Source organism: Lytechinus variegatus, chromosome 3, assembly GCF_018143015.1.
Source record: "Lytechinus variegatus isolate NC3 chromosome 3, Lvar_3.0, whole genome shotgun sequence".
NCBI classification, from domain to species: Eukaryota; Metazoa; Echinodermata; class Echinoidea; order Temnopleuroida; family Toxopneustidae; genus Lytechinus; species Lytechinus variegatus.
In genome coordinates this window covers 66,713,784-66,769,943 of record NC_054742.1, presented here as the reverse complement: position 1 = coordinate 66,769,943, position 56,160 = coordinate 66,713,784, and the positions used below count along the sequence as shown (strand labels likewise).

General features: G+C 35.5%; 4 protein-coding genes and 3 long non-coding RNA genes across 7 annotated transcripts; 3 read left to right on the top strand and 4 right to left on the bottom strand.

Annotated features, from left to right (window-relative positions):
- Positions 1–222: 222 nt before the first annotated feature.
- LOC121411727 lies at positions 223–6,705 on the top strand. The gene is made up of 4 exons (XM_041604560.1): positions 223–1,654; positions 2,831–2,896; positions 3,608–3,700; positions 5,475–6,705. The coding sequence occupies exons 1-4, from the start codon at positions 557–559 to the stop codon at positions 5,574–5,576; spliced, it is 1,359 nt and encodes a 452-aa protein (XP_041460494.1). The 5' UTR covers positions 223–556; the 3' UTR covers positions 5,577–6,705.
- A 3,596-nt stretch (positions 6,706–10,301) lies between these two features.
- On the top strand, positions 10,302–23,040 carry LOC121411725 (NF-kappa-B essential modulator-like). The gene is made up of 12 exons (XM_041604559.1): positions 10,302–10,533; positions 11,674–11,846; positions 12,998–13,228; positions 14,141–14,252; positions 15,028–15,341; positions 16,352–16,479; positions 17,601–17,753; positions 18,324–18,402; positions 19,866–20,003; positions 20,818–21,028; positions 21,743–21,855; positions 22,445–23,040. The coding sequence occupies exons 1-12, from the start codon at positions 10,338–10,340 to the stop codon at positions 22,541–22,543; spliced, it is 1,947 nt and encodes a 648-aa protein (XP_041460493.1). The 5' UTR covers positions 10,302–10,337; the 3' UTR covers positions 22,544–23,040.
- An 827-nt stretch (positions 23,041–23,867) lies between these two features.
- On the bottom strand, positions 23,868–28,524 carry LOC121411724. Its single transcript, XR_005969533.1, has 2 exons — positions 24,272–28,524; positions 23,868–24,155 (listed from the first exon to the last, which is right to left on the bottom strand). It is a non-coding gene; the product is annotated as an uncharacterized LOC121411724 (long non-coding RNA).
- A 1,510-nt stretch (positions 28,525–30,034) lies between these two features.
- Positions 30,035–39,182, bottom strand: LOC121411723 (mitochondrial inner membrane protease ATP23 homolog). The gene is made up of 6 exons (XM_041604558.1): positions 38,972–39,182; positions 36,510–36,555; positions 34,300–34,387; positions 32,787–32,921; positions 32,026–32,112; positions 30,035–30,328 (listed from the first exon to the last, which is right to left on the bottom strand). Exons 1-6 carry the CDS (start codon positions 39,138–39,140, stop codon positions 30,119–30,121), a joined length of 735 nt encoding a protein of 244 aa, XP_041460492.1. The 5' UTR covers positions 39,141–39,182; the 3' UTR covers positions 30,035–30,118.
- Positions 39,183–40,332: 1,150 nt separating this feature from the next.
- LOC121411720 (diencephalon/mesencephalon homeobox protein 1-A-like) lies at positions 40,333–52,773 on the bottom strand. The gene is made up of 4 exons (XM_041604557.1): positions 52,481–52,773; positions 43,773–43,861; positions 42,570–42,868; positions 40,333–42,186 (listed from the first exon to the last, which is right to left on the bottom strand). Coding segments are annotated over exons 1-4 (1,011 nt in total). The 5' UTR covers positions 52,483–52,773; the 3' UTR covers positions 40,333–41,565.
- LOC121411721 lies at positions 44,044–45,867 on the top strand. The gene is made up of 3 exons (XR_005969531.1): positions 44,044–44,236; positions 44,908–45,097; positions 45,745–45,867. It is a non-coding gene; the product is annotated as an uncharacterized LOC121411721 (long non-coding RNA).
- On the bottom strand, positions 49,240–52,220 carry LOC121411722. The gene is made up of 3 exons (XR_005969532.1): positions 52,094–52,220; positions 51,194–51,409; positions 49,240–50,152 (listed from the first exon to the last, which is right to left on the bottom strand). It is a non-coding gene; the product is annotated as an uncharacterized LOC121411722 (long non-coding RNA).
- Positions 52,774–56,160: the final 3,387 nt, after the last annotated feature.

Below are 56,160 nucleotides of genomic sequence, written 5' to 3'. Positions count from 1 at the left end.
TTGATAGAGATTTTTGAAGTCTGTCTTCTTCCCCAATTCCCAACCCATGCCCCCCCCACACACACAACTTTATCCAATCAATAATATATGTCATATTGATAAAAAGATATCTTTTCTCTGGATAAGTTGTGTTTCTGTCTGGATTCATTTTGTTCATCCTTGCATGCAAATTGAGGTCAGGATATATGCATTATATAAATTGGTTCTACACACTACATTATTTACTATCTGTTAATGGTCAATGACTATGATAACAATACTTGCAAAGGATTGCCCTTGGCACTGGCCTCCCACATAGAAATTGTTGTCCTAGCTCAACTTGTTGATCAAAAGGAGCAGTCAACCTTTTTTAATCAGATAAATATCGCAGTTTGTCAAAATTCATTTGGTGCAAGCTCTGCAAGGAGAAATTTTGTTTAAGAGATTTTTTAAGATTTTGCTGGCTGAATATATGCTCAACTCCATTAACTGTTTGTTTTACTTCCACTACAACCATCAACGTGGTCATTGATCATTTTTGTTAATTTTTTGTGTGGTATTTCCTCTTTCGTTTAACATGGAGATGTCCTCATCACCTACTTGGCTTAAGCAGCCTGCTGAAGGATCAAAGGAAAATGTTTGCCAGGCTTCTCATAGAGATATCATCATGTTCTCTGAGGTGAGCAGACCCGTCACTCTCAGTATGAAGCTGTTGGGTCTGTGGCATGAAAGGTCACCACCTGGCGTCGCAGTTCATCCTGCTCAGCAGGAGGAGGATGCACAGTCACTACAAAGGAATCAATCTTTCATCCACAACATCTTGAACAGACTTGGCTTCGTCTATCATGCCTTCGTTGTCCTAGTCATGTGGTTTGATCTTGTTCGTTTTCTCGTTTTCATTGCCCCAACTTTAAACCTACAGAATGCATCTTACTTGTGCTGGTACGTACAAAACGCCACAACCAACACTGTCCTCTTCCTGGCATGCTATAGAACCTGCAAGATACAGCGCTTCTTCAGCTACTGGCAGAACCCCTCCGCCGAAAGACATCGGGTGGACTTCGACCACAGGTCAGTCGACACGCAATCTCCCAAGCCAAGGTGCATGTTGCAACGGAAGAAGTTCAAGAAGGTTGGGATCCTGGCTGCGTTAGGAGGGTGGTTTTTTGTCCTTGGATCGTACCCCGTCTCCATGTACTTCACCTTTGGTTATCATGGTGAAGAATTCCGTATCATGTGCTCGCCCTGGACAAGCGATATTCCCTGTGGTTTCCTGCAAGTCATTTCATTCTTTGCCTTGGCATGCCACAAGTTCCCTGTTGTCTACCTTTGCCTCATTTGCTATGTTCTATCGGAGAGATTTGACTCGCTCACCAAAGCCTTCAAGGAGGAGAATCCCCTGGGTACCTGTGCAAGGGCTGATGTCCTGGAAGAGACCCGTCGACAGCATAACATTTTATGTTTTCTCACATCACAGTGCGACTACATTTTCTCTACACTTGTCGCCATTGTCTTTGCCACTGACATCCCCCTGCTCATCTTTCTCATGTATGACATTTATTTCAACAGCGACAGTTCAAGCACTTTTACAACCGCCTTGAGTGCTTACTGGGGTATCTCAAATATGCTGAATATCTTGCTCATCTCCTGGTTCTGTTCAATGCTTAATGAGAAGGTAGGAGTCCTGATTTTTTTTTAGTATCCTTAGTGGACTCGACCCCCCCCCCTCTCTCTCTCTTTCTCTTTCCCATTCTCCCATCCCTTCCACCATACCGACACAATGAAATTTAGGCAATACTACACGGAATGTTACAATTTTAATACTTTCATCGTCATTTTCATTTGCACTAAAAATTAATGATGTAAGAGGCATTCTTTTGATGCATTCTCTCAGTCATTTATTTAAACAAGATGCAGGGGCCATGGAAATAGGAAGGGGAGGTGAGGGGTGCTTCCCCAATTTTTTTTAAAACCATGTACAAAAATGTAAAAATTACCATCTATTTGTGATTTTTTTGCATCTGGTCAGCCCCCCCCCCCCCCACTTTCAAAACCGTTACGCTGCCCCTAGGATGAACATTCCTTACAAGTGGGTAGAAATATCTTCAGAAATTCATTATCATCTCAGCTGAATTGCCACTTGGTCTGCGCCATATTGTGTACTTTCAATTTGGTCTAATCCTTGATTATCTACTAATAGCATTTTACCACCTTGTCTAACTTCAGTTGGGCTACCCATTTGTCTAATATACACTTACTCCAACACAACATAATCTGTATGATTAAATGAACTGTTTATGAACCGCGTACATTTAAAACTGACAAAATTCAAAATAAAAAGATGACGAAGTGGAAGCTAGACCTCCTGGGCATTAGACTAAGTTAAGCTAACGATAAATTAGGACCAAATAACGGATGGACCTAAACAGTAATTAGACAAAATTGCTAGTTTAGTCCTTGAAAATTAGACTATCTGCTTATAATGAAGACCGATCAATATACAGCCATTGTCCCCAGCATTGAAGTAAGCCTCCCCCCCTCACAGAAATAATACTGAAATAATTTCCATGCATCCCCAACCCCCCCCCCCCCAAAAAAAAAAAAAATAAATGAATTTCATAAATAAGCAAAATAAATAAAAATGAATAGATGCATAAATAAATAAAAAAAACTAAATAAATAAGTAAAAAATAAACAAATAAATAGATTAATTAATATAAAATTGGTTTCCAATCTTATGGTCACAGCAGAATTTTAGGGGTTTATTTAAAAGATGAAATAATACAAATATTTAAAGTACCACATTTGGCTTCATTGATAATTAATGAGCGATATTTTTTTCTTTTACCAGGCACATTCATTGCGGCGACATGTCTATGAACTTCATGTGGATGCAAGTGACACCAGAACATCTCATGTAATTTCCAATTTGAACAAAAGATTTTAGGTCTTAAATAATATATAGAAAAAATGAAAAATATTGGTAATCCATAATTTGCGATATCATTTATTGAGATATTGCAATAAGTATGTTTTCTAAAGAATAAAAATGGTTTTTAATATTTTGACTCTATATAAATAATTCAGACAAATACTATAAGTGAACACTTGATTTTAATCGAACAAAGGGAGGAGGATGAACAAATTAGATTTAGTGACTACGAGAATACCTCAAATAAAACAATCACTATGACGTCATTAAGAGTAATACAAAAATAATAAAGTGAAGTGTATCACGATCTGTCACTATCTCTTCACTCTGCTCCTATCTATTCACTCTGTCGAACTTTTTTATTTTTTAAAATTAACTTCTCACACTTTTCAGGCAGTAGGTCTGATTTTTTTTAATTGCTTTAGTATTAATTCCAATATATCTTATCATATTCCAATATTCTAAAAAAAAAGGCGATGCGACCGGGGGCGACTACCCTCTATGATTTTTCAAGACCAATGGAAAAAAGAGGAAAGGATGGGAATACAAAATAAAGATTATTAAAGTACTAAAAAGAGTGATTTGGTCGTGGAACCTTTATGATGTCCATGTCATTTTTAATGGCGCCACCTCCCATATCCCATCTCCAGTCATCATAATCATTAAAATACCTCACAATTCCTGCTTTACCAACAGATTCACCTGCTACTGGTTTCCCGCCTAAATGGTCCAAACATTGGGCTATCATTTATCGGATTCTTCACTATCACCAGGAATGTCATTTTAACGGTAAGATCGGGGTTCCGTGTCATAAAAACTTGTTATATGTATTTCTATAACAAACTTATCACCCCTGTATTAAAAGATCTGCACTGGCTTCCAGTTCGCCAACGAATATCTTTCAAGATTTTGCTAATTGTATACAAGGCACTAAGTGGTCAAGCCCCCAGTTACATTTCTGAGCTTTTACAAAGAAAAGTTCACAGACATTCTCACAACCTGCGTAGTTCTAATGATAATTTGCTCCTTCACATCCCCGCTCGTATAAATACAAAGATAACTTTGGGAGATCGCGCTTTTGCCTGTGCAGCCCCAAAGTTATGGAATGGCTTGCCGTATGTTGTGAGATCCTGCCCATCAATAGAAACGTTCAAACTTAAATTGAAAACCTATCTGTTCAATTAACTCCCATACATTTCTTTTACCCCCCTTTTCTAATTCTGTTTTTCAAGCATTTCACCAGCTCTAAATTGCAGCGCAGTAGTATGCTCATAGTTTCTGCGCTATATAAATTAGTATATTATTATTATTATTATTATCATCTGTCGATCAGATTGGAGGATTTCAGTAGCTTTTAAATGTTATTTGCAAATTTGATAATATAATTTTTTTTAACGGAGCCCTGGAAGCAGGTGCGGATCCAGGATGTTCCCAAAAGGGGGAGGGCACATTTTCCAGATGAAAATTGAAATCGAAGATCACTTAGCCGGCGGAAAATTTAACAAGCAAACACTAAATTACAAAATTAACAAATTTAAAAAGAAAATTAAAAAGAAAACAAAGGTCTTCTCTTTCAAGGGGGGGGGGCACACTTGGATAAAAACGACATAATTACTATACCTGGAAGAAGGTAATATTTGCTGAACATTCCCTCTTTTAAAATTTTTAAAGTCCAAATTTCTGTCCCATTTAAAATAACATGTTTATGGCCCTAAGATCAGGTAAACATTAAAGGGGAAGTTCACCCTGAAGAAAACTTTGTTGCAAAAATAGTAGAAAAAATAGTAAAAAATATTAGTGAAGGTTTGAGGAAAATCCGTTAAAGAGTAAGAAAGTTATTAGAGTTCAAAATTTTGCATTTGTGACGTCATAAACGAGCAGCTGCCCCATGTGTTATGTAATATAAAATGCATGAATTTCAAATTTTGCATGGTTCCTGATGACTTAATTTTCTTTTCTATCCATGATCGGGTGTGAAATGATTTGTCTATTGATATACAAAAGGTACAGCGAAAACCATTATCAATTTTCTGAGAAAATGACATTTCATTGATTTTTTACCATTTGCTATGTAGGAATGCTGCTCGCATATGACGTCACAAATCAAATAATTGAAATTCTAATAACTTTTTAATTATTTGATGAATTTTTCTCAAACCTTTGGCAATATTTTTTATTATTTTTCTGCTATTTTTACAATAAAGTTTTTGTCAGGGTGAACTTCCCTTTAATGGGAGGGGAAAAAGGGGCACCTTTGTGTGTGTGTGTGGGGGGGGGGGCTGTAGGAAAAAAAACAACCGCCCCTCCCCTTTCTGGTCATGATAAAAGGTGGATCCGCTCCTGATTAATTTACTTGACCAGTAATCAATGAAAGTGATGGCGTTATATGCATTTTTATGCCCACTGAACTTTTTTGACTTGAGTTACACCCCTTATGAAATTTTATCACAAACCCATTCTTACCCTAATTATCATATCGAATTCTTCCCAAAATCGATCGTTCATCATCTCTATAGTTCCTGAGTCTTATTTATTAATTTATCTTTTGGTATTTTTTTTTCAGATTGCTGGTTTCGTGTTGACTTACTTCACTCTTCTTATCGATCTGGGGCCTGAAAAATCTCATGATTTGTGCAACAACGCGACATCAAATTTGACGTCATAAAATTGTTGTACATCAATTCATTATTTATTTTCATCTAAAAATCATTCCCGTTTTGTACGTTTAGAGAAGAACGTATTAAGGATACGTTAATTTGTAAAAGAAGTATATAGTCGTTGATACTGGGGCACCCCCCCCCCTCCCCCAGTAAAGAAACAAAAAAGAGGGAAAACAAAGAAAATTAGGGGGAAAGGGGAAGAAAATGTCATGAAAGTGGGGTATGTGTCGTGTAAATCGCCCCTTATTATTCAATTGAAGGCTGACAAAAATTAAAGATGTTCTATTTCTATTTGATACCTGTAAAAGTTAATCGAAATTGACTTCGTACAAAACAGTGAAGCGAAACATAATTATTATGCTATTATACATTATTACTGCATAAAGTTTGGTTGAATTGATCGAGGTATTGGCCTATAGTTTTCTATGAAATTATGTCTACGTTGATGTAATTATTACGCCAACTCATTCAATGTTTCTTTTTGTATATGTTCGGATTGAGTTTTCTTTCGCCGTTATCTTTTCTTGTTTTATTGTTTAAGAAACATGTCTTTCTAAAGATAAAATTATTTTGGTGATATTTTCTTTTGGCCTCATTTGTCTACTTAGATGATTGCCGTGTACTCATTTGATTAAATATTTACAGAGAATGAAATTGAGCAAATTACGGGTTTGTAATATTAATCTTTATCCGATTACTTTTGTATATATGTTATTGTTGTGTTTTTTGTTAATGTTGTTCTTTCTATAGGTACTGTATTGATACTTATCTATGAACAAAAGTAAAGTGAATATAATATACTTACAGTTTTCACTAAATAATTATTTAATATGAATGATGAACGAGAATGGGGTTGCGATGAAAACTGTGAGATGATAGATAGACTGACAGATAGGAAGAGATTAATCGACTTTATCGTAGGAATGGTGGATAAGGGATGGTGAGAAAGAAAGAAAGAAAGAAAGAAAGGGAGAGAGAGAAAAAAATCAAAGATAGACAGTGGGGGAGGGTGATTGGAAGGGGAGATGAAAAGACGAAATAGCGAGAGGAAGTTAGCTGAAATATGAGTTTCTCGTCTGGTCCCGAAAAGTTCATAACTATGATGACAAAAGAGAATTATACACATTTTCATTTTGGCATTGTGGAAGAATCCGTGCAATATCCCTGTATTTAGCACCCAGCATGCATGAACGGTGACCATGGTATCTCAGGGTCGGCTGTATCGGATTCGATGATATTTTGTAGGTTAGGGGCACGAGAGAAAAAAAGGACCCCCCAAAAAAAAAAAAAAAAAAAAAACCGGAACCGATGATCACGTTATCGGTGGTTTCTGCTTTATCGCAAAAACTATTGATAATAAATTTGTAAAGCATATCAGAGTCTTTTCCTTGTATAATCCTTGATGAAAATTATATGTTGGCCATTAAACGTATCATTCGGAATGAATAGATATTATTATTATATAAAATGGCTTCCTAAAGTAATTCACATTAAATAAACAAATCATACCATTTACATAACTTTACATATTGATATTCAGACACTTATATAGGGCACACTGTATGTATCCGAAAGTCATTTAAGGATAAAGTCACATTTCCCGAAAGCTCCAGAGAACTACTGCTCTTGAATGTGATAGCTAGGTCGAAGAAGTCATAATGAAATTACCAAGGAATAACAGTTTCTTTTTTTTCTTTCTGCAATTACGCTTACATTTCCATGATTATATGAAACGAAGAGTTCTGTACTCTTGTTTTGGTCTTCGTGTGGTCATCAGTAAATTAATTAATGTCAACAGTTGCTAACTTGCAGGCATCTACAGTGAAAACGAATCGGTTTAATAAAATTATGAAAATACAAGCCACATCTTTGCTGAAATGTGCATGGAAGGACTGCATGGCAGACTTTCTGAATTCCTCATCAATCTGTTATATACCATCCAACAAAATGAAGAGTATAGGCGTAACTCATTCTTTCGATTTTTCTCTCTCAAGAATGCATAAAAATGATGCTTCCTAATCAGTAATTATTTTGTCGACAAGACGCGGCACCTTTTCCTTTCTATGATTTTTTCATGATTTCCTTCTTAGTATTTTTATTCTTTTTACACTATTCCCTTTTTACCATTTTAAGAATCAAAGAGGGGTCGCATAGCCAACCATAACATTGTGATTCCCCCTATTCATGCTATTGCTACATTCTTCTTGCATTTCAGTGAGCTATTCCTATTATACTTGTTTGCTTGAAATAAAAAAAAGGAAAATCAAGAAAATTAAATCTAATTTATAGATTTGTATTTAAATTCCCCGAAAAGAAAACTGCAATTCTTTCGTAACACGAAATTTCCTTGGTGAAAATATTCTTGAATTACAGTAAGACACAGCCTAGATTAGTTTACACGATTAATGTCATAGAGATCTCCCCGCCTTTATGTTATTGCGAAATATGGGGATTCCCCTGAATCCGCACTGCCAATTTGTCTTATTTTATACACATCGTGTAAAAATGTTATTTAGAAATAAAATATAGTTAGTTTTACAATTGTAATATTTTTGAAATAATTTTTATAAACTTTAGAAATATTCAATTAGTTTATTGCTTTTATTTTTTCATTGAAAACGCTAATTTCTCTCGGTAAAGTTATTGGCAATTTATTTTGGGAATCCCCGACCACATCCCAAATTCATCATCACAGGGATTCACCAACACTGCATGCAGGGATTGTTCGAAGCTCACGATCACAGGAGATGCCAAAATAGCCATTCTTGTCTTGAAGTTTTAACAATTAGTTTTGAAGAAAGTCCATTGCTCACATCAAATACGTCTTCTAGACGAGTAAAGAATTCAAAACTGCGAATTGCTGTCCGTTGCCTTCTGCGGTTTCCTGGTAAGTTTGAAATATGATTTTTGTCAATTTCAAGAGCAGAGCCAGAGACAGAGTCCCACATCGATCAGAGCCAGTCCAGTCCCAGTCCAGAGCTCAGAGCACGAGCGCCAGGCGGCCGAGGCTTCACCCGCTGTTGATGTTGCTGCGCCGCCCTGGTGCTATTGGTCATTGAATGATTCGTAGTCCCCAAGTCTGCGCACCTAACAATTTGAGTTAAGATTTAACATGAATTCTGTTTATTTCACAAAATCTTTTTGTTAATATAATGTTCCTTATATTGAGTAAGTGTACCAAATATTTCTTAAAAATTTGAAAGAAATATAGGATTTTCTTGGAAAAAACCTCAGGCAGTCATTTTAAGATCGAAAAAAAAAATGGTAGGCCTACCCCATGTCTGCGCACCCATTTGCACATTATTCGGATATTTTTGATGAGAGAGGTTGCATTTTTAGGCCGTCACATTAAATGCCCAAAATTCATTATTTTTCCACCATTTTGAGTCATATTTTTTAAATGAATATCTGTCTATGTGTTGCATGTGTTAAGTTGTGTTCGTTGCGTATCTTCTTTTACCAGTATCGTGCAGACAAGGGGGTGCGCAGACTTGGGGGAACTTGCCATACTGCTGCGCCTAGTGAGATGTGAATTATGAAGCCCCTCCGCAAACCTATCCTTGGCTTAAGAAGTGGCTTGAAGTTGATGATTTTTTTTTATTGCAAGCCCATCTGAATAGAATAATTTATATTTTCTTATGACATCAGCTTTCAGTTGCACCACCCCTCTTCAGACTTTACAAGAGAAATATTTGGTCTCTTGAAAATTGTATTGTATTAGTATTACCAGGAAGATCTTCACTGGTATAATACTGTATAATACCAAACATGTATTTTCTTTCGGAAAAATGTGAAAATAAACAAATCACTAATTAGCTATTTTACCAAATTTGAATAGTTTTAGATTATAAAGACTTAGCTTTATAGGGCTTTCTTTTTTCCTTGGTTTCCAGCTGATCCCACTGTCGATAGTACAGTAGGCCTACCTTTCGTCTTTTGACAAGAATATTTTTAGAATAGACTGTATGTATCTAATGAGATGTGCTTTCATAAATTTATGTGTAAAAATTTATTCTGTCATCAATTTCATATGACACTTCCACTTGAGTTTGAAGATGGTCAGATATGGATATGCCGGTACTACCAGGTTGATTTATATTTCACATCAGATTAGTTTCATGACATTCCTGTATGATAGTAATGATCTGTATAGAAGCTACTCTACTAATGACACACTTCTATTTTCCAAACCTTAAGGCCCAAATTTACAAGGGTGGTTTTGAAAACCCACGGTTGCGTCCATGGTTTATGCAGATTTCGTATATAAATTATGCATGTTTTAGTGCGTATCGGGAGCGTGTATAAAAATTCCTATGCTGATGCGAGCTTTTGTCACAGTACGCCAAATCGACACCTGTTACCATGGTTAGATACGCTATTTTATTCATGAGTCCACTGTTTGAAGAGTGGGCTCATTAATTTTGAAACAGTGGACTCATGAATAAAATAGCATGGATAACCATGGCATCAGGCGTCACTGTGACAAAAGCGTGCATCAGAATTGGACATTTTTAATACAAGCATAATTTATATAGGAAGAGGCAGGAGCCTAGATTTTCTTTTTTGTATATTACATATGTCCTGCCACCTCAAAAGCAATAATAAGTCACTGTTTACAAATTAATTTTTGACACTTTTTAATCATCTTTCTATTCAATTCCCTTTGAAATGATGTTGCAAAGTTCTAAGCGTGTGCAGTTATTTTCAGATGTCTAAATGGGCACGTTTTATTGTTCTTTCCTTTCAAAGACTATCACTTGATCATCATGACTGACGATCGGCTTCTTACGACAGACCCAAACCAAAACATCCCACGTGATGATAGATCCCCTACAGTTGGACTGAGACCCGACAACAATCCAATGATGCAGAGTGGTAGCGGAATGCTGACCACCTTGATCAACTCGGAGGAGATGAGGACGGCAGCAGAGTCGGCTCTAAATGAGAACCGTCAGCTCAAAGGTAAAGACCGCATTCTGAATTCATGTTTAACCTGTAATAAACATGATGTATAGGCCTAGTTGTTGTTGTAGGAGCTATATTTTGTAATTTATAAGCTCTAAGTATACACAGGTTTTTCCAACACAGAACAAGAACAGATGGGAGGTAGATGTTGCTGGTTTGAATTTCTGTCTGTGCTCTACAGTCTTATCTTGGTAGGACATACATGTAATTTAATATTCACAAGATTACTTGGTAGTCTGCACAAGGTACGCAAATATTCAAATTAAGTAAAGTATAACAATGAGAAAGTAATGTATTCGTGTAGAAGATCCAATCACATCAGAGACTCTTACAAAAAAAATATTCATGACTCAGTCAACCACGAGAGCTATGGGAGGAGGGGAATTAACATAGCTGAAAGAGAGGACCAAGAGATAAAGGAATTTGAAAACAAAAGGAATGGTCAAGCGAAGGATGCAAGGGATGAAAGGATAGATGAGGGTAACAAAGATGGGGCTAACAAAGATAGATGAGGATAACAATTAATAACAAAGGTAAGAAGGCTGATGGAGGCTGAAGAAAAGAGGAATGTAAATTGGGTTAAAGAGGTGAACTCTGGCTTAAAAGCAATGAACAGAATAAACAGATCATTATCCATGATTGCTGAACATAACTGCTGTGAACTTGAATAATGTACAGTGGCGGAGGAGACAATGATTGGAGGGGCATTGTATTGTTTGTCAACAATGCTGTGCCCCTCCAATGCTTTGTCTCCTCCGAATCACAGTCCGCCACTGATAATGTACTAACATGTTCCTCACGTTGTGATTATGTGATATAAATTTATAGGTACTTTATGATTAATGAAATATACAAGTGTAAACGCTTTATGGATATGAAGTACAAATTTACCATTAAGTGGCAGATTATGATCCTTTTATTTCATTTTCAAGACAGTAGCACATTCTGTCATGATAGTTAGTATGCATACTGTTACCAACTGCGAGGTGGACTTGTGATATATTTATTGCTACCACAGCAAAGCCTGGAACATGAATTTTAGCTATTAAATTGTTTAAATCATGTACTGCACTGTTCTACAGTGTTCATATCATTGTATTATTTCTGTTAATGCCATGTGTTTTTTCTTGGTTACAGAACAATATGCGCAAGCAATTGCTTGTCTCGGAGCATGGAAACCAAAAATTGTAGAGTTGGAGAATTTTAAGGCTGTGAACACTCAGCTCAAGAAGTCGTTTGTGGACCTCCATGAGAAGTCCAGGAGGAAGGTCCAGGCACTGCAAGAAGAGATTAAACAGCTCCAGGAACAGGTGAATTTATATCTACGATTTTTACCCCTTTCATGATTTATCTTAACTCATCAAATTAGCAATGTTTGTAATTTGGTTATCAATCAGCTTCAGAAACAAATAGCCTGTTGTTGTTTCAACTTATACGGCACGTCTCATTCAGTAGTGAATATTTGTGCCTTCTTCACAAACTAATAGCCTTACATACATCTCTTTTCTGATAGAATTTATCTGTATCCGTTGTTCAAATTGGCAACAATTGCTAAGTAAATTGACCTATATAAACCTGGGTTGTGTTTAGCAAATGTTGATCAATGGCTTGCCAAATGCACCAGTACCACAGCAGGACCGGAACCACCTAAACTTGTGACACATATAACTGTACTGTCATAATTACAGAAGCATTTCTTCTTGTTTTGAATAATGTCTTCTAATTGATTTATGTACAAAAACTATCCTGTTAGAGACCTTAACAATCGTCCAAATCTGGTTTTCTTGTGTAACCTTCAAAGCCGTGGGTAGATGGGCTTTGCATGTGCTGGTTCCTCTCTCTGGAGAGAGCTTGGTTTGTGGTTATATGTGGCTGCACTAATGTCGATGCATTTAAACATTACCTGAAGACACTGCTAATTATCGCTTCCTACTATTCTCAATGGTCCATCAGTCCCATCTTTTATTTCTACCTCAATACATATTTCCATCTTCTTTCATTGCGTCCGAGTACTCTGCAATCATTACTCTCCTCCCCTCTCAAAAAAATATCATTTTATATTTCCACTCCCATGTTGTTCATACTGCAATATACACTTTTGTATTCTTATATAATTGTATGTTTTTAAATCTTTTCCTGGACCAATTTACTTGATATCCAAAGTGTCATACCAGTGACTCTGCATATAATTTTCAGACACAGAATAAGGTTTGCACACCTTGAAACATGTTCTGTTTAGTAAAATATTACCTTTTCTTAATTATTTTCATTTAAGGGAAGCATTTCATCAACATTTTTGCTGACTAGTTGCCAGATCTCACAACTTTCCTTGATCTGAAGCGCCGTTACTATGGAACCAGATGGATAAAACGAGACTTTTCTGATGGAATGAAACACTCCCCAGGGTTCATATCATGACACTCTTTTGACGTATTACAAACAATGTGTATCACTATCGTAGATTTCCAAGTACCAGAACCAGGAATCCCCTGATCTGCCTGTAGGAGGCCAGGAGTCGTACTGTGGACCTATCCTAGAGGAGCTGAAGCACCACATGCAGGCCGTGGAACAGATCCTACTTCAGGAGCTCTCCAGCATGAAGCAGGAACATCGGGAGAAAGACATCTTGGAGAAGCTGATGGAACATATCAAGAAAGCAGAGGAGATCCTCGCTACTGAGGATGTCGAAATGGTATTTATTTTCCAGTTTTCCAGTCTCTAAAATGCAAATTCTTTGCTCTTCAGTAAACATTAGTGACTTACCACCCCAAAACAAAAAATAAGTCACCCTGAATAAAATGAATTTTCTGATTTTTATTGAGTTTGAGAAAACACATCCTAAGCTTTAAAATGACATATAACTTGTCAAAATCGATCAACAAAAAACCCATACAAGTACATGATTAAATGCAGAAGAGACTAAGCAAGAGCTTCAAGCAATAAGGAGAAAACAACATTGGAGTTCAGTCACTAGTTCAGGATTCACTCAAGCATGATATGTGCACAAGATCTAAACATTCCAAGCAGTCCGCAAAAGCTTGTATCAAAGAAACTCTTGTATCTTGCTTTTTTTTTCAACTTTTGAACTGGAAATTTTGACAGTATGATGAGGCAGAATTACTCTTTCAGATAATCAAATTGCTTTTTGAAGACCAAATTACTATTTTGGCTGTTCGAAGAGAATCCTTGATGACTTGTTGGTTTCAGGGTGGCTGGGCGGAAATGTTATGAGCATATGAGAAAGCGATTGGAGATAGTAAAAAGTCTATGAATTTTAGAGAAATGTAATTTTTCATTATACACACACAGTGAAGTCTGCAGAAAAGGATCAGCAAACCCATGCTTGACCATACAAAACACTGCAAATGGAATTGGATTGGTCGATTATCCAATGATGCATGGTTTTATTTCATTAAATTTCAATTATATTTTCATGATTTTCATTGTGTTTTTTTTTGTCATTCAAAATTTTTTGCCCAAAATTTGTCTTTTCCATATGATCAAGACTTTCCATCTATTTGTCATTAGCATTATGTACATGTAGTTGTTGTTTAAAAAAAAGTAAAAAAAGTAAACACATTTGGTCTTGTGTGATCTTATCCAGTATCAAGGTCCGTCAAGATCACTTCGTCAAGAGGGACAAGATCCGGAACGTCAGACGGGGAAGTCACCTCCAAGAGAGGGAAAACCGACCCCTTCTCCACTCTCTCCTACTGGTGAGTATCCTATACACGATGACCTTTTTCCCTTCATCTTATCAGTCCACAGGTTCATTTTGGTCTAGGAATTTCTTGAAAGTATAAGGTTTGGTCTTTGATGCAGATACAAGGTATAACAGAAATTTTGCTTCCTATGGCTTTCAAATATTTGTAATATACAAGAGATAAAAATACAAAATATCTTAAAAATATATACCCGCTCGTAAATAAAATTATTTCCTCAATATATGCCCGTTAAAATTATAATTTATGTTAAAGGTAAATGCTAGTTTTGGTAATGATATCAAAATGAGTTCGTAAAGAATCCAATGAAATGACCACTAAAGTGTCTGTTTGTATAAATAAATGATATGTGCCAAGGGATTCTCGAAGAAATTGTGTAATTGCTGAGAAATTAGCAAATAAGCACAGGTTTCAGGTCAAGCGTCGGGCCGACATTCATAGCAATAATAATACACTGTCCCACGTGCGCTTATCTGTGTTGGTGATCTTCAGTGTGAACATTTTTCAGCGTAGATTTCAAGATTTCACAAAGTTTAGTTTATGTAACTGTACCAGATCTAGATCCTCGATGATATACTGACAATTAAGCCTGGTTTTACAGACTTACTTATGAAATCAGTGTTTACTGCAACTACTGGCATTTCTCTTTAAAGCAAAATGACTATCTGCTACTAAATTCATGTACCCCTTTGAGACTTTTATGCATTGGGCTCTGCATACATCTCAAAATCAAACTTTAATCAATTTTGCAATCAAATTTTACATCCAGGTCAACGTGCATATGACCAATCCATGGACAATGTTCTCGGTCAGCTCCAGAATCTCCAGAAGCAGGTCTCGGATACAAACAGTGCCCTTAATAAGGAGCGAATGCGGAACGAGGCGCTGGACGCACAGCTGAAGAAGAGCCAGGCCGAGCTGCGTACTCTGCAAGGGATGCGGGAGAGTCACGTTGCCGAGGCGATCGAACGACAACGTCGAGAGGACGACATGAAGCACAAGACAGAGATGGATGAAATGATGGCTAAGCTGGATGAGCTGACGTTACTGGCAGCAGAGAAGCATCAGAAGCAAGCCTTTGATGTAAGTTTTTAATGATATATATAGTGATATTAATCTACGACTGCTCAAAGCGCTTCACAATTATTATTACCTGGTCACTGGATTCATACCTTTTCCAACAGCATGTCGGGCGCATACTTCCTAAACCAACCGAAATGACGATTGCTTCCTACCGGTACCCAATTAGCACCTGGGTGAGAGTGGCAAATTTTGGATTGATGCTTTGCCAAAGGACGCTAGGCCTTGGTAGGATTAAACGCACAACCCTCTGATTACAAGGCAAGAGTCAGAACAGCTATACCACAATGCTTCCATGATGCTTATTTCTTTTACATAATTATAGCACGAAAAGTGTGTTGTTCCTCCTACAAAATAACGTAATTGGTTTTGCAATTTAAAGGGTTATGACCAGAATAACTTTGTAGAAGTGTTCCATTAGCTCTTGTGTTACCAAATAGAATTGATCTGTCACTTCATAGACAAGTTTAACGCACATTGAAAGTACATTGTAGAACTTATTATTGAAAGTTCTTAAGAGGCATTACAATGCCCTTTTAAGGGTGATTTTTTTCCCTAATTTTGCTGCTTATTTCAATGTCTGCTCTCTCAATCATGATATTTGAATGACCTTATGAACTTAAGCGACAAATAACAACACTTTTGGGGAGCATAATGGGTTTTTCATTTGTTTTTTAATTCCAACAAACTGGATGCATTTACAAATTCTAAAGGAGAACAGACCTTTGGTCATTGCCCTTGTAATTACATGTATGTTTATTAAACTTTACTAACTATGCAAGACATGTCAGGATTTCTCATTGGAACATGGAAAGGAATTTGTCCGAAAGACCACATTTTCAAAGTATGAAGAACACTTTCCCAATCATTTGTCACCCTTGAGCACTCTTACAAAAACAGATTTCACTGTATTTGTAAGTCAGAATAGACTATAAAATTTATAGTGAAAATACATGCATTAACCTTTAAGAAATTTATTTTCTGATTGGACATGTAATTTCACTTTATATTAGGAGGAGCCAAGATACCATAGTGCCAGCAATGAACTAAAGCAGCAAGTTACTAGTCTCGTCGCAGAGCTTGACCTGAAAGATAGATATCTGGATGAAGAGAAATCGCATGTTAAACAGCAGCAGCAAGTGTAAGATATATTTACTTCTATCTCTTTTGAGATATCAACAATTAAAAAATTTATGTATATAATCATATGTTTCCATGTTAGTTTTTCTAAATTATTTTGTTATGTTGGTATAATACACAAGTCATTGGCGAAAACATTGTTTTTAAGATGAATGAGACGTAACTGGCCATTTGAGATTTGGCCCATTTCACTTTATAAAATCATGATAGTAATAAATTTTGTAGTACAAAATGACACTTTCACACAAGTCACACTCTTGTGTCATGCAAGTCACATTTCCAAAAGGCAACTGTCTCCAAATAAAAAGTCAGGAGTTAATAGAATTTTAACATTATACATCAAGGTGTTTTATAATAAAATTCCAGAAAATTTTATCAAAATCTGGTAAGCATTTTCTGAGGAAATTCCAGTCAAATACAATAAGGTCATGAATCTTCAATAGTGTTGTATCATGCGAGTCACAATAAACAAATTGAAATATCTCCTACAAATTTGACTGTAAGTTCAAATTTATTGTTTGACAATGTGTATTGCCAATACTTTGATTCAAATAAATAGGAAAAACGGGTCTGAATTTAAAATTTGCAAGTAATCAATCTTAAAGAGAAATTCCAGTAGTTGCATTAAACACTGATTTCATGAGAAAGTCTGTAAAACAAGGCTTAATTGTCAGTATATCATCGAGGATCTAGATCTGTACAGTTACATTAACTGAATTTTGTGAAATGTTGAAATCTACGCTAAAAAATGTTCACACCGAAGATCCCCAACACAGATAAGCGCACGTGGGACAATGTATAATTATTGCTTAGAGCGTCGGGCCCGACGCTCTACCCGAATCCTGTGCTTATTTGCTGATTTCTCAGCAATTACACAATTTTTTCCAGAATCCTTTGGCACATGCGTTTTATTTATACAAACAGACACTTTGGTGGTCATTCATTGGATTCTGTACGAACTCATTTTGATATCGTTACCAAAACTAGCATTTACCTTTAACAAGTTGAAATTTTGTGTAAATGTCATGCGAGTCACAATGGAATGGCCGAGCAGTCCATGCCAAAGTGAACAGCAATCAAATGGTCTAACGGATAACTTTTTTGGGTTGGTTTTATTGATAGAAATGAACAATTACAGAGGAGGGTGACGATGTACCACGACGAGCTTGCCAAGGCGAGACGAGAAGCACAGAGTTACATTGATACTGTTCACGGGGAACTGAAGAGAAAGGAAACCCTGTGTCAATCGGAGAGACAGAAGGCTTTACATGAGAAGTAAGTACTCAATTGCGGGCCATCAACATGAAGCTTAGCGCTTAATGGGAGGGCTGTTTTTTATGATTGATTACATGTAGTATTATGTAAATATGGACGTTTAAAAAGTCTCGTTGTACTTTCTATGGGGTTCCTCAAATTGGCAAACGAGCTTCAAAATGGCTGATTTTGTGGACAACTCTCCATTGAGTAAAATGAAGAGGCTCTAATAGGAGGAAATTATAATTTGTAAACACATAAGTCAGAAAAAATTAGAACCAGTGGGATTTGAACCTGTCATCTACTGCTTTCCGGGCAGCGACTTAACCACCAGGCTATTCTGGTTCACGGCTAAATTCGTAGACTTCGCCCTTTCGTAGGATGTATGCATTTTATACATATATATATATTTACAGTATTCAACAAAATTTGCTATTTTTGCATGAAAAATACTTTCAGGTAGATATGGTATAATGTAGGGTTAGATGATGCCAATGTACAAAGCGACATGTTCAATACTGAGTCTACTTCGTTGAAGTAAGATGGATATTGGATATTGTATTTTTTATATTTGTGTCATTTTTTTTGTAGGTTACAGCATGACAAGTGCAAGGAAGAATTAGGTGCTGTGCAAGTCAAACTAAACCAGCTACTGAAAGACAAGAGTAAGGTTAGTAGTAGTGTAGGAATTAACCCAGGGGGTGACAGGCCCCCCCCCCCTTGCAGCCCAAATTCCCACTTAATATCCTCAAAACCTTCTTTGGGGTGACAATTTGATACAAAATCGCCCCAAATCTGGTACAAGAATGATTGCACTCTACAACTATTTCTGCCCCATAATATGTCAATGGCCTAAAGAGAAAATCAAGTCAATATTTTATGTAAATATATAGTGCTATTAACTTTGTACATTGTGTGATGTGCACCAAGTAGTCCCTACCACACAAGAAAAATAAATGGCCGTAAATCCGAATAGAAAATAGCCCTTTGAAGTACAGTTGATTTCTACCCCAGTCAGTAATATCGTCTGGTACCCTCTTGCTCTATGTTCCAATATGAAAATGATTGTCTCAACTGTACGAAGTTTGGCAGAGACCTAGTAATCACTTTTCCTGTTTGTCTGTTGATCTGTAAGTCTGTTAGTCCGTTGATCTGTTATTTCGTTGATCTGTTACAAAAATATTAAAGCTTTTGTTCAACTTGCTCTCATTTCTTTATTTCTGCATCAATTTTGATCGTACTTCATTCAAATGATCCTTGGGTAATACCACATGTGTATTGTTTAGGATGATGGGGTCAAAGGTCATCTAGGAGTTAAAATGTCAAGTTTTTGTTCAACTTGTTCTCATTTCTTTATTTCTGCATTAATTATGCTCTTACTTTATAATACAAATGATCATTGGGTAATACCACATGTGTGTTAATGAGGATCATACGATCAAAGGTCATATAGGGGTCAAAAGATCATATGAATATTTTATTGATCGCAAAATCAGGCAAAATCACGAACCACCTTGTTCATCTTATCAAGCACTCATTTCCACTCTTCTGATTAACATTTTATTTCTTTGCCATTATTTGCCTTAGAGGGAAAAATGAATGAAAACTTAAACACAGACCTCTGTTTTAATTGACACAATGTTCAATGGATTGGGTAGACTTTGTAACTTTTTGAAGTTCTGAAATCACTTAAGGAAAGAAAAGGATACTCCCACAGTATTACAGAGAACACAATTTAATGTTTAGAACGGAAAAAATGATATACAGCCCCAGTCGAAGAAGATAAGGTCACATTATTCAATTACTAGTTCATTTATTTTGGTCAAAGAAAAAATATTTGATGTTTAGAACCCCAAAACAGAGCAAGGAACCTTTTTTTAAGTCATTCCTTTTGATAAATGGAGAATGTTATTAAATATAATTGTAAGGTTGAGAAAATTGTAAGTTATAAAATTATAACTATAAGAGAGAATTATATAAACATCTTACATTATCATTGAATTTCGGGAGAAACGTCGAACCCCCTCTAAAGGACCTGGAAAGTTATGCATGATCATTATCTTGCTTAAAGATCTAATTTATTCATGAACATATGGATCTTACAATATTTTCCCCCTTTTTCTGCCCGTATAGTACCAAGAGAAAGAGGACCGATACTTAGCAGAGATTTTATCTGCAGAGGAGGCTATTGAGGCCAAGGAACGGGAGAAATTAAAGTTTGAACAGCTGGCTAAGAAATATGACAATGAAAGACACATTTGGAAAGAACAGGTCAGTATAACATCTTTAATAGTGTTTTGTGTCAGAAACTTCATTATATGAAATTCATTATTTTTGTTTATGTAATACGATAATGTTGTTTTCAATTTTGTATTCTTGGTAGGTTTGAAACTTTGTTTCTCTTTGAAAGCTCATCAATAATTCACATATTGTCTGAAATATCTTTAATTTGATTTATTCTGAGTATTATCTGGAATAATATGTAGTTTTATTCAAATTTGAAAATGTGCCAAATGTCAAATTAAGTTACAAGAAGAAATCTCCACAAAAATCATTTTCAAGCAGCATTGCTAATTTGAGGATCACCGCAAAAGATTAAAACAGATCTTGTATTTCTAGAACTGCTTCTCTCTAATCCCCCTTTTTCATTTGAATCAAATTCATTTTATTTTTCTTCTGGGGTTAGCCAGTTTGCTTACAATATCAATGGCTTGACATTACAATTTCGATAATTGCTTTGCTGCCGATTATTTCAAATTTTTCAAAACAAATGTCATTTCTTATGTTATATCCAGTCAAGACGATAACAAAGTTCAATGGAAAAAGCACATGGTTGACACAAAAATAAAGAGAGTCACTTTGCACATCAACCAATGCCTGAGGATCATGTAAAAGAAACAGGAAATTCTGTTGGAAGGCTCTCCACATCATTAGCTGGTGCATACATATACATAAGAATAGAAACAGAAAAGCAAATAGGATCATTTGTTGAGAGTCCCCCCAAATTTGGGGATGGATACACATATAACATGAAAAATACAAGCATAAATATAAACATTGATTAAAATTAAACTTTGAAAATTAGATGGAGGTGTGCAAGGATGATTTCAAGGCCGAGCGTAAAGCGAGGGAAAACATGCACACGGAGAAGGTTGAACTGCAGGCTCAGATTGAAAACTTGCTGCGGGAGAACAAGAAGATGGAGAGCGAACTCCAAGACTTCCACCGGGAACGGCTGCATGCTGTGGCGGGGACTGCGTATGGGCCGCCGACAGGCTTTGGTTATGATAGGAGAGGTAGGTTTAATCTGTACTTTTATATGCGTGATCGTGTCATAATCGTGTACTTGAATGAAAGCAATTGAATTCATGTTGTGGGTTTTAGCTAGTGTAGAGACAGGTCTGAGGGATGTTCATTCATATGCTACTTCTTTTTCAAGAGGTCACTGGAGAAAGAGGGGTCCATATGGATGGCAAAAGCAGATTGATGGCCATACTCCCCAGGGAGTGGAGATGAGTATGTCAGTGTGCAAGATTTTCATGTGTTTGATAGCTACACCATGTTCAAAAGGTTACTGGAGAAAGAGGGGTCCATAGGGATGGCAAAAGCAGATTGATGGCCATACTCCCCAGGGAGTGGAGATGAGTATGTCAGTGTGCAAGATAGCAAGCTTTTCATGTTTTGATTGCTATATGTTCGCAAGGGTAATGGAAAGAAAGGGGTTTGATAGGAATGAGACAAGCAAAGTAAGTGCCATACTCCCCAGGGAGTGGAGATGTGGAATATTATGTGCAGACATGATGGGAAGTATAATTATCGTATCATGACTAAAATAATACAGTTTATTTTAGAACCTAATTCATGAGGGAACTTGCCCTGTATCTGTAGAGATTTAATTATAGAATTTTATTCAAGAAATAACTTGGTTATTTGAACCTACAAGATTTACGTTGCTTTTACAAAACTCACAAATTACAAATTGTACTTCACATATTTCCCTTTACCCATAGGGGGTGGGGAGGTGTTTGGCATGAGACGCCATGTTTACGAAGCTCCCGGTGAAGATGAAGCAGGAAATGTCGATCGATTCCCAGAAACATATCAGCCTCAAGAGCTTCGAACAGTAAGTCTATCAACAGCAATTCCTTTCCAGTTTAGAAGGTCCCTTGCATTTGGGCTTCTCATTCTTTACTTCATTACTTGTTATGACAATGCATAGTTTGAAGACTTATTTACACTATTGGCAACAAATGTGATTTTTTTTTATTACCGTGATTTACTTGTTTAAGTTTGTATAACTGAAAAGTATTGTGATTGATGAGACTTTGCCTTCTTTGCATCGAAAAAGAGCAATTTTATGTTTGGATTGCATTGTCATTTTTGTAAAAAAAAAAATGACAGGAAGGGTTTTGTATCTTTAGTCATTGAGCTTCCCCCAAAATGCTATTACTTTGTCACGAACTGGTTATAATATAGCAATTGTATCTGTAATACTTGCTTTCTGTTTTACCCACGTTTTTCCTCTCTTTTTTTGGGGGGGGGGTCGGAGGGTGGAGAGGGACTTTTCCCAAAATGCCTTCCCCTAATCTAACTCTACGCTAATTTTCTAGATGGCAGACATGTGAGCCGCAAATTCCATACATAGTGTTTGCTTGGTCATGAATTCTTCTGACTTTCAATACTCTCAATGCAATCATCTGTTACCCTCTCAGCCCCAACAGGTTACCACAACAAACTGGTGCCCCAAGTGCCAACAGACGTTCCCCGATTACGACACTCTCAACATCCACTTAGCAGACTGCATAGACTGAGGTTCAGGGTCATGATTCATGGATTAACAAAGAATTAAGTGTGACTTAAAGTTGTGCTTAAATGATGATTTTCGATTGATGCCAAACGGTGAAATTCATGGACGTATACATTCAGCGGGCATTCCGTGAACATGGTCTGGGCCAGTTGCAGAATAGTAATAATGTTTACACTCATCTTTTAAAACAAATCAATCGCAAGTCCCAAATTTCTTTGTTGGATCGTTGAATTTCGAGCTTTGATTGATTTCTGGAGTTCAGTTTAATTCCAACTCTCTTTGCAATATTCCCCAGTGACCAGGCACCGCATGCAAAATATGATTTACGTATGATTTCAAGTCACTGTAAAGTCATTGTGAAACACCCAAAGATCTCCAAGTCAACTGTATTGTTAAATTCTAAGAAATAGTAGTTAAGTGAATATATTAATCAAAATTTTACCTTTATTTTGAAAGGAAAATAAAGCAATAGAAACGGCTAATACAAATTTAGGGTGCACAGCTTAAGTGAAATAAGTCATGCAATGTAGCAGTGTAGTGTTAACCTATTCAACTCATGAGACCTAGTGCCTGTTGCATAAAAGTTATTATTTCTTAATTTTTATCTATCTATCAATATTCTATTCAGAGGCATGTTGTTATTATTGTTATTATCCCTGCTTTAGCTCGAGCTGCCTTTCAGCGCTCATGCATTCAAGGAATTAATCCTTCCGGGTACCCATTCACCTCACCTGGGTTAATGATGATAATAACGGTATATTTACCCAGGGTAGCCACTTAAGTTCCGAAAACTGTTCTCCCAGCGGGCCCTGCTATTATTATTATTACCCGGCTAAGCTAGGCTACATATTCAGGTTCACAGTTTTTTGAGGAATTACTTCCTACCGGTTTCCATTTACCTCACCTGGGTCGAGTGCAGCACACTGTGGATGGATTCCTTGCCGAAGGAAATTATGCCATGGCTGGAATTCGAACCCACGACCCTCTGTTTCAAAGTCAGAAGACTAATCCACTAGGCCACAATGCTCCAATGAAAACCAAGGATTCTATGCAAGTTACTGTTTGAGTTTTATGTAACGGGCCCCCATTCATGTATCTATCCTCCTGAGCTCTTCCCATGTATAATGAGACGTAAAGTCTATTCTACAAAGGTTGTACCATTGGCACGCCATACCTGGGGCCTGTTTCATAAAACTTGTAATAACAGATAAAAGCTACTGAAATCCTTCAATCTGATTGGCCGATAATGAATTTGTTACAGAAATTTTTCCGTTTGTTCTTTTAACAATTCTTCACAATAAATGCTGGTGATGTTTTGACCTGATAGAGAAAGCATGAATGGTTGTAAGCAAGTATTCATAGGACTGACGGCTTAAGGTCCTCTACGAAACACCTGGTAATGAGGATAAATGCCTTACCAAAGGGCACTAGCGCACCAAATGGTAATCGAGCCCAGGTTACTGGAAACCGAAACCCCTGCTCTCCCGACTGAGCTATTGCGCCTCCTCAAAACAAGAAGCTGGGCATTGTTTGCTTGGTTTGAATTTAGGTCAGTTCAACTCCGGGGTTCAACTACTGGTAATGCAGTGGTGTAGATTTGAATTTAAATGAATAACCTGGGTCCCGTAACACAAAGGTTAGCGATTGATCATAAGCTTGATTTTCACGATTGATTGTACATTGTAGTCAACGGAATCAATCGTAGAAAATTGTTCTACGATCAGTCGCTAACCTTTGTGTTACGGGCCCCAGGTATGCAGCCCAGTGGTTGTGAAAGGAAGGTTGTGGGTTCAATCTATGGCCAAGATATATACCAAAGATTTTTAAGAAAGGGACCTTCCTGCTAGGCGCTAGGTGTGTTATAATGGAGAGGGGTACAAATGGCATTATGTTGTACAAGGCCTGCTGGAAGAACTGCTAACAATTGAAGTGGCGACCCAGAGTTCTAATTATCAAGTCTCATCTCGTCTGTATTTTACACCCTCAGGCTCATACACACCTGTATTAAAGTATGATTTTATTGGTAAATATTTTGTATGTTTACTGTGTTCTAGTTCTTCATTCTTTGTTGTATTTCATCAGCAAGGTTAAAAATGAAATAACTTGCCACTCCCATCAGCAAGGGACTTTTTACAGCATCTCAAAGTATTGGAAAATTACTTTTTTGTTCCTATCGGGCTTATCAATTATAGCCCATCTGAAGCTTTCGTAAGGTGCCAATAATGTGAACTATGTACCTGTCTTAAATAAACTCTAATCATCCAGTCTTCTTATTGGTCCCAAGTGGAGTTGTGTATGTAACCATTACGCAAAGCAACAAACTGGGGGTTGTTACCAAGGACAACAATTATTGTTAACAAGAAAAATTACCAAATCATCATTTGTCTACATGCAAAAATTTGCTTTGTGATGATTGGCGGTTACCAGCGCAATTTGATTGATGATTTTAGACAACTTGCACATAAACATGTTTGTTTCTTTTTGCTCAAGGGTAGCATATTGGCCTGATCATGTCCAAGGGCATTTAGAAACAACCATGCCTCTCATCACAGTCCATACATTTATTTTGAATAAAATAACCAGCTCTATTACAAATTTTATGATTGGTTATCAGACAAAGATTACATGCCAAAATTTGCAGCCATGCTTGAGAAGTGGTTTTATAAATCAAAATGAAATAACAAACCTGGATATTCTATATAATTTCAATGTTATATGGAAAATTTACTGAGTACAACACAATTTCATGTTACAATTCTCACCATACACATTAACATAATCTAGTCCTGAAATTGGAATAGTGACTTGCACTTCTGGGGGATTCACCAAAAAGCTAGAATAGACTCAAGTGATTTCCTGTTCAAATCCGTCCTCTCTCTCTTTCTCTCTCAATTTTAATAAAATAAACCACTATGTCATGTTAAAGGAAATTTAATCCCGTTGGAATGATTGTTTAATGTGGTAGTCATGGTTTAGCATGATCCTAAGCATTTTGAGCTTTTTGAGATCTGAGGTTAAATTGCTGCAGCAATTTGCTACTTCTGTAGTCCATCCATTTCACTGTATAAATGTTATACACAGAATTACCTTCATCAGATATTTTGAAAGCGGACAAAACACCCTTACTAGTGATTAGAACTATACTGTAGAAATATAAGCAGAGAATTGTAATGTGATTATTTTTTTTCATTTTTATGCATTTTGCTTTGATATAGCAAGTACATTATCAGTGCAATAGTATATGCCTAACCTATCTTTGTTTGCTTTAGCTATGCATAGTTATGTTGTTGTAGTTATCTACAATATGTTTAATTCTTTGGGCACTTCCATAGAATACTAACAATTTTGTTTGTCTGACCCCTATTTTTTCTTCATTCTTACTTCGCTCCTCAAAATGCTCAAGCCATAATATGAAAGCATTATGGCCTTTTGTTTGAATTAGGAATCAGAAAAATTCATTTTAGGGAACTTCTACAGAAACGGGGGTCAGATGCAATACTTAGTGGAATATTGCTTTCACTTGTTTCAATATCAATAGTTGTCTTTGCCAGTCTATGAAGATATTGATGAGTCGATGAGTAATTCAGTATTTTGAAGCTTAGTTTGGGTCATAACTCTATTTATCCCCCTAATCACAACTAAATGTAAATGTAAATATTGATCAAATACAAGGTTGGCATAACAAAAAATACCCTCCCCTTGCTCTTTAAGAAGAATCTCTATTGGTAAAATTGTTTTATGTTAACTTGCATTTGAATGATATTCAAATGAGGATAAAAATTGTGGTTTTGTTCATCTGAGAGGATTTTAGATACTTATTTGATGTAGTAATCCCTTTGGTAACTCATACAGAATATATGCAAATGTGTCTCAATAAAAAAACCCCCAAGTTTCAATTTTTTTACGCTTGGGCAAGTGGACTCAAATAAATTTTTTTTTTCAACTTCCTAAACTTTCAAATTTGAAAACTTAATATATTTGATGATTATGATGTCTGTCTCAAACTTTCTTTTTCTTGGATGCAATATACTAATAATTTTAGGTTTATGTCAATGCAGCATTCTGCCAACACGTAGACAATTTGGTCTGATATCATATACAGATTTTGAGTACTTCATAAGTTTATTTTTGTGAATTGTATGTGTATGTGACCCGATTGTGTACTAACTAGATATATTTTCTTCATTTGTATGTAAAATCGTAAATTGTTATATTTGTATGTTATTTCAAAAGAATGTATCCATATACAATTTGCAGATATTTTGTTTGTTTTGAATGATACATGAATAAATTCATTTTTTTTTACAGAAAAAATCTGAACTTATGACTTGCCATGTTATTACCTAGAGTTGGATATTGAGTATTGTTTCATTCAAGTAAGAAATATATTTATTGATTGTACTGGATTTTTTTTCTTAAGACAACATATTTATTCACTTGAAATGGAAAAAAAAGTGATATGAGTGACCATCATACTTTGCTAATTTTATGAGAAATTGTACAAAGATCTAGGACTATTCATTTACACCATTGCAAAAAAAATGCATATATAAAAATCTTAGATCATAGAGATCCAATCAAGATGTTTTTTTAACGCTAACAGGTTGCACTTTCACACGATACCAGTTTCATGTTCTTGGTTATCATTACTGAAAATTTTCATCAGTGTGGTTTCCTCTACCTAAAAAAAATGTCAAATTTTAGATATCTAAGAAAATACATAAGGTAAAGGAGAGTGGACTTTTGAAGTGAGTGTGAGAGGGTGGAGGAGCCATGTTAATGTAATCTCATTTCATATTATTATCAGCACCCCTGTTAATTTCTAACAATCATTTAAAAGTATAAATGCAATCTTTACCATTTTCTGATTTTCAAAATCCAATTTATTATTCAAGTTGTGCAAGCAGTTGCTTGATTTCTCTGAATTCAAATTTATCAAATAGCAGCATTTTTTAATAACTCTTGCAGCAGTAGTTCCTTAGGAAGATCATGGACTTATAGGTCCATGGGAAGACATAAACATAAGTATTTGAAAATATTAAAGAGCATGAATACTAGGTGGAATTCTGATGAAAATAGTGTACCCAAGATCAATAATTCATGATGATTGCTGTTTTTTTTCTTCAGAATTGAACTCTTGGGCCTGTGTTCCGAAGTCAGGTTTAACTTAGACCACAGTTTAACTCTGTGCTAAAATTATGGGGAGCCAAAAATTCTGTCTATATTTCTTTTGTTTACTATTTTGTTTTCTGTTGTTTTCATAATGAAGAAAAAATTCTTAAAAATAATTCAGTTATCATTCCCAGATAATTATGAACAATTTGAGTTTCAGATGAGTTAATAATACACTGAATATGTAATGTTTGGGATCTGTGCCCCGGTTGGCTCTCCATAGTTAAACCACAACTTTAAACTAGGCTTTTGAAGCTTTCATAAAGTCAAGATAAATCTCTTTTGATCATCAAATTGGCAGCAATCATTAATATTTTCCATTAATTTCATCCTCTTAAAGAATTAAATATATGAATGATAACAGCAACAGTTAAACAAAACGTTGCCAATTTGTATCCTTAATTAGTGATTTCATTTTAATTGCCAATTCAGAGTGTGTAATACATACTGCACTGGAAAATGGTATCAATAAAGTCAGCATATTTTTCTCTTTCTTACTCTGGATGAGAAACTGTATCTTTATCTCCTGTTATACAGCCCCTGTATGAACATGTACTGTATATACTGTAAATGAATACAAAAACATAATAATAATTATGCTCACTTAAAAAAATTGCACACAATTGCCAAAATTGCTCATTCGATTGTAGGAAATGCAATGCTGCCAATATAATTTTTTCTATCTTCACTTTCACTCGTTAAAGAGATTAATAATACTAAGGCAAGAGAAAATGTTATCAAGACTTGTCAAATTGCACGAATAAAAACTAAACCAGTCATCAAATTTCCACGTCCCTTGCAGGTAACAAAGTTAAAGGGGAAGTTCACCCTGAAGAAAACTTTGTTGTAAAAATAGCAGAAAAAATAGTAAAAAATATTGGTGAAGGTTTGAGGAAAAATCCGTGAAAGGGTAAGAAAGTTATTAGAGTTCAAAATTTTGGATTTGTGACGTCATAAACGAGCAGCTACCCCATGTGTTATGTAATATAAAATGTATGAATTTCAAATTTTGTATGGTTCCTGATGATTTAATTTTGTTTTCTTTTCATGATTGGGTGTGAAATGATTTGTCCATGATATACAAAAGTTAGTGAAAGCCATTTTCAATTTTTTGAGAAAATGACATTTCATTGATTTTTTACCATTCGCTATGTAGGAATGCTGCTCGCATATGACGTCACAAATCAAATAATTGAATTTCTAATAACTTTTTAATTATTTGATGAATTTTTCTCAAACATTCTGCAATATTTTTTATTATTTTTCTGCTATTTTTACAATAAACTTTTTGTCTGGGTGAACTTTCCCTTTAATGTTGGCCCGTAATTTGTACTCTGATATAACTTAAGCAAAGTCTAAGTTTGTGCAAAAATTACAGAAAGCCCAAAATATTAAAAGTTTGGGTACACCATCTGTTTCTTATGTTTACTGGGGTGCAGAAAATTATTCAAGTAATCGTGATAATATTAATGATAGAGAGCATAATTTTAGAAGCACAATAACTGAAGTGCTTTTTCTGAGCACTTTTACAATGCGTATCAGTATGACAAATGAAAATAAATATTGTATTAAGCAAATGTGTAACAAATTCAATTGTAGTTTGCAGCTTTAAATGATTTCAATGCCAAATGATCTGATGAATTGAACATCTTAAGATAATGATTTGTGCCACACCTAGCATTCCATAGTAAGACTACTGGTTCAGACAATAGTTTAATCAAACCATGGTGTCGAACATGGGGCATCTGTGTCTCATTGTCGTGCCGATGTAACTTACTTCTGAATACCATAAAGCATACCCTGTTATGTAAATGAAATCAAATGATGTGATTATCTCTGGTGGAAATTGATATAATCATCCACAGTCATTTTTAAAGTCACAGAGAGAAAATTCCAATATTTCCACAGCCAAGTTAATTCATGATATCATTCATGCCAAATATTCACAAGTCATCTATTCATGTCATTGGGACGTAATTGCTGACAAAAGAGGATAATTTTGAGTAAGTGATAATCATCATATAAAATATAATGTGCAAATTTTGTATTTTGTCAGTACAAATGAGTGAAATAATGAAAATAGGGTCATTCCAAAGATTTCCATCTGCTCAAAATTGAATACCTAAAGAAAGCAGTATGAATATCAGTAAATACAAATAGAAATGAAATATAAGGACTACAAGAACCAATGCTATTGAATTCATCCATTCTCATACATTTCTCAGCAGCATCTGCTTGAGTTTTATGGCACCATAAATTTCAACGAGAAATTAGGAAAGATATATTTTCAAGCTTTCTACAGGTTGTCAATCATTATTTTAATATCCTTGTGTGAAACAACACATACCACAAGCACGTACACCTGCAAAAGCATTTCAGTTCAAATTGATTGCCTATTAACCATGTGTTATCTTTTTGGTGGAAAAGCAGTTTTCTGGTCATGTGATTGATCATGTGATGCTGATTTCAGGTCAGCTGGTCTCCTTGGTATACAGGTGAAAGGTGCATAGTCTTTGAAGCATGTCTCCCAGACACTATCGACGGCTTTCTCCGCGTCCTCCCGAGAAACGTCCCTGACCGCCAATATAGACCCAATAGCTCTTCTCTTCACACAAGTCTACAATATAGATAAAACAAAAAAAAAATAATAAGAGTAATAGTTATGCTATTACATGCATATTTATTTCTATTGCCCAAGTATTCTTGCCTTATACATACATGTATTTCTAATGTCAGTTTTTTACTAAGGTCAGTTTTCTAAAGTTTGAAATATGTGATGAGCCTTTTTACCTGTTTGCACATTGTATACATGACCATTTCAGCCATTCCGCTGTGACTCATGTTTTTAAATAAACCTTAAATTGAATTGAATTACATCTTCTACGACTCCTAATAATGATAATAATATTAATAATAAAACTGTATATTCATATATAAGACTTAAAATATGCATTTTAAAGTGCTGTACATTAATATCAAGACAAAAATGGTGAATATCTTTTATATGTACCTCACTTTCAGAATAATGAATTATTCAGCTGTCTAATTGGTCAAAAAGTGTGATCGTGTCTAAAACAATGACTACAAAACAACAAACAAGGTTCGTATTCAGCTTTAGCTCAGCTAAAGCCAGGGTAATAATAATAGCAAGGCCCGCTGGTAAAACAGTTTTCGAAACTGAAGTGGCTACCCTGGGTAAATATACCTATATTATTATTATTATAAGGTCCACAAGAAAGACGCCTGTTGCCACCTCAGAATGGGAATAGTTTAATTCTGCCCAAATCCCAAGAACAAAAAGTTGATTGTGTGGTGATTACAGATGTAAATAATTTCAGCAGAATTTGATCAACAACTTAACCCTATATAGCCCGAGCTTTTTTGAAATTGCATTTCCCGGGGGGGGGGGCTATTAGGCCCCCCCCCTCAGATCTCGACCGATTGCGACCAAATTTGGTGTGTGTGGGTGTCTCATGTATTTTACAAGAATGCATTGTCAAATTTGTGATATTTATTATCATTTTTTATTCATCTAATTAATTATGCAAATATCAAATTTTTTCAAGGAATTTTCATTTTTTTGTAGTTTTCCCCCCATTTTTTGAGAAAATGCAATGGAATCAAGCATGTTAGTAGCCAGTCATGTAATCTAAAAGACAGCTCACTCAACTGTATTGAAATTGTATAATTATTAGATTATAATAGTAATTAATTATGCGCATATGCTAATTTTTCTTGATAATATTCTTGTTTCCTTCCGTGTTTCCAAATTCTTATGTATTTCTTTGTTTTTAATTTATTATGTATTTCTTTGTTTTGAAATCTCTATTTTTTATCTAGAATAGTTGGTGATAGCCCAAAAGAAAGTTATTTGAGGAAAAACAGAAAAAAAACATTCATCTGACAACACTACTTGTAAAACCCATACATTGTACACACAAAAGTGAATGGAAATTGCCATTTTCGGTGACATTGGTCACGAATATGTGCTATATCTCCGCAAGTGTACCCCCAATTTTCGCAAACAGGGTCTCAAAATGTGCGGGAGATGTGAAAGAAAAAAGTCATGAAATGTCAGCGTATTATTTTTTTTTGCATTTAGAAATTATCCCAAAAAATGTTGAGGGGGGCCTTTTAGGCCCCCCCCCCCCCCGGGCTATATAGGGTTAAGACAACTTGCACACATAATGCTTCTTCACTATTTAAAACTTTGTTACCATGTTTTTCCTTATTTGTTTTTTATAAGAACCAAATTGGGTAAACTTTCCCTTTAACTCTAAGTGAAACAACCCTTTTGTGTTTTCTTCAATGTACCTGATGATGATTTTTAAATCTAAAGTTCCAGCTGTAAAGACTGTCACTCAAGAAAGAACAATCACCACTCAAACTGGAGGCTCTAATCTGTAAAAAAAAATCATGTAAAAAGAAAATCATATCAAAAAATTATAAATTCAATATCATATAGAATAACTACTGATATGAAGGAAAATCTCTCAAATTGTAATCAAAAGATGTGGACGTGGCACTGTTCAGACTGTGAATTTTGAAATTCCCTGGCATAAAGACACAATATAAAAAAATTCTCTCAAACACAGTGAATGGAAACATTTACATTCTTGTCATTTCTTTTTCTCATAATATAAATCCAGATTTTTTATTTTGGTGATACTAACGAAAGGCAGTGTAGAGCTAATGATGGAAGAAAAATAACTTGAGTCTGTTGCTGTGGAAGTGCAATGATGAATTGGATCATAGTGTGATACTAGCGGTACAAGAATTGTCTATTGCTATCAGTGACGGACCCATTACGGGGAGCAAGGGACACGTGACCCCTCTATATTCATATATTCAAAAACATTCATAGCTTTATAGTCTAAGAAAACATTCATCTGCATCCCCTCTACTTCAAAATTGGCTCTTTCTTTGCTCCCCGTCAAAATCCTAGTTCCACCACTTACTTTGAAGCTAAAATTTTCATATCATATTGGCTATCATGATTGGTCAAGTTGTGTTAGTTAACATTGTTTTTCTAAAGCCCTAATCTCTACTGGAAATCAATGGGATATATTTCTTACCTCTGAACAAGCGACATGTCTTATATCTGTCCAGTCCACTTTGGCTCTACAGTGATCATACGCATGTATCAGCTCGTGGGTGAGAAGTGTACTCAATATTCTCTGGGAGGGGCTCTTGTTTTCACATAAAACGATCTGCAAAATATAATAATGACTGATTTTATGAGTTTAACTTGATTTCTGACAAATATAGACTGGTATATTTCGTTGTCCATGAGAGACCTTGTAACGAGAATAGATACCCTTCCAAATGGCATTTGTGCATAGTGTGTTTTTTTAATTCAAGAGACCTGGGGGTGTTTCACAAAGATTTATGTATGACTTAAGTCGCACTTAAATTCCGACGCGTACATGATTTGCAATGCACGATCTTATTGATAGATATGCAGTAGTGCACGTCCTCATGATATGATCTGACCAATGCAGTCAAGCCTTTCATACTGTATGCAACTTAGTATTTAAGTGTGACTCAAAGTCTTCCTTAAATCTTTGAGAAACACCCCGCTGGGGGCCGTTTCATAAAGCTGTTCGTAAGTTAAGAGCGACTTTAAGAACGACTGGTGATCCTTTCTTGTGGTAAATGGTGTTTGCCATTAAAGGTCCATTGGTGATTATTTAGCGCGTAAGAAAGGAGCACCAGGCGGTCTTTAAGTCGTTCTTAACTTCCGATCAGCTATATGACACGGCCCCCCAGAGGAGGGGGTTCACAAAGAGTTAAGTGTGACTTAAAGTCACGTTCTGTGCCGACGCAATCTTATTAATACACAAGTAGCATGCATCGATCCTCTCGGCTTGATTTGACCCATGCAGTGATGCCTTTTATTTGGCATGCAACTGGACATTCAAATGTGGCTCTAAGTTATACTTAACGCTAATTTGTGAAACACCCCCAGTGCTCTCCTAGAGTACATCACCAAGGTGGTGTTTCACAAAGATTTAAGTGTGACATAAGGTCATGCTTAGGCACTAACACACATGTTGACCCTCCCATTGATGGAGATGCAATAGCATGTATCACCTGTGCATGATATGACCAATGCTGTAATGCAATTCATACTGTGACACACACAACTATGAAGTAAAGTGTCATTTATAGTCACATTTTAATAAATCTTTGTGAAAGACCCCCCAAGATTCACACAAAAAGGACACTAACGTGAAAAAATCTTTCAAGCTTCCATTGAATCACCCTTTTAATTATCAAAAGTGGGTGTGGGATACAAAGCCACACTGGATATATATTTCAGAATTTCTACATTGACAAAAATGAATATGTTATGCAGGCCTGCTCTTATCAGCTTAAAATCCATGTTACCTCTACAAAATCAAGAGAAATGTCTTAATAGGAAAAAAAATAAAACTTCATAAATTAAGGAAAAAAATGACTGAAACATCCATTTCAATTTAATTGATTTACCTAATTATAACAAAAGACAATTCATCAGACATCAAATAAAAATATAAATCATATTTCATAAGAAATTTGTTTTGGCAAACTACTCAGTCCATTTACCTGACCATTCACCGGATCGAAGCCTCCATTGACAGGACTGTCACTAGCACACGGCTCACACACTATGTGTGTATCGAGATCCACTGGGCTGAAACAAAGAGAGAAAAGATTTAAAGGACAAGTCCACTACAAGAAAAAGTTTACTTGAATAAAGAGAAAAATCAAACAAGCATAACACTGAAAAATTCATCAAAATCAGTTGTAAAATAAGAAAGTTATGATATTTTTCAGTTTTGCTTAATTTCACAACATAGTTATATGCACATCCAGGTCGGTATGCAAATGGAACTGATGACATCACTCACTATTCCATTTTTTGTCTCACCTGCATAGCAGAGAGAAACTATAGGCGCCGCTTTTCCGATGGCGGCGTCAACATCAAATCTTAACCTGAGGTTAAGTTTTTGAAATGACATCAGAACTTAGAAAGTATATGGACCTAGTTCATGAAACTTGCCATAAGGTTAATCAAGTATTACTGAACATCCTATTAGAGTTTCATGTCACATGACCAAGGTCAAAGGTCATTTAGGGTCAATAAACTTAGACCATGTTGGAGGAATCAACATCAAAATCTTAACCTGAGGTTAAGTTTTTGAAATGTCATCATAACTTAGAAAATATATGGACCTAGTTCATGAAACTTGGACATAAGGTTAATCAAGTATCACTGAACATCCTGCATGATCATGGTCACATGACCAAGGTCAAAGGTCATTTAGGGTCAATGAACTTTGGCCGAATTGGGGGTATCTGTTGAATTCCCATCATAACTTTGAAAGTTTATGGATCTGATTCATGAAACTTGGACATAATAGTAATCAAGCATCACTGAACATTTTGTGCAAGTTTCAGGTCTCATGATTAAGGTCAAAGGTCATTTAGGGTCAATGAACTTTGGCCGAATAGGGGTATCTGTTGAATTACCATCATAACTTTGAAAGTTTATTGGTCTAGTTCGTTAAACTTGGACATTAGAGTAATCAAGTATCACTGAATATCCTGTGCACATTTCAGGTCACATGATCAAGGTCAAAGGTCATGTAAGGTCAATGAACTTTGGCCATGTTGGGTTTTTTGTTGAATAACCATCATATCTCTGTAAGTTTATTGGTCTAGTTCATAAAGAGTGGACATAAGAGTAACCATGTATCACTGAACATCTTGTGCGAGTTAGAGTAGTTTTCAAAGTCAGCACTGCTGCTATATTGAACCGCGTGATGCAGGTGAGACGGCCAGAGGCATTCCACTTGTTTTTCATTATAAGAAATATAAAACATTCCAATTTTCTCCCTTATGTTTCAGACAAGATCCCTATTGCCAAATCTGTAAAAATCGAAATATTGTATAATTCAAACAATAAAAAATACGTTAAAAAAGGAGTGAGGGACATCATTGATTCTCTCATTTGCATGTGACTAAATTGTGCATATAACTATTTTGTAATAAATAAGTGAAACTTTACAATGTCATAACTTTCTTATTTTACATCCGATTTTGATGAAATTTTCAGCATTATGCTTGTCTGATTTTTCTGAGGTGGACTTGACCTTTAATTTTCTTTTCTGAAAACACTATACTTGGATTACTCAAGTCAGTCTATGGTATTGAACCTCATTCTGTTGTACACACTGCATACTGATATTTGTGATAAAGAATATGTGTTTTGTAGGCTGTTGTAGTACTTGTAGTTAGTAATAGTACTAGCAATAATTTAGCAAGCAAGTGTTAGAAACTACCATTGATTGATCAATTGTTTCACTTTCAGATACAATTTTATTTAATTTCTGATCCTAATTCTGATTGAATGCTGTAATGATTATTTTTTTTGTAATTTACTGGGACCTGCTACTCCAAGTTTTAATAAACTTCTGAGATTTCTGTTTTTCTCTGATACATTTTATTTTATCATTCATAATCATTTTGTTATGCTGAGAACATGAATAAATTGCATTGAATTGAACTTAAAATTTCATAATTTATTAGCATAATAATAACTCAAATGAAATACAATAATAATTTCATGAAAATGCAACACATTAAAATGATAACTTCTTTAAGTATCAGTCAATCTTCATTTTACTCTTAACCATACCTTCTATTTGTTTCCTGCATTAAGTAATTAAACATATTCTTTCAATATATATATTATTATCACAATTATCATTCTTAATCTTGACCCACAAAATGTTTAAATGTTTTCCACTTACCATCCAATTTGTTCCATGGCAGCAAGCATGAATTTTACATAAGGATCTGAAATGAAATGAATATAAACAACATAAGAAATGCTGAGATATATTACATTTACAATATTATATTTCTAAAGTAAGCCTTACTTTATATCGATTTATAATTATTTATATTCATATTTATATCTGCTACAATTATCTAACTAGTTTGTTAATTCAATGAGTGGCTAGTGAAGAGATATGAGAATAAGTCAGACAAGACAAAATTTGTAAGCAAACACAAATAATTCTTCAAGTTTCAACTGCCATGGCATGATAATTGATTGTGGCCAAAGGACAAGGAGAAAAGGCAGAGCAAGAAAAGACAAGACTAACATAAAGTCAATGACAATGCAGGAGGAGAATAATGGGTGAGCGACGATGACAATGACAATGTTTTGGGTTTTTTTTTTTCTCATGTCACCCTTAAAACTAAAAGGGCAATGAAGAAAATCAGATAACAAAGAAATAAATTCCCAGTATCAAATACAACATATTTACATTATTCACAATATTTACATTCACTTATACCAGCCAATACAGGCAACAATTTAAGAGATAACGTGTTTACTCTAAAAACAAATGTACCCCCCCAAAAAAAAAAATGTGAGTAAATATAAAAAGATGAAGTGATTAAAAATAATTTGAACACTGTAACCACCTAACCATTATAAAATATATTCAAGATCATGCATATTTTATGACTATAACTTATTGAAGCCTTAATATTTCTGATGCGAATTTCGCTAAATTGGTGATCTGTTTCATGTTTCCTGAATTAAATAAATGAATTGATTCATCTTTGGTGTATCGAGACGTAAAAATACGGCTTGATATATTTGTGCCTCAAGTTATTCAATTTCGGACATTCAAACAAATAATGAAATTCATCTCCAATTTTATTAAGAGTGCAAAGATTGCATTTTCCATTTTGCCATTCTATTCCCGAATATCTACCCGTAACAATTGGTAATCGGTGATTTGCAAATCTGAATTTTGTGAGTGCTATCCTATAGGGAGAGGGAAGTCTGATTAAGTAAGCTTCAAGGCCAACCTGATTTTTAGAAAATTCTATAATTACATGTAATACATTGTGAGCTATTGTTCACAACGCTTTGCCAATTTAGCACATACGTATCTCTAAGTTTCAATTTAAATGCGGATTCCATCATTTCAACCAAGCATTACTAAACGATTTGTTATTGGTCCAAATATTTGATATTCCAAGTTCATTTAAATTTTACCCAAGAAAAGGAATATATGCCAAGGTCATGAACATTTTCAAAATTTTACAAGAGATAGTTGAATATTTAACTCCCGGCGGGGGGGGGGGGGGGGGGGCACTCAGTATAAATGCATAGTGGGTATGTGCCGCGGAGGGGACCCCCATTTTTTCACTCAAATTTCCGTTCCAAGGCATAGCATTTTTGCCTTGTTGAAAAAGGAACACAGAAAGCTGCTCCAAGGCATAGCATTTTCTTCTTATCGAGAAAAAAGAAGAGAGAAATCCGCTCCAAAGCTTCCCATATTTTTTGTTACACCGCTCCGATCGCGTTGAATGAGCTGCAAGTTTGGTGAAAAGCGGCCGCAGAGCTCCCCGGCGGAGGCCGCGCTAGCTGCATCATGCACACATGACCGTTCCGTAGGGAGGCATACGCGCTCACACGCTGGCGATCAGTTCCAAGGACCCCCTTTTCACAAACATTTGTCGTTCCGAGGACCCTCCTTTTTACAATAAGCCCGCTCCAAGGCCCCCGTTTTTTGTCTCGCCCGCGGCACACCCCCACCACTTTTTTGGTCGAGTGCCCCCCCGGATTTAACTTCTTTTTCTCAGTTTTATTTCTCAACCAAAAATCAACCATTCTTTCTTTAACAATAATCAATATTTCAAATCTGCCCAGTTCAATGAGAGCCATACAGAAGTGAACCTTTTCTTAGTCGTAACATTTGTTTTCAATATTGCAGTCCATATTAAATTTCAAATTATTCAAATTTTCGAAGCCCCAGATTTCACACCTGTATATTAAATAAAATAGGTACAACTACTCTGTCGAATCTATCATCTAATTATTTTAACATCTAAAGTTTGGAAAGCCAAACAGCCAAAGCAAGGCCTGCAATCTTTATTTTCTTGATTTCATAATTCAACTGTATGTGGCCATGGCCCATTTTAGCTTGAGTAATTTGTTTTCCTTAACTAATTAAGCTCTTAAAACTATTACTGTCATCAACTCCTGAATAGGATATTCATCTATTTTTTCTACAATTGGAAGGGAAGAGCGCCAAGCGCGGTTGGCATGGTTGGGGCCGTATGGCGTACACGTGGGGCACAGCGCAGTGGGGCCGGGCCGGCGTGGAGGGGAGCCCGGAACTGCGGGATCGGGATGCCATGCCCATGGATGGATGCGGTGCACTGCCTGGCATACTATAAAATAACTTACTGTGTTTGCAAGCAAAATCTGCTCTTTCAATACAATTTCTGTGTTTTCTCCTTTCATTCCAGTTTCTTTTGTCTATATTAGGTTGGCTGGATTCAGTTCTTTCGTCCTTTTCTGCTGTCTCTGATGATGACATCGCACTGGTGGCATGATCATCCATGGGCGCTGCCATCTTGGATATTACGCCCTCATGTGTACAAAAAGCTAAAGTTGCTTTGTTTTCTTTCAATTTATTCAGGTCCAAAGAAAATTTGTTTCCAGATTTACATACACACATTTCATGACAACATCTAAAAAATATATATATTAATGGAAGACATACAAAGTATAAACAGCAATTATACAAAAAGGAGTGCACCATTGCAAGAAAGAAAAATATAATATACAATCATACTACATAACTACAAAGAAAAGCTACAAAAGCACCATCTAACACGCGCTTGCCCTATGTAGAAAGTATTAAATGAGAGTAAGGTTAGAAGGATTTTGTGAAATGGAACAAATTAAATCAGACTTTCAATCTTGACTTTTTGTTTCTATACTTTATTTCTATCTTTCTTTCATTCGTTTTCTTTCTTTCTTTCTTTCTTTTTTTTTCTTTCTCTTTTTCTTTCTTTCTTTCTTTCATTCTTTCTTCTTTCCTTCCTTCAAGTTCCTTTCTTTCTTCTTCTTTTCTCCCTCGAGTCATTTTTTCTTTTTGTCCTCCTCCTCCTTCTTCATCTTCTTCTGCTTTATCTTCTTTTTCTAATTCCTCCTTCCCTCCTCTCATTCGTTTATATAAGTGTCCGGGATCACATTTACTCTCCTCTTGATCTAGATTACTTTCTAAACTTTATTTTCTAATCATAAATGTAGCATTTGTTTTTATATTCGTGTCTTTCTACTTTCCATTTCCATTTCATTTAAAGAAGCGTTGGAATAGGTTTGCTGTTTCTTTTAATCATGATATTTTTTTCGTTTCTAGATCGACATTTTTTTTTGGGTGTGGTGTGCCAATACTGGAGACCTGTATTTAATATTTATTGATATACCACATTTATTATTTTCACTTCCATTCATCCTTCTTTACTTTCTTCTTTGATCACCCCCCCCCCCCCCCGTATCATGTGTATTGATATGGATTTCTTCTCTCCTTCTGGTAATTGAATTTATTTTTGCGATTTATTTGTGTGTGTCCCCCCTCCCCTCTAATTCCGCATGCACACAGAACGCCACCTCTCTATATCCTTGTTTCTCTTTATTGTTGTCCATCTTCTTCCTCGATCCGTCCGCACGGGCCCAAACACCACCTCCCCTCTCTCTGTATCTCTCTTCTCTCCGACAAAATTCTTGACTTAAGCATGATTTAGAATTACGAAACCTTATAGTTTTCAACATTTATTTGATAATTGCAAAGGAAATTATTGAGAAATACAAATATTACAAATTCAAATTTCATCACGAGACAAATATCTTAATAAATATTTCAGATAAATATGAGGTAGTATCATTTTATACCACACATCTTATTTACAATATAATAAGATCAAGGCAAGTAGAATGTCATGCCGGCAAGGCAGCGTCAAATAATTGAAGTGAAAGATACCGATACGAACACGTACTATCATCATTCTTGAGAGGGAACTCCCATTGACAAAAAAAATCAAAGCAAAAAAGAAAGAAAGAATAGGTCGATATTTACCTCCTTATACGAATGATATTAAGCACAAACAGAGAAGATAAAAAAGTTAGGCCTATATTAACTAAAAAATCGACATTTGCCCGGGGTGGGGTGCTATTTACTTTCCTAGAGGTGTGTCGTGCAACCCTCAAGAACCCCTTGTCCGTAAGGCTCTTATAAAATAGACAAGGGCGAAATCCTATCAAGTTAGATAAACACAATTATGATGGAAAATCAATCAAATCAAAATTGAGTCTGATTTTCGTTTTCATACCATTTATAATGATAATAATTTTGTCAAGCGCTTAAAACAAATGATTCTAAGAGCGAAATTATCAACACATGCAGTGTTATTGTCATAGCTACCGGTGATTGTTGTTTTTCCCCTTAAAGGTCAATTCCACCCCAATAAGATTTTAAAAGCATACAATAAATACAAAAGATATAGTGATGGCGATGTCATATCGATCAGGATGTCCAGATACTTGTTTTATGAAATTAAGCGAAAATTTATTTTTGGCTCTCAGATTTAGATGAAACTTTAGAGTGTCAAGCTTATTGTTCTATTTTCTCTTTTTATTCAATTAAAATAATATTTTATTGGGGTGGACTTGACCTTCAACAGAAAGACCAAAAAATTATTAGGTGAACAAATTATGAAACATCAGTAATAAAGCATTATTTGTTAATAGTTTATGCCTATTTCCTCCCCAATTATTTTGATTTATTATAACAAAGCATAATTAAAGGTGGTATAGTTGTCATAATTCGTATAAATTTTAAGGTTGACAAAGTTGTATATAATATTAAATCTAAAGGTATCAATTGTGCTTGCTGATGCAAGCCTTTGTGTAGAGTTGAAATGGAAAGTTTGCCTCTATCATCCACAGTAAAGTCAATTTCTTTGCTCTGTTATTTCCCAGAGTGCATTTTATTATTAGTGGGCGTCTTTGCAATAATTCATCGGTTGGAAAGATACAAGAGGAACTCCAAGATAGTAAGCATACTTCATAGAAGTCTCGGTGGTCGGGTAGTAAGGGTGTGATGACAGTTTCTGGTAGTCACCGTCGACGTCCGCAACGTCAACATGTACAGACGGGGAATGATGCCTTGTCATCGGGCTGTGTCCTGAAGCAGAAATGTCTCTGACGTTGGCATGAAGAGTGGACCTGGCGTAAAGATCCGGTGATGATTGAAAAGAACAGAGGTGTTTTAGTTGTTGCTTCTGTTTCTGGTTGTAATCTTGATGGAGAGACTTTGCGGAGGAGTCAGCTTCATCGCGGCTACTCTTTGATAAGAACTCAATGGACATAAGAGGGGAAACCTTGGACGTTTTCACGCCAGAGCTACCATCGGGTTCTTGCTTGATTCTTGGACTGCCATCGGCCTTGTTCATCAAACGACCAGCGGCCTCGCCGATGACCTCGTGGTAATATTGGTTATCGCTCCTGAAGTCAGATGCTTGTTGATGGTAGGTCGGACTTTGACGACTATCTGGAGAGCTCTTCCCTGAACGTTCTTGCCGTCTTTCCCGTGCCCGACGATTTTGGAACCATACCTGTAACGAGATAGAATTAAGTAAAGGCTTGGTTAAAAGAAAGAAATTTTGTAATAATGGAAATGTTATACATTGATGGTAGAAAAAATGGAAATATCCATCATAATCAAATGCAGTAAATAATTTCTTATAGGGACAATGAACTGCTAGTATATTTTTTTTTTGAGAATGAAATAATATTCTGTGACTGTAAATAATAATTATAAATCATGCGTTCAAAGTTTAAGACTTTCCTTAAAGAATAGCTTTCACAGTAGTAATATAGCTTGACAAAATAACAACAAATTCGAAAGGATATGAAATTCATCACTTTCGAGTAGATGGAAATATGTATATAAAAGATAAGAGGGATTATTAATGACATTTATAAAAAAAAATCTTACCTGAACTCTGGCTTCGGTTAGATCGATGGCATCAGCTAGCGCTTCTCTCGAATTAATATCTGGGTATTTGTTCTTACTGAAAACCTGTTCCAGGCTCTCTAGCTGCAGCCGTGTGTATATAGTACGACTGCGGCGCCGCCTGTGCCTCAGTGCGTTCATGTCTTCCTCGTTCGTGGCGCCTGCTCCGTGGTGGTCAGAAGTCACGTGGTCACTGGCCGCGTCGCAGTGGTGGTGGTGATGCGACGCCGTGTGCGAGGTTGTACTGGTTGAGTCGGGGGGATGGTAGTTGGGTAAACGCCCTGCAGAAATACATTGTTTTGAAAAAGATTACTTTAGTTTATTTACCTTGCGTGCACATACGGAAGGTATTTGGCCTATATTAAAATGGGGTCTTGTAAGTTGAATGCTTATATACATGTACGTTCCTATAAGATTGAACAGGCTAATTTTATTTCAATAAGCTAGGAATAACTTATCAACCTATTTTGAACTTCTTGTTCTAAGCAACATAAAACAAAATGTTATTCATGAATCGATTAGGAAAATGGAGATGCCGTCTTTCTTGTATAAAGATAATATGTTTTGAAAAGTCACCATTTCATACTGTAGTTGGGAAACAATTCTTCTTTCACAGTATCACGTTAATTTTGGTTGATATGCCAATAATAAAGAATAGTCCTCGGTCAGTAACGCGTTTGCTCTTGTATGATACATGTCCCTGTAAACCTCATTAAGTAAATCATTTCTGGGGTTCACATAATACAACCATTTTAAGGTTATAAATCTTATTTTCAAGATCATGCCCATTGATAAACCTATGTTTATAATCTGATAATGTTTGTGGAAATCGTTTATGTTTAGGAACTAATATATATATTGTTTCAGTAATACAACTATAAGATGTATGAATGATTAAACAACTTTCCTTCATGGAAATGAAAAATACTCATTTTCAAATTATTTATTGAAATGCTATCCGCACATTTAAAAATGAAATTTTATCCGTATGTATAATCTCTTTTTAATATCATGAAGAAAATAAATGAAGGAGCGCGTGTAATATTATGAACATTGCAAACTTAAAAAGAAATATGATGAATACTAAAGAAGTTAGAATGGGGGAGATAAAAAAATGAAGTGGGAAAGAGAAAGAAATCAGAGATTAATGTATTAAAGTATATCTGGCTGGAACCGTACACTTACCTTTAACGTCCCTGCTTAGATTCATCATATCTCCAAAGAACTCAGCGGCCGTGACACACCGTGCCGCATCATCTTCACAAACTGGGAACGGTTCCGGGACAGCCCGACCACCGGACAGCCCGACCCTGGACAGCCCGACCCGCTGCCCTGGACAACTCGTCCCGGTCGAGTTGTCCAGGGTTGGCTCTGAATCGGACAACTCGACCACTTGAACTCTTCTTCAAAATTTCATTAAATAAATTATCAAAATTTACTTCAAAAGTATTTTCCGGCATAATCCATGTTTCTTCAATATATTCCCGACAGAAAAATTGACATTTCAGTGCATTTTGAGCTATTTTGAAAGAAAATAAAGCGAGTTCCCTTGCAACGAGAAAAATCCGATGCCGCCGGCGAGCTGTGTTCATTCAACTTACAACTTGCAAATTTGAGTTGATTTTTCCGTCACTTTACATATTTTAATGGTGAGTGTGTGCTATTTTGTATTTTCATATTCCATTTTCACATTTCCTATACTTATTTTAAGTTATTGCATTTCACAAAACTGATACTTAATGCAAACTTTTTGAGATAGTTCACCTGGAAAGGACACCGATTGGCGACGGTACTTCGCCGGCCGGCCAGCTGGGCGACCGGCTGTGCTGTGATTGTGACTGAGTGAGGCGGTCAGCTCAACTAGCTAGCTATGCGAGGTCAACTTACTTATTTCCGTCTCTTGACATATTGCTCATTTTCCAGTGGCGAGAGTGTGCTATTTTTGTATTTTTACGCTTCTTCCACTTATTAAAAAGGTTTTTTTAATGTCACTAACTAAAAGGAAATAGATTTGAAAATGTCTCAGTAGCCGGCATATGACAAGTAACTAGTTACCGGTATGAAGCACTCATTCTATGAACAATTTTTGTAGGATAGTGTCATTGTTTATTTTTGTTCTTAAATAACTATCATTTTTTATTGTTTTCGAAGTTTTGAAGGGCAGTGGGGGGGGGGGGGGGTAAACAACTGACAATATATTTGGTATTTAATCAAAATTGAATAATTTATTGAAAAATGAAATGTATTCTGCCGAAATTGAAAAACTTAACTTTTTATCAAAATCTAAAAACTTGCTTTTCGTTATCGATTACTGTCGCAGCTTTTTTTAATGCAACTTCCATTGGTAACAGTGGGTCTTCTGGAGGATACAAGCACTTGGGCTGTACCAGGGATGAGGAGAAGAGGTTTCATGCTCGACAAACGATGGCCTTTCCATTTCTTTCACGAGCAGAAATATTACCGAGTTCCAATGACTTGGGCATCAGAGCGGCAGTCCCCTGATCGATGAGGTAAATACAGCTTTATAGATACAATAAATTAATTTTTGCGCACTTCATGCAGGCGTATCAAAGTGAAATTTAATTTTTTTTTGTATTTTCAAATTCTTTAAAAGAAAGGTCAATTGAATTGAATAATGAATTTAATTTTTTTTCCTTATACATTGTTTGAATTGAACAAAAAATTTACTTATAGGTTTTGTAGAAGTTGTAACATTTCAAATTAATTTTTGGGTATGGTAATGCAAAATTTATGTGGATCCTTTATGTTATGTAAATCTTCCAGAAGATACCAGGTATGGTTCTAGTGTGTTTAGCAAATTAACTTAACTTTGATATATTATTATTGTATTTCCTTCTAAATTGTTCAAGACAAGGTGAAGATTGAAAATGGTCTAATTTCTTTTATTATCAAGAGGTGCAGACTGCAGGGGCCCGTTGCATAAAACTTTTTACCTGAGAAAACTCAGGTTGTTTTTACCAGAGTTTTTGCCCTGTATTAAAAGTCAATGGCAGATATGAGACTAACCTTAGTTTTCAGTTTTTACCAGAGTTTTCTCAAGTAAAAAGTTTTATGCAACAGGCCCCAGATCTTCAAATATTTGAAATTACAATAATTTTGTCAATAATTCATTTCATACTTCATTTCATCTTTCCAGCTGTTTGACTTAGTTGAGACAACATGGATTGCAAACCGTACTTAGCTTGTTTTTATTTATAAAACAAAATTGTAAGGAAGTGCTGAAAGGACAAGTCCACTCTAACAAAAAGTTGATTTGAATAAAAAGAGAGAAATCCAACAAGCATAACACTGAAAATTTCATCAAAGTCGGATGTAAAATTAGAAAGTCTTGACATTTTAAAGTTTCGCTTACCGGTAATTTCACAAAACAGTTATATGCACATCCTGGCTGGTATGCAAATGAGGAGACTATATGACGTTATCCACTCACTATTTCTTTTGTATTTTATCTAATTTTCTCATTGTCAAGTGATACAACGATTAATTCCTCCCTGAACATGTGGAATTATCATTGTTTAATGCTAATATGGTTCAGTCAAGTTAGTCCTTATTGTCAAATCAAATCTATTTAAAAAATGAAATATTTATTTTTCAAACAATAAAAAAAAATAAATAGTGAGTGATGGGCATCATCGACTTACCTATTTGTGCATATCACTGTTTTGTGAAAAATAAGCGAAAATTTAAAATGTCATAACTTTCTTATTTTAAATCCGATTTTAATGAAATTTTTAGCACTACACTAGTTTGATTTTCTCTATGTATTCAAGGTAGCATTTTTCTGGGGTGGACTTAATTAACCTTGAAAGAGCCCTCTACGTAAGTTAGGGTTCAGTTAGTTGTCATGGTAATCAAATATATATGCAATTAATTTTGAAATGTATATTCTTAAACCAAAGAGGCAATTATTACATGTTAATTTGTATGGTTACTATTGTAGTTTTAAGATTGTCTATCTTGTTAGATTTGCACCCAAAGCAGAGGATATTGTTCTCAATCAGAGTTACAAATCAACAAATATAGTATGGGCACACCTGAATATGTGAATATGTACAAATAGTATACAAATATAGCACGCTTTAAGGAAGTATAGCAGGAATTATTTGTCTGAAGTTGGACTGGCAATTGCTTTTTATACTAAGAGGCAAAAGTATGACTGGGCACACATGAATTTGTGAATATATAAATAGTAAACAAATATACCAGGAATGGTGCTCTATTTGATTTTCTTTATGTATGTTTTTTTTTCAACAGCATAACAAGACCATGTTTTGTTATGCTATACTGTATGTAAGATATAACAGAAAATTATGTGTTACTTAGTAATTTTAGTTGTGATCAAGTTTATCACATTGTTACATAGAAAATAAAGAGTCTACTAAAAAGTATTGTGAATATTGGGTTCTATTACTCCCATGTATTTTTTCTGCTGAACATTTCACTGTTAAGTGCTGTGGTGATCAGATGGACATTTTGGGAGAGATGAAGTTGAAATTGGAGGGATGGAGACGGTGATGTGAAAAGGATGGTAATGAAAAGTGGGTTGGAGATGAGAAGGATGGAGATGATGAGAGGAGGGATGGAGATGAGAGGGATAGAGATGATGAGAGGAGGCATGGAGATGAAAGGAAGGATGGAGGTGAGAGGAATAGATGATGAGAGGAGGGATTGAAATTATGAGGAAAAGGATGGAGGGGATGACGATGAGAGATGAAGCTGAGAGGAGCAGAGATGAGGAGGCGATGGAGATGAGGGGGATGCAGAGGAGGAATGGAACATCATCACCAGTTCACCAGCAACATCATCTCTATCATCGCCACCATCACGATCGTCACAATCATTGCCATCACCACCACCATCATCATCATCACCACCAAATCACTATGCTATTATCATCGCCATCATTATCATCACCATTATCTTAATTATCATCATCATCACCACAATCGTTATCGCTATATTCATCGCCATCATTATCATCATCATCACCATAATCACTATCGCTATCATCATCACCATCATCATATTATCATCACACCAACATCATCATCACCACCAACATCATTCTCATCCATCATCATAATCATCGCCATCATTATTATCACCATAATCTTCATCACATCACCATCATAGCCACCATCATCACAACATCATCCATCATTATTGTCATCGTATCACCAGTATAATCACCATCATAATCATCAGCATCATCATCATGATCACCAATATCATCATCACCACCTGTCGTCAACGTCATCACCAATGTTCATCATCATCACCATCGCCACCAACATCCTTTTCATCATCTCAGGAATATTATTGAGAACCTCTTGGAAATGATGCAATCCATTGACTCGATCTCATCAGTGCATGAAGTAGCTGGGTTTATTCAGCTTTGGGTGCACTGGGGGCCTTGAACTTTTGTAGGGGCACCAAGATAAATATGTTGTAGGGATAGTCCTGCAGACCAAAGTTTGACATTTTACTTTTCATTAATTCTCATTAATAATTATGAAATACATTATTATTTATCTGGTTCCCTTTTCAAAGCGTTTTCAACACGCGCTGATTTGATAAGGGAGATAATTCATTGTTTTTTACTAACAATGATTGAAATGTCATTTTTGGGTGGTACGTAAAGTCCATCTTACAGTAAGAGATGAATAATGTGACATAAGTACTAGAATCTGTGTATGAAATCACAGATAAAATAACCATGATGACGATCAAGATGTTGTGGTGATGAAGATAATGATGTGATGAAGATAACTATGGACTGGTGATTGTTATGAGATGGGAGGTGGTGATGATAGTGATGTCGATGATGGTAATGAAGCTAGTGGTGTTGATGAAGATGATTATGACGATCGTAGATGGTGTTGGTAATGAACAGTGGAATACAGGTGGTGGGGGATCATGGTCTTGGGGCAAGAGCACCCCCCTCCCCCTCAAAAAGAAGATAAAATACCAAAAAATAAAAGAATGAAAGAGAAACGAAAAGAGAGTTTTAGTATGATGTCATAATAAAAAAAATGAGTTTGTGTAATAAAAATGTCAAACATTTTACTCATTCACAATTAAAAAAAAATAACTTTGGCATGATGGGCCATATCTTACCCCTCAAAATCTTTTACTCACTACGCCAATGATAATGATGAAGTTTGTGGTGATGATGATGTCATAATGACGATGATGGTAATGATATTGATGATGATGAAGTTGGTGGAGCCAATAATGTTTGTGATGATGATCACCCCCCCCCCCCCGCCCTTTCATTTTTCATCTTCTTCCATTATCAACACGCCTCCTGACATCTCCACCCCCATTATCTCCATTCCCGTCTTCTCCAACCATTTTCGCATCTCCATCCCTATTTCATTTCAATCTCTCCTCTCATCTCCACCCCCTACTCCTGTCAACCCTTCCACATCTCCATTCACCTCATCATCTCTACTCGATCCTCTCATCATCTCCACCACTCCTCACCATCTCCATCCTCATCTCTAAACCTTATCTCAATCCCTCCCTGCATCCTCTCCATCCATCCTTGCATCATCCCCATCCCTCCTCTCATCATCTCCATCCACTCATCATCCACACCCCTCTCAACTCCATCACTCCTCATGGCCATCCCACCTTTCACCATCTTCATCCTCCCCCCCCCCATCTTCATCTCTCCAATCATCTCCATCTGATTACCATTTGACACAACATTTGCTCCTGCGACAATTGCCCCAGGCTTAATTTTGTCTAAAGCCCCTTTCACAATTGGTTGCGCGACTACTTACGACCCTTCACCGTTGCAATTCTGTGCAACATATATTGTGACCAAGTGATCGCAAACAATCGCACAAGCAATTGTGAAAGCCCCTTAAGATAGAGGTTCAGGGTTGCAATATGGTTTTAAGTTAGGTTTAGACCTTACTGGTTGAAGCTGTTCATAAGATTATGGCGTGGAATTTGCCAGAGCAAATGTCATGGAACCCGTCACCACAGCTCTCAATAAAAGGTAAATATTCAGCGAGAAAAGGGATACAAAATAGTGCAAGAACCAAATATTCAAAATACTTCTTTGGAGTTAAGTGGGTTTTATTAAGTAACATTAAGGTAAACTTGATCAGATCTAAAATTACATAGTAACACACATTGAACTTCATTGTATATAAAACATATTATATCCCACACAAAATAAATACTGGTTAAAAATTTCAAATAGGATTACATTACCACAATTATGATAATACCATTATGATAATAAATATGACACAATTCCAACTGGGAACAATATCCTCTGCTTTTGGTGTTTATGTAAAGCTAACAATAAGGACAACCTTAAAATTACATTAGTGCCAATATACATAAACATTTATCCAACAATTGCACTTTCAGGAATATACAACCTGTTATACATTACTATATTTGGTTTCCATGGCAATTACATGATCCCTAACTTAGCTGGAGGGATTTTCAACCCTTCCTCATCTTTTATTTTGTCACACAAAAACTGGCCATACAGATCTTGCAATTCAGGTGGTCTCAAAGAGCTGGAAAGATAGAAATAAAATAAAGTAATTTCAACTTTTTGAAGCTCTGCACCTCTTTTGTTACTGAAACAAATCAAACCATTTCAACCTTCAGTTTAGAAGCAAATACATTTTTTAAATATATTAAAGTTAAATTAATTGCAACTAATTCAATATCATAAAGGGAAAGTTCACTCTGAAAAAATTTGGTCGTATGAAAAATTTGGTCGTATGAAAAAATTTGGTCGTATGAAAAAATATTGGTGAATGTATGAGGAACAGTTTCAAAACGTTATTCAAATTTTAAGTTTTAGATTTGTGGCGTCATAAACGAGCAGCTGCCCCATATGTTTTGTAATATAAAATTCATGAATTCAATTTTTTTCAATGGTTCCTGATGACTTATTTTTGTTTTCTTTTCAGGTTTGGGTGTGAAATGTTTTGTCTTTATAATATATACAAAAGGCATAGTAAAAGCAGTTTGAATTTTCTTAGAAAATAACAATTTCTTGACTTTTTACCATTTATTATGCAGAAATGCTGTTTGCACATGACATCACAAATCCAATAATTGAAATTCGAATAACTTTTCAATTCTTTGATAGATTTTCCTCAAACCTTTGGCAATATTTTTTATTATTTTTTCTGCTGTTTTTACAATTAACTATTTGTCAGGGTGAACTTCCCCCTTCAAGCTCACTTGAACGATACTTGGTATCATCTAGATGTGTACGACATAAATGTTCCTCATGAATTAAGCATAACCCCTACATACCCAAAATTAATTTAGAATGTTACAACTTCTACTTAACCTAAACATGTAGTAGTTACTCACATTTTTAAGAAGAAGCAATTTTGAATTTTTATGAATACAATGTATATAAAAAAAGTTAAATTTTTGTTCAATTCAAACAATGTATAAAAGAAATAATAAGTAAATGTTCAATTCAATTGTTCCTTCTTTCATTTCAAGAATTTGAAAATACCAAAAAATAAAAATTGAAATTTGATATGCCTGCATAAAGTGCACAAATTTGATATTATCTAAGAAGCTGTACTTACCTCATCGATCAAGGGACTGCTGCTCTGATGCCCAAGTCATTGGAACTCGGTATTATTTCTGCTCGTGAAAGAAATGGAAAGGCCATCGCTTGTCGAGTATGAAACCTCTTCTCCTCATCCTGGGTGTAGGTTGTTGGGACCAGCCCAAGTGCTTGTAACCTCAAGAAGACCCGTTGTTTCCAGTGGAATGTGCATTAAAAAAAGCTGTGACATATACTTTATTACTGACAGGTAAAAAAATAAGAGACATGTTTTTCGATAACGAAAAGCAAGTTTTTAAATTTAGATTTTGATAAAAACAAAGTTTTTCAATTTCGGTATAAATCGTATACGGTAATACATTTTTTCTCAATAAACTATTCCATATTGTAAACTTCATAACAAACTGAGACATTTTCAAATCTATTTCCTTAATTGGTTTAGATGTTGGTTGGAAGCACCCCCCCCCCCCCCGGCCTGAAGGCCTCCAAAATTAAAAAGGGGCATCAAGGATGGTTACTTTAAAATTTGGGAAGCGCATTCCGACCACGCAGTCACTGTCCTAATGATTAGTGACATTAAAAAAAACTTTTTGATAAGTAGAAGTGTAAAAATTCAAAAATAGCACACTCTCGCCAGTGGAAAATGGGAAATATGTCAAGAGACGGAAAAATTAACTAAAATAAGTAACAAATGACCTCGCATAGCTAGTTGAGCTGACTGCCTCACTCAGTCACAATCACAGCAGCACAGCCGGTCGCCCAGCCGGCCGGCGAGGCGAAGCACCGCATCGGTGTCCTTTCCAGGTGAACTATCTCAAAAAGTTTCCATTAAGTATCAGTTTTGTGAAATGCAATAACTTAAAATAAGTATAGGAAATGTGAAAATGGAATATGAAAATACAAAATAGCACACACTCACCATTAAAATATGTAAAGTGACGGAAAAATCAACTCAAATTTGCAAGTTGTAAGTTGAATGAACACGGCTAGCCGGCGGTATCGGATTATTCTCGTTGCAAGGGAACTCGCTTTATTTTCTTTCAAAATAGCTCAAACTTGTGCACTGAAATGTCAATTTTTCTGTCGAGAATGTATTGAAGAAACATGAATTATGCGGGAAAATACTTTTGAAGTAAAGTTTGATAATTTATTTAATGAAATTTTGAAGAAGTATTCAAGTGGTCGAGTTGTCCGATTCAGAGCCAACCCTGGACAACTCGACCGGGACGAGTTGTCCAGGGCAGCGGGTCGGGCTGTCCAGGGTCGGGCTGTCCAGTGGTCGGGCTGTCCGGACCCCACTGGGAACATTCTGGTACCAGACGCTCTTCCTAAGCAGAAACAAACGAAATATATATCGAGAAGTGAGTTTTTATTATAAATCACTTTCTGAACTCTGTCCTATTCCAAGGTAGTATACTGCTGTTGGTGTTGATCACTCAAGAGTATGCGGTGATGTTGCCCTGATAGAAGTTCCTGCACTATCATGACTATGGACCAGCACCTTCTCTGATCAAGTCTTGGATGATTATGAAGCAACCCGGTCCAACCCAAGCCCCATTATACCACATCCCTCTTCAGCGACTGGACCACAACTCAAAGAAAGACAAGTGGCGGTCCTCTTTGATACCACTTTGTTGGTCGCCGCTCCTGGTGGAGATTTAATTGGATCATCCTCTTGACTTTCTTTGTTATCCCCAGAAACTTGACCATCAGAACAAACGAACAGTTATGACGCAGTTAATGATTATACCTGTTAAACGCAGAGGAGCTATTCAGTGACCGGGGAACATAAAAGACCCGATGGAGTGTTTAGGTGACACGCGCATCCTTTGTTCTTGTTTATATAGATTGGGTCTATTATTTTCTTGGTAACAATAAACTGAACGGTGATTCACACTTCGTATGATTTTTTTTCCCATGAACTTGAATATCTCAGCTTGTAGTTAATCCGGCACAGTTAGCGCCGCCATAACATGATGAATGTAAGATGAATGATTGAAAGAATATCAATTGAATGGAAATTGGACTTCATGAATATACTGTACATGATATAATCTTAGTACTTTTATTTGCATATTGGTGAGGCCTAAACTTTCTATTGATGAAAATAAGCACACATAACAAGGTAGGTTGACCTCACAAGGCAAATATCATTATTGATAACTTCGTTAAGTTATTAATATGATATTCAAAATCATAATAATTTCAAAAATGTTAATAGTTAAAACATAGTCTCTGTATCAAAATTCTTTGAATAATGTATTCAATTAGAAAGAATGGTGTGGACTTCAAATGATATTGTCAGAAATGTTCGTTGCACGCATATCGAATTTGTTTGGGGCTTCCGGGCTTGTATGTAAAAGAATTCCAACTACCCCTATAAAAATGTTGACCAACTCGGATTCAGAATGATTCACACATAATGCATATATCCAACCCGTTCCCACGAATTGCTGATAACTTCTCTAATTACCTTGTAATCCCCAATTATCGGCTACTTTGATCCACGTTTATTGAGACAAAACTGAAAATGATATCGGTACAAAACTGCCGGTATACCGGCCATAAATCTAGTTAACGCTGTTTGATCGTTGATTAAAGAGATCAAGTTTATGTCTCCTTTGATTAATAAACAAATCTCTGAATATTTAAAGAGGTTTGAAAATTCTCTTCAGGACACCTTCAAACAGAATCTTCCTTCGTTTTCAAGACATAAAAAAACAAAACAAATCGGTACTTTGGTTAAAATGTAGTTGGTGCACTGGGTAACTAATTAAACAAATTTCGAAAATGACGTCACTTACACACTGTTAATTGTTGCAGGAAGCCGAAGGAATGGGGAATATGCGATTATCTCACATTTTTAACAAAACGAAATCAGTAACAATCTACTTCCGCCTTTTTTCAGCTACATTTTTCGTCACGGGCTTTGGGGGCATATCCCCCCCCAAAAAAATAATAAATGAAAATAAAAATTACGATCAAGAAAAAAGAAAAGAAAAAGGGATGATCAGTATAATATTATTGGAGTATGTCGAAATTTGTGGGAAAAAACGATGTTTGTATTAAAAATGTCAGGATTTTGGCTTGTATGTTTTGCTTTCTCACAGCTTTGTGTCTGGCCCCCGTAAATATTCAGCACATTACGCTACCGAAAATCGTTTCGCTAGGGCCTAATCATGCGAATGACAATAAGTCCAATCGTTTTGTTACAGATTTATATGTATTATTTAAACTAAATTATTTGCAGTTAAATCATGAGGAATAAAAAGATTGTGATGATAAATCCGTGTTTCAAAATAAAGTGATCAATAAAATATACAACATCAATTTGCAATATCTATGATTGATTCAAAAAGTGTAAGGAAATTTGTATTCTTTGTTGTTTCTTGTTTCTCTCTCTTTATTTTTTTCTCTATTTACGCCTGTTTTTATATTGTTTTGTTTTTTAAATCTTTTCCAGTCATATTAAATTGACTGATTCCCTCAATAATATGGGTTGGTACTACCCTTTGATAAAACAATGCATTCTGACATGACTGACATACTCTTACAGGTAGAGTTTATTCCCTTTTAAATGTCTGCTCTATGTACTATTTTAAATATGATTATGCATTATGGACGAATTACTATACTATACTTCAACATATTCGCATGATATGGATTATATTATTTTGTCCAAACAAAACATTACTTTTTTTCAAACAATAGAGAACGCATACTCAAGACGAAAGCCTCTTTTGTAAGAAATATAATAAATTTCAGTCAGTCATAACTATACATTCGTTCCGAATACCATCACACTCATGCTTTTTACACTAAAGATTGATTGATAGTTTCTTGCCCATGTTTTCGTTGAGGTAAATTCCCCTTTTACATGTTTTAGATACCCCACCCATTATTTATGTATAATATACTGTTAAAACGACTCGTTACGCGATTTATAAGCCCACCCCTGACCAACATGAATGATTGCTAGTTAAAACTAGATTAAATCTTTACTTCCTGCCCCCTGCATGTGTATTTGTGTTCGTATTAATTAATACCGGTAATGACCCTCTAATTTAATTTAATGGACATCCCTTTTATATAATTTCGGAATAGAGAGGAAGGATAAAGAAAATGTGTGACTACCGTCTGAGAGTTTCTTTGTTTCTTTCCCCGAAATGACATTACCAAGAATTCGTTTGACCATTACTTTAATGTTTTATGTGGATTCGATAACATGGCTTAATGTAAACAGCAAACAATATTAAGCAACATATACAAGAATGAAAACAACTGGTTATAAGTACATGTATATGATTAAATAAAAAAATACATTTTAAACTGTTTTTTTTCTCTCTTCAGATACGAGGCTCTGATAACCGATTTTTACTTATTATTGTTATCACTTTTCTTATTTGGCATTACTTTAAGAACAAAGACAATACGCATGCATGTAAAACCCCGGTGTAAATCCAAATTGCCAAATTGTAAGTATGGCAGTGTATCCTATTACCGGACACCTTTATTTCGGTGCTTTAAAAATGACAACTAGAGAAAATAAAATCAAGAAAATCTGCACTTGCTATTCCAAATATTACGAGAATTATGAATATGATGAAATTATTTTATATTTACCAACCGTTTTCTTTGCATCGCACTTATCGCATACCCCTCCACGAAAATCAAATACGTAAAATGATTATGAACATAACATGAAGAGTTTTAGATGCTGCGATATAGGTGTAGAAAATATTGAGTTTACCCGGTCTTCATCCCCAAACCTCCAGCTCTATTCGCATTTTTCTTTAACATCATTATACCCCCCAACAAAAAATTAGAAGAAAGAAAGACAAAAAGAAAAAAAAAAAGAAAAGAAGACACCCCTAAAAGAGAATAGAAAGCAAAGCGAACCCCTTCAAAAATATTGAAAAGAATAAATTGAATACAATTAGATAGACAGATCGATAGAAAATAAATAAACAAATACATGAAATAAGT

Excerpts from the sequence above, each read along its gene's own strand:
- LOC121411727 (XM_041604560.1), top strand. The coding sequence starts at position 557 with ATGGAGATGTCCTCATCACCTACTTGGCTTAAGCAGCCTGCTGAAGGA. Across the intron at positions 1,655-2,830 it reads GTTCAATGCTTAATGAGAAG|GCACATTCATTGCGGCGACA; the intron begins GTAGGAGTCCTG and ends TTCTTTTACCAG. Across the intron at positions 2,897-3,607 it reads GTGACACCAGAACATCTCAT|ATTCACCTGCTACTGGTTTC; the intron begins GTAATTTCCAAT and ends CTTTACCAACAG.
- LOC121411720 (XM_041604557.1), bottom strand. Across the intron at positions 42,869-43,772 it reads TCTAAGCAGGGACGTTAAAG|GGCGTTTACCCAACTACCAT; the intron begins GTAAGTGTACGG and ends GTATTTCTGCAG. Across the intron at positions 42,187-42,569 it reads TAACCGAAGCCAGAGTTCAG|GTATGGTTCCAAAATCGTCG; the intron begins GTAAGATTTTTT and ends ATCTCGTTACAG.
- LOC121411723 (XM_041604558.1), bottom strand. The coding sequence starts at position 39,140 with ATGGCAGCGCCCATGGATGATCATGCCACCAGTGCGATGTCATCATCA. Across the intron at positions 36,556-38,971 it reads AGATTTTGCTTGCAAACACA|ATCCTTATGTAAAATTCATG; the intron begins GTAAGTTATTTT and ends ATTTCATTTCAG. Across the intron at positions 32,113-32,786 it reads GACATGTCGCTTGTTCAGAG|ATTAGAGCCTCCAGTTTGAG; the intron begins GTAAGAAATATA and ends TTTTTTTTACAG.
- LOC121411725 (XM_041604559.1), top strand. The coding sequence starts at position 10,338 with ATGACTGACGATCGGCTTCTTACGACAGACCCAAACCAAAACATCCCA. Across the intron at positions 13,229-14,140 it reads CTACTGAGGATGTCGAAATG|TATCAAGGTCCGTCAAGATC; the intron begins GTATTTATTTTC and ends GATCTTATCCAG. Across the intron at positions 20,004-20,817 it reads GACACATTTGGAAAGAACAG|ATGGAGGTGTGCAAGGATGA; the intron begins GTCAGTATAACA and ends TTTGAAAATTAG.